General features: G+C 39.1%; 1 protein-coding gene across 1 annotated transcript; it reads left to right on the forward strand.

Annotated features, from left to right (window-relative positions):
• The first annotated feature begins 5,220 nt into the window (after positions 1 to 5,220).
• Positions 5,221 to 50,586, forward strand: LOC149236108 (putative nucleolar protein 5-2). Its single transcript, XM_089372316.1, has 10 exons — positions 5,221 to 5,526; positions 5,830 to 5,994; positions 6,264 to 6,305; positions 46,921 to 47,100; positions 47,219 to 47,383; positions 47,760 to 47,960; positions 48,082 to 48,378; positions 48,640 to 48,840; positions 49,018 to 49,152; positions 49,523 to 50,586. The coding sequence occupies exons 2-10, from the start codon at positions 5,917 to 5,919 to the stop codon at positions 50,171 to 50,173; spliced, it is 1,950 nt and encodes a 649-aa protein (XP_089228442.1). The 5' UTR covers positions 5,221 to 5,526; positions 5,830 to 5,916; the 3' UTR covers positions 50,174 to 50,586.
• The last annotated feature ends 21,503 nt before the right edge of the window (positions 50,587 to 72,089 follow it).

The following is a 72,089-nucleotide window of genomic DNA, read 5'->3' on the forward strand; positions in this document are numbered from 1 at the left end:
GCTTGCCCTTCACTTCTCTTCCACAATTTTTTGCCGATATGGAGGAAGGCCTTGTCCTCCATTTTAGTCTCCTGGATGAGGAGTATATCAGGAGATTCGGATCTTATCAGGCTTTTGATGGCTTCTTCTTTTATTCTGCTCCCCATACCCCTACAATTCCAGGAGACAATCTTCATCACTTGCTTTTTGAATGGAGAGCTCCTTTAGAGCTCTGGGATTGATTTCTGGTCGTCTTCGGTGTTTTTGCCAAGAGTTTCTCAAGGATTGGTTGGCTTCCTTAGAGTTTGTCTTTATAAGTCTCCTACTCTCTTTTTTCACAGGCAGATTTTCGGCCTCTCAATGATCTTCTAGCCGAGGTTTGTGAATCCCCTATTTCACCTTCTTCTTCTGAGTCCTCTGAACCTTGCACTTCCTCAGCCTCTTCTGTGGGTATCTCTTTCGATCTGTCTGCATTACTTTCGACTTGCTTTGGTCCCGAGGGGGGCTCTTTGTGGGGCGATCCTTCTTTCTGCATCTCTATTTCTTGGGTGTCTTCTATTGCTGAGCTTAACTGTGTAAATTTGTTTCCTTGTTCTTCCATGAAAGGTGTTTGTATCCCAGAGCCTGCCTGGGGGCCTTTGCCATTTATATTACCAGTTCTAGGGGCTTTGTGGGCAGTTTTGGTCCTTTTGACCTGAGTCCATCCTTCCTCCTTGCCTTTCTCCACTTCACTATTCTTTGGACAACCTCTAGCAAAATGGCCATAGACATGGCATTTCCGGCACTTGAACGGAAGCTGCTCATAGTCCAGCTTTTGAACATGAGTCCAACTTCCAACCCTGATCTTTATTGCCTCGAGCAAACTGACCTCAAGGTCAACTTCAACACAGATTCTAGCACAGTCATATTGGTCTTTATTGTTTGCTCGATTAATGAATTTGCCCAAGGTGTTTCCGATGTGCTTAAGAGACTCCCAATTCCAACAATGCACTGGCAGGTTGGGCAGCCTAACCCACACAGGGACGGCTGTGGGGACGTCAACTGCTGGGTCAAAATCGGGCGTCCACTTATTGAGATACAGCCCCTGAGGGCCCATGAAATAGGGACCGTTACGGAATATCAGATCCTTATCATCCTTTTCAGAGAATTCAAACAGAAAGAATCCCTTCCCTAGAAAATACGAAGTGACTCTGCTTTTAATCAGCGGCGCCCAGTTCCTTGTGACCCAGCTCTCCGTGGTTTTGGGGGAGGGCCAGAGTCCAGTGAACTGTCCAACCAAAGCACGCTCAGCCAAAGAAAGGGCGACCTGAATCGGACCCTCAGGAGGGAGCAAAATCTCAGGGATGTCATCCAAACGTTTCACAAACTTCGCAGCCTCGGTCGCTTTCTTCTTTGGAAGAGAATCCAAAAGTTTGAGAAAGGCGTCAGCATTAGAAAGGGGAGGCGGCGAGGGTGGCTCCATTGATGCAGTGATGCCTTAGCTCGATCGAAACAAGCACACACAAATCCCAGCGATCAAAACATGGTCCTTCTAGCCAACACAGAAGTGATAGAGCCCTTGTAAAGCCAAGAAAAGAGCAGAGGGCCGATGCGCCGCGCACAGTCAAATGAAACACTGGACGACCGACTCAAAGTGTCGCGCCGACCCAATGCGCCGCGACTCCCAGTCTAGGCGCCGCGCAGGAACAACTCAGGTATTGGAAAACCCAGCCCACAGGAGAAGAGCAAAGCCCTCCGAAGCGGCCACAGGGCCGAGGCAACGACCTCAATCACAGAGGAGATCAGTTGCAGAGCGGCGGCAAGCAATTTTTTTCGACAATGATAGAACGAGCCCATATTATAATGATGCCAAAATTTTATTCCTTCCAACATTTATAATGCTTTATAACTTCATTTTTTCCCTTAGAATTCCCGAGAGCTTAAATTTAATTTAATTTTAATATTTTTAAAATTTAATAAAAGTTTGGAAATTTACAATGAATTGATTAATGTAAATTTTAATTTCCAAAATTGTATTTAATTTATCTCGGAAGAGTTTAAATTATTATAATTAAAAAAAATAGTAGTTACTTTTTTTTCTAAGATGACAAGTTGGGAGTGAGTGATGGTAAGGAGATATGAGGAGATTAAAAGAATTATAAGTTTCACAATTTCTTTCAATTTTTTTCATAAGTATATTGGTTTATTGATTTTTCTAGTTAATTCCTCCGGTAAATCACATCTTAGTGTTTCAAATCGATGCATTTCGAACCACTGAGTGTGGTTCATCATCAAGATTTAGATGAATGATCTGATCAAGGCATGTTAACATATACTATAGCGATGCAAAACAACTAGAGAAAAATGATTAATTAAAAAATGAATGTTAAAGAGAAAGTAATTTTTATTTTTTTTTCCTTAAGTAAAGGCTAAATCTATTAAAAGAAAGTCAAAATAATATTACAAGTTGTAGCTTCAGGAATAGGCATCTGAGAGCAAACAACACAACAAACCATCCCAAGATTGGGAGGACTATAAGCAAAAGTAAGAAGTCGAATCCTAGTAGGATCATTAGCACAAAAAGGAAAGCTAACCGAATCCACATAAGAGCTACAATCTGCCACTTTATCAGAAAAAGGGACCACATTCCAGTCTGCCGAGAGGAAATCTGAACTGTCAAGCCAAAAATCGCCTGAGCGCATCGAACCAGGACCATACATGAGAAAACAGGGAGAAGCCAAGATGCCAGGTAGCGTTACATTTCCATTCCCAGGTCCGGAGGCTCCTCAACCACTGGGCAGGCGTTGCCATACCAATCCTCTTCAGCTGTAGCCACGTCACCAGCATCATTGCCGCTAGGAGGACTCGACGAGGGACGAGTGTCGCTTGAACAGCCAGCCGCGGCCAACGATACCAAGTTGCCATGTGAGCTACCACCTGGTTGCTGAGAATCATCAGGGCTTTCGACCTTGTCATGCTGCTTGCCACGCTCATTCAGCTTGTCTGCAGCTGCCATATTCTGCTCATCCTCCTGGCTTTGCCCTTTGCCAAGATTATCCTGAGAGAGCTCGGCAAGAGGGTGGATAGTAACCAGAGGTGGTGCTTCTTCTTCAGAAAAAATAACCGAAACATGGGTGGAGATAATGGGCCTGTTAAGGTTGCTTTGGAACCGGAAGCGGGAGGACTGAAACACGCTATGTGAGAAAGGCCTGCAAGGAGGGGTGAGAGGAGGCACTTCTGACTGAGAAACATGAAAAGAGGAGGGAGCAGGATTTTGGTCAGCGGACTGAGCTCTCTGAGAGCGCCCTCGCCCCCCACGGCTTCCACCGATACGACTATGCTTTCTATGCCAAACCACGATGAGGCTGTAGAGGGAGGGCGAAGGAGCACATGAATCTCCGGTGGGGAATAGATAAAGGACCGGGTGGATTCCACAGAAAATCGAGAAATAGGCTTGAGACTGAAGAAAGGGGGGCATAGTTCCAGCGGCGAGAGCCACCAAGAGCGACACACAGGAATCACAAGCCAAATTGTAGCAGAGAAGAGCTATAGGTGTTGAGCAGAGGCGCGAGAGTGGGAAATAAATATAGGGAAGGAGAGCCGAAAGGACCATGATTGAAACAATGTTTACCTTGCGTTGGACTGAACAATTCTTTAATGCTAACTTCATGTGGGATTGGTCTCGCCTTAAGTGAGCCGAATCTAGCCAAGAGCGAGCCAATTGACACCAGTTGGAGGCATGGGTAATTGCGCGGTGCAGCAGATGGCAGTACCACGCCCCATCAGTCCTGAATATCTTCATTAAATCTCATTTAAGTCACCCACATCCGGGTAAGTAATAAAATATTAAAATTGAACTTTAAATTTAATAGAATATTATTAGATTATTATTGTTATTTTATTTTCAACTACAATCATATATAACACTGTGTTTTCACTAACGTATTAATAATCAATTTAATTTTATTAATAATAATAATAATATTAAAGAATAATATATAATTATTATTTTAATTCTTATTTTTACAATGTAAATTATTAAATGATTATTTAAAAAAACAATAAATAATAAATATAACAAAAAAAACGAACACAAAGATAGGGAAAACAAAATAAAGATTAGATAAATAAAATATAAGAGACAAATAAAATAAAAAATAACAATAACAATAACAAATAAATAAATAGAATATAATAGATTAAATTAGTGAAATAAATTAAAAATGAGAAAAAAATAAAAGTAAAAACAAAATTAAAGAATAAATAAATGAAATAAAACCCCATATATATGAAAATAATAATATTATTAATTACCAATATCTAAGTAATGGAAAATGTGAAGAAAAAAGAAAAGAAAAGAAAAAAGCAAGAGGGGAGAACAGAACTAAGAGAGAAAGGAGAAGGAGAAGGAACATATCTAAGAGAAGAAGAAAAAAGAAAAGAAAAGAAAAAAACAAGAGGGGAGAACAGTACTAAGAGAGAAAGGAGAAGGAGAAAGAACATATCTAAGAGAAGAGAGACGAGATCCAACAACTACTTATTTTCCACTTAGTTTATTAGACCTTTTTTCGATTTCAAAGGCCTCCCTAAACTTGTGGCTATGGCAATGCTCAATCCTTCATAAATTGTTTTGAAATTATATAGATTTAAATATGAGTAAAATTGGAAATAAATTAAATTTTACAATAAAATATTTATCTTTATTATACATTTAATAATCAATATATTTCCAAAAATAAAAATAAAAATTGAAAATAATTTTAAAGAAACTTATTAATATTATTAACTCAATGTTGCTCCTAGAAGTATAAAGATACACCAAATGAATAGAAGCTTTAGGAAGATACATATACAGTCCTCACTAAGTGCATATAACTAAGTGAATATAACTTGTATATACATGTTATGATCAAGTTACACCATCAAATATATGTGCAATTATACATTTAACTGCACAATTGCATTAAGAGTCACACAATCTATACATCAAAGATACCCATAGAACATTTTACACTGTAAAAAAAACAATGTACATAATATGGTCGGGGGAGAAGAGGCCTTTATCCTATGCTTTCCTTATATGTACATATATACTAATTATATATTAGTATATATTTAGTAATATGATATATCTACATAGAGTAGTGATCATTGCACAAATACATTTAGCAATACCAACAAATACATAACTACATACTAATGTGAAAACCATATATATATCTTCCCCAATCTCATATTCCTTCCATCTAGCGTTGCACTTTTAGAGCCAATCTAATAGGATTAGAAAACAAAGGCATGGATTGAAGTACGGGCGAGTTGTAATAAATACTCCTTGACCTAAACGATTCTCAATTTCCGGATGTCGGGGTATGGGTAAAGATTCCGAGAATTTAACCCAAACCCTAGCCAGAATTCCTACTACTCTTAAACCCTAAACCCTGAAGTCATTAACCTTTCACAATTTCATTTGTATTTGCTGTCGTGTTCTTGCTTCACATTCTAATGCGGTTCTAAGATTTGGAGTTGCTGATAAATGCTCTGACCTGCGATCATTGTCAAAGATAAGGAGTAAGAATTGCACATATATATGTTTGCTCATCTACACTATGACGTGTTAATGTTGCGCCTTAGGTTGAAGTCACTGGATATTTTTGTTTTGGTTTGGCCCAAGTTGGGTCCAACCAACTTTTTTTCCCACATAGATTTTTGATAGTGTAACTATGTTCCTTGTCAGCTCTGGTTTTGTGCAGTGTTAGTTGCCTCGTCTCTGTCACGTTTCATTAAAAGTTTTTTGCCTCATTCTCTGTGGCTTCACCAGTCCCATCTCACTATTATATTATTTGTAACTCTTTTAACCCTGCAACAATTTAGGTGCTCAAAGATTTCAGAAGCAGGAAACTTAGATGATGATTTTTAGCTTGTAAAGAAGACTGGTTGCAATTCAGAGAGAGTATCAAGATGTTGGTCTTATTTGAAACTCCTGCTGGGTTTGCACTATTCAAAGTACTTGATGAAGGAAAGCTCGATAAAGTGGAGGTATGTCCTTATTGGTAGTTTTATTTCCCAGTTCATGGTCTATAATGTTGTGAATATGCCATGGATACGATGACGAAGACAGCTAGAAATTCAGCTGTTGCAGATTCGTTTTTAATGCTTATATACCGTTGTTTGAATTAATTGAGGGCATTTAAAACGTGGAGTTTTTGATTTCACAAGTCCTACTGGCTTTTGTCTTATCTTTTCTATTTTGAGGAATACGATCCATATTAGCTGCGTAATTTAATTGCCTTTTTTGGATGATCCAGGACTTGTGGAAGGAATTTCAGACGTCGGATTCTGCTAGGAAGGTTAGTTTCTTTTACTGTTTAAGGTTTTAGATTTTTTCTGATTTGCTCGTGTTTATTCTTGCTACTGATTAAGATTTCAAATACAGTTGTATAAGATAAGATGAGAACAGAACAGATAATCTTATGAATGACCAACAAAATACAAGAGAAAGGTCAATGGGACTAGAAGGAACAATCAGTGATATCAATCTGTAGGGGTGCCCTAATGTACCCCTGAAAGCATGAAGCAAATTTAACGTGAGCTAAATATCACATTCAAGAGGGTGAAACAAGAGAGAGTACAAGAGTATATCCTGAATTCTGTAAGATTGAATGATAATGAAATTGGTGAGGAGCAGGTGTCTGCAGTGGAGTCAAGCACAGAAAGGGATCTGATGCACTGTTTAATGATGTCATCTGGAGAATGTCTTGGCCTGGAGGACTTGGCTGGATGATCTTGGGAAGCACCTGTGAAACAGTAACAGACCTTTTTCTAACAGTTGAGCCAAGGAAGGGAATCCTGTGAAGTGAATCTGGCTAGGCTGTTGATCTGAGCTGTGCAGAGGAGTGTGAATTAAGGCGACCTGTTTACAAGGGTTGATGGTGTTTATTGTTTACACAGGTTTATATACTCCCGTGAGAAAACATTTCCTTGGGATTATGCCATGGAATGAAGGTAAGAGTATAGGATACGAGGAGTCAAAACCTGTGACCAACTGCTAGTGAAAGATAGATCGTAGAAGTAAATACAAGAAAGAAGAGGAGGCCACAGAAAACAAATCCAAAAAATCAAGGGTTGTCATTGAATTTGAGACCTCAGGCTCACACAGAATGTTAGGTGGTTGATCCCCATCTGCCTTGCTAGTGGATTCTCACCTATACATTTGGGCCGTAGAGCAAAATTTAATTTTCTTAACTGAGGTTGTAGGGATAATGTGCGTGCAAAATTTTTATGTTTCTCTAGATACGATGGTATACCATCCAATGTTCTCTGCTCACAGCCTAACCCTATTGGCTTGGAATGGTACAAGCCATAAATGGTGTCCCAAAAGGATACAAGAGCCCCATGTATGACAAAGCCAAAACCATGGAACATGATAGGAAAAGAGCCAAAACCCACTGTGCTCTGAAACAATTTGAAAATGATCGGATCAACTATGGGCTATACATTATATCTGATGGTTGGGAAAATGTTAAAAGAAGGCAATTGATAAATATATTCTTGGTGTGTCTGCCAGTGGTGTGGTCTTTCTTTCAACCAATGATCGTTATAAGACTAGTATTAGGAGTACATAACCCTTAATTAAAACGATTCAAGATATTGGGCTGTACAATTTTGTTCAAGTAATCATTGATAATCCTGCTAATTGTAAGGCAGCAAGAGCAATCATTGAGGATATGTACCCTGACATATTTTGGTCATGGTTTTTTGGTTCACACATTGAACCTCTTGATGCATGATATTATTAATACGAAGAGACCATGATTACAAATGGTTTGGTGCATTCTACAAGGGAGAGAAGAAAATGATAATTTATTACCAATAGTAGCATGGCCCACCACTTTTTCTGCAATCACTCTAAGTTGGAGTTACTTAAGCTTGCAAAGGCTAGATTTGCTAGCTATTGCCTGACATTTAGGCACCTTTTGAAGGTAAGAGAGGCATTGGCTAGTACGGTCTCATGTGATTCATGGTAGGGTTTGAAAGACAAGGTTGTATCTGCATCTGATAGACATGAATATTAGCAGGTGAATGACATTGTTCTTGATGACCATTTTTGGGCACTAGTTAGGTATGTTCTACAATTCAGCAAGCTCATTTACACTATGATTTAGTTTGTAGATATATATATTAGTCGATGATATGGGGAGGTGTATGAGTAAATGGACATCATTCTTGGTTGAATCAAAGACATTGTTGAGCCAAAAGATGTGATTACATATGGTCATATTCATAAACATGTGGCCTAAAGGTGTAATGTGGTCCAATCTATGCCATCATATGTGTCCTTACACCAAAATATTATTCTCTAACTTGATTGGCCTAACTACCACCTAGGGGTCGGGTTAGGAGAGAACCACATAGAGATCTAGAGTTATAGGATGGGCATTGGGCATATGTTTGCATTAGAAAAGTTGGTCATTGATGAAGATGAGTGTGCTCAAGTACAAAGAGAATTGAGCAAGTATATTGGTGAACATAAAGTCTTTGCTAGCTTACATGCAACTAAAGATTGAGATAAGTTGAATCCTATCTAATAGTGGAACATGTATGGCTCCTCTATTATACATCTTACATAAATTGGTGGTGAGGTTGCTTTCATTGGTTGTTAACACTTCTTCTGTAGAGAAGTGTTGGAGCACGTGCAACTTCATGTATAGTGTGAAGAGAAACAATTTGAATGTACATGGGGCAAAAAACTTGGTTTATGTGCACTACAACTTGAGGTTGTCCCATTATTATGAGGTGAGGAACAATGATAGAACATATGTGACTTGGGACAACAATCTAGAGGAGGCAAAGTGGAGAATGGAGCCATAGTTTTAGAGTGCTTGGAGGTTGAACTCTTGGGTGATCATGATGTTGATGATATTCATGCAGGAGAGATGCTAACGCTCTCCACCAACACATATCTAGATGAAAGAGCTTTGCCTTATAACTTCATGATGTCTAGTGTTGGATGAGGGCCATGTAGCCATTGGTCGTGTTCCATGAACACTTCCACCTACTCCTACTCGTCTTGTTCATAAATCATGAGAAAAGAAACTAGAAGCTTTTGGTGGCAAGAGGAAAGCTTAGTAGATACTAGATCTATTTGTCTTTTTCCTATTTAGAAGTAGTCACTCAAACTTGTTCTTTGTCTTTATTATGGTCTGTCTTGTAGACATTGTATGAGAGTTTAAGTTTGAACTTACCTTTGAAATGTTGATTATGTGTTACAACTTGTTGGTAATGAATATGATGCTTGTATCATTTCTTGGTTAATGTTATCTATTATGGTTTGTTTATGGCAAAAGTTATATGTTGAACCTTGAAGGTTGATATTGTGTTTGATGATTGATCATTTGATGACAATGTCATAAGTTATAATTGCTAGATGATTGGTGTTATATTGGTATTAAATGGTTGATGCTTTTTTATAAATAGTAACTCAGAGGAATTGGCAATTGGGCCAGTCTCGTACTCGCGTGACACAAGGTCAATTTTGGCTGCTACCACTATACCTTTGGGGGCCTACGACCTGTCCTCCTCTCTGTAGATTGGGTCACGACTAGGTGATTGAACCTTAGATCTCTTAGTTTGCACGATTTCACATCACTTCAATTACCAATTGAGCTGCCCCCCTGGGAATAATTGGCTAATGCTTTAATGAGTAGCAAAAACAAACATTTACACACATGAGAACAATAATATTCACAAAATATCACATTGTGCTCGATTTATTGTTGAATATCCTTGAAATTTTGCTAGGTGCTTGAATGAACAATCTGAAACTACTTTTCTTTTCACCAAGACACATAATTTCTCAACAATAGAAGCAACAAAATTAAACATAGAGATAAAGACAATTACATAAGAGACAATAATTTTCTAGGGAACCCAACTAGGAAAACCCTATTCTACTTGTTGTAGATTTTTTTTGGCAGAAAATAAAGCAATTGATCACTTTACAAGGCAAATTGTTTCCATAGAAAACATAGTTGTTCTCTCTATTAGTACTTAGCTGAAAACCTCGCTGTAAGAACTCAACCTAGCTCCTCTATTTGCTTTCGTAGCCTCTACTCTTATCTCGTTGGAAATCTCCTATTTCTTAGAGCTGAGCAAGCCCCTATTATTTAGGAATTTCTCCTAATTCCTGATGCACTTCCACAAGGAAATTCTCTGCCTCAAGGCTACTTATAGGTTGCTCCTAAATACATTGTTCCATAACAAGCTCCCCTTAGACACAACCTGGTGGTATCTCTCACAAACTCGTGAGCTATTGTCTTGTCTCACAACCTTGCGCATACAAAACAATTGATTGAATTCTGTGCCTCAGTCCTTCTTTTATGCAATTCGATCATGCTAAATTTGGCAAGTGTATTTTTATAACTCAGACTTGTGATTAATTTGTTAACTAAGTCAAACTGACTCTTATAACTCGTCTTGCACCAATTAGAAACTAAAGCTCACTAACTCGTCCTTTTCCAAAAATAAACTCGCACTTGGAGACAAACAAAATTGAGCCTCCAACTCAAGCGCATGAGTTAACTACTCCATGACTCATCTTATTTCCTAGGAACTCGTGCATGTTAAAAGGAAGACTGCATGTGATCTTTCTTGACTAAGGCACAAGTCAAGAAGAAGACCTTTTTAGCTACATTTTTCAACATTTATAGTAATAATACACATCCTCACTTACACCAATACAACATGAGGCCTCGTAATATATCAGAGAGGTGCCTACAATATTTCTAATATGGCTAATTTGTTCAACCACCTCCATAGTAATCTCCACAATATCTCCACATATCTCAGTTGATTTTATGTGTTCTCCATCCTTAACTTCATTCTCCTCATCTTTGATCATACATAGACATCTAGAATAAGTCTACTTTCATTATTAATAATTTCACCATATCATAAGTATGAATTATTCCTTCTTACTCTTTATGAATACTTGTGATTCAATCTGGATGTCTTAAGTTGTCTTCATCTTTAGTTTTCTGCACTTGCATCATCGTTAGTCTTCTTTATCTTCAGTTGTCTTCTTGTGCTGCAACATTTTGAATCTTGAGTCAATCATATGAACTACAATATTTTCAAATCAAGGATTTCTTTAGCTTTCCTGGACCTTCCCATGGGTTTTCTATGGATTACGCTTTAACCATTACATCATACCCAGGGTTTTCGTAACTTACCCTGAAAGTGGTTCGACTTACCATGAACCATTCATTATATCAAGTGGTTTCGACTCAGCACAAACCTCCGTCTCTCATTACAAAGTGGTTTTTAGTTTACGACGAACTAATACAAAAAATACTCATGCTACATTTGACTCAAGAAATGACTTGAAAACTCTTACCTTAATGAAAACTAACCTTTGGGGGAGCAATTGACTCATGAACTTTGTATGGGAGATATCATTGTACATTTGAAGACTTGACCTTGTAAATTATTTTCAACATAAAACTGATTTTCTGCCATCCATTCACTCAAAGAAATGACTTGGTGACTCTTTCTTTAATGACAACTAACCTTTGGGGGACGAATTGACTCGTGAACTTTGTATGGGGAATTTTGTTGTACATTTGAAGAATTGACCACGTAAAATATTTTCAACATAAAATTGACTTTCTACCATCCATTCACATATCCAATCACATTGTACTTGTATATGTTCTAACACTTATGACAATCGTGATTTTTAAGACCACAAACACTATGGGGATGTAGGTTCCAACATTTATCTCATACATGTTCTTTTCTTCCACAATTATTGCAAAGTTGTTCATGCTCCTGCATTTGATTTGTTGTATTTCTACTTGTAGATGGCTCATCTATTGTCAATGTTTCTCCTTTCACAAATTTGTTAGCAACATTGCTTGTTTGACCTTCATAACATAGGCCTTCATTCTTTGGTCTTACACAAATTGTATAGGCTTTTGAATACCTTGACCTCTTTTATCTAAACCATTTCCATCATAACCCATTTTATTTAAAAGTTTGGCACCAATTCCTTTTGTGCGCTTCTCAAAGTAGCCAAGTTCATCATCTTCAACTTTATCAGGATTCAAGACCATTGTTTAGAACCTTAGAACAAGAGAGAGACATTTTTACATCAACGTTGTTATCATCAATCACAGTGTTACTTGGGAGCGGGAGCGGGAGTGAGAGAGACCATTTTCAGAAGCTCCCGGTTTGGGAGTGAATCCAGGAGCGATTTTTAAAATATATATATATATATATATATATATATATATTTATATTTTTTAATTTTTGATACATATATGTCAACAAAAACATGTAGAATGATGAATTAGATATAAAAAACATAAAAAAACATAGATTGATCATTGAACCATATCACATCAATCATCTAGATTCTAGAAATTATAATCTTCATCAACCATGTCCACAAGTTAGTAAAATACATATTACAACTGCAACATAATGAGTCTCGTGAATCATGATTCATCAAATTCAATCTTAAAGTTTCAACTTCAAGCTTTCAAAATCGAAAATTCAATATATAACATTTATCATCATTGATCACCAAAGTTGTACTTGCAAGCTAAGTTTAACGATTAACCATTACAAGAAGTAATATCTTAGATATTTCTAAGTCCTAACTACTAACTGTTAACATGAAATGAAATGTTATAAAATGAAACATGAATAATGAAATGAAATGGAACAACTTTAGTCTTTCACAAAGCATCATATTCATAATTCACAATCATTACCAATGAGTTATGATTGCCAACTTCAAACTTCAAATTTTCATTGTCACAGTCATATATTGTTTACAAAAAATATCATTATTATATGAAAGAGTCAAGAGTCAAGAGTCAAGAGTCAAGGACTCAAGACTCAACAATTATGAAAACTAATAGAAACTAGAAAAGATAAGTAAACTGTAAATCTACATTTGGCCCTTGCCACGAGAGTCTCCAGGGGTATAAGCAGGTCGTGGTGGTCTTCTAGGAGTCTCCTGCACAGACCGACGACTAGAACTAGAAGGCACATGCCCTCCACGTGAGGGTGTAGATGGAGGTGGCGACAACAAAGAAACAAGACTCGGACCTCGAGCACTGCTATTGAATGGTGGAGGTGGAGGTGGCATGGCTGCTGCAGCTGCAACTGCTTCATCTTCATCCCTTATAAGTTCCTCTTCCAGTTCTTCAAGATGCACTATACCATCCTCCAAATTGTCATCCTCTGGGTGATTGTCCCAAATTCTATATGTGGGATCCTCATAAGCCCGATCACAGTAATGACTCAACAACCTCAAGTTGTAGTGCACATAAACCAAGCTTTCTGCTCGGTTTTCATTGAGTCTGTTTCTTTTTACATTGTGTATGAAGCTGTAGGTGCTCCAACACCTCTTTGCAGAAGAAGTATTCACAACTTGTGATAGAACTTCTTTTGCCAATTTTGGCAAAAGTCCATGGCCGCCATATGTTTCCCACCATGTGAGAGCATCAAATCTATCTCTGTCTTCCATTGCATGGAAGGTACCAAACAAACCAGTGCCACTGAAGTATTTGCCTATTTCAAGGCGCACAGCTGCACATTCCTCCCTGTCAGGTATCAACTTTTCCAATGCTTGCAAATATCCACTAGTTACCTCTGCATCTAAATGGGGTTTGTTCCTAATCCCATCCCCTGGTGCAGGTTGGCCCAACCAAGATGTAGAGTAGTATTTTGGTGTAAGGATACACGCCAAGCAATGTAGTGGAAGATTAAGTTTATTCCACCGTACACACACAAAATCGTGAATCATTTTGTACAAGTCGGGATCTCTGTTATGAACAATATATTTTATTTGCCCCAACATGGTATCCATCTGCTCATACACCTCGCCATTCACTAGTTTGTCCGTATCTGCAAACCGAATCATGTGATAAATGGGTTTGGTGAAATCCAACACTTGCCTCACACTTGTCCAAAACTGACCATCAAGAGCGGCCTCCTCCACCAGTTCAAAACCTTGCCTGTCAGCTGCATTTGTAGCCCTTTCCTTTAATACCTGCCAATGTGGACTTGATACCATGCTAGCCAATGACTCTCTTACCTTCAAAAGGTGCCTGAAGGTGAGGTAATAGCTACCAAATCTGGTCTTCGCAATCTTCAACAACTCCAATCTCGAGTGATTGCGGAAAAGGCCATGTGTATTGCTATGATTTGTAATAAATTTTATCATTTGTTTTCCTTTCTTGTACAAATCACCAATCCATTGGTATTGTGCATTTTTGTTCTTGACAACATCATGCATCAGAAGGTTCAATGTGTGAACCAAACATCCAGACCAAAATATGTTTGGGGTATATATCCTCAATAATTGCTCCCGCTGCCTTACAATTAGGAGCATTATCAGTGATGACTTGGATGACATTGTATGGCCCAATACGCTCAATTGTTTCAAGTAATGCTTTTGCAATGTTGATGCTGGTCCTGAACCTGTCTGAGTAATCATGTGCAGTTAGAAAGATGGCACCACTGACAGACACAACAAGAACACTTATCAATGGCTTGCCTTTTACATTTGTCCATCCATCAGATACAATGGACACCCCATGGTCAGTCCAAGAACTTGTCATTCTATTCAAAGAAGGTGATATTTTTGCTTTTTCATGATCAAGTCCAATGGTTCTTGCCTTGTCATACCCAGGGCTCTTGTATCCTTTAGGGGCATCATTTATGGTAGAAATCATTTCGTGCCAATAAGGTGAGCGAAGAACATTGAATGGTATCCCACATGCATAGAGAAACCTGTAAACCTTTGAATCCACATCATTCCTACACCCCTCATCAAGGAAATCTGATATGGTTCTACGCCTTAAACCTGATGACCCTGTGCTTCCATATCCACTGCCTTGGGAGGATGCTGAAGGAGTTCTTTGTGCTTGTGATTGTGAGCTTGGTTCAAAGAAACCCCTTGATTTTTTTGATTTGTATTGGGCTTCCTCCTCTTCCCTTATGTATTTGGCTCTATCCGTTGCTGACACTGCTGGACAAGTTTTGATTCCTATTTGTTTGTCTCCATCCCATGGCCTTTTCCCGCAGAGGTGTTTTCTGGCACGGGTGTATGAACTTGTGTAATCATTGTTGCAATGGGGGCAATGAAATTTAGTGGTTCCACCCCCTCTCCTTGTTTCAGCCCTGTTAACATATTTCCACAATGGGGTTTGGTCTTGTTTAGTTTTTTGAGAGTCATGTTCACCCTCCTCCAGCTCCTCCTCACCGGGGTTTTCATCAATTCGACTTTCTCCAGCTTCTTCATCCCCCTCTTCATTTTGGCCTCTCCGTTTCCTACTCTCCAGCACCATAATAACCATAAAAGGGACCAAGAAGAGGAAAATGCCAAGAAATATAGCCAGGTCCATGGTGTTTGATATTTGTAGGCTTTTGAATCTGCAAATTAATTTAATTTAAATTCATGATTTTTAAACTAAATAAAATTAATAAACTAAATAAACTAGATTAAACTAACTAAATTAAACTAACTAAACTAACTAAATAACTAAGTTACTTACCTCTTTGTAGGCTTGCTCCTTGCTCCTTGGCGCTTGCTCCTCGCTCTCCTCACTCCTTTGCTCTTGCTCTCCAGCTCTAACTCAACTCATTCAAGTGATAATGAAATATTTTTAGCCCCATTGGGCTTTTAAAACATTTTTTTTTTGTTATCTTCCGTCGGATCGCTCTCGGCGCCGCTCGATTCGCTCCCGGAGCGAAAATTTATAGTTCGGGAGCGATCGCTCCCGGGCTGTAATTTTCGCTCCGGGAGCGACGCTCCCGACAACGCTTCCTAAATTGGCAGGGAGCGATTTTTTTTTTTTCGGGAGCGCGCTCCCGACCCGCTCCCGCCCGGAGCGCGGATTGGGAGCGGGTTCGGGGGGGGGGGGGGCGCTCCCCCGCAACATAGATCAATCAAATGATAAGTGTCAGTAGAATTATCAGTCTTTTGAATGAGGTCACTAGTATCACAATTGCATCACACACTACTTTCTCTTGATTTAACTGTTTCGCTTCATTTTCAAGTGGTAACGTCACATTTTCTTTTGGTAATAATTCTTATTATTATACTAAAAAAAATGTTTTCTAATGCTTTAATTCTTATTCTTTTCATGGATGTTATGAAAAGGCTTTAAAAAAAGAATATTTAAGTTATGATACCAATTGTTGGTATTATGAACAATAGAAACAAACATTTACACACATGAGAACAATAATATTCACAAAATATCACATTGTATTAAATTTACAATAATAATACATGCACCTCCACTTACACCAATACAACATGAGGCCTTGTAATATATCATTGAGGTGCCTATAACAATATTTCCAATATGGCTAATTTGTTCAACCATCTCCATAACAATTTCCACAATATCTCCATAAATATCTCCACAAATCTTTCAGCTGATTTTATGTGATCTCCATCCCTAACTTCATTTTCCTCGTTTTTGAATAAGTCTACTTTCATTATTAATAATTTGATCATATCATAAGCATGATTTATTCTTTCACATTAATCCAATATTTCAATCTATGTTTTCATGTTCTTTGTAGCTAATTTGGCATTTTGCATGTCTTTTTCTAATATATATGCATTAAAATATGCATTATATAAAAGACACTCTTGGTATACTTAGCTCTTGGAAGCTTTTTGAAAATTGTGCTCCTTGCTCCTGCTCTCACTCCCTACTCCCACTACTTGCTCCCAAAAACCTTGGGCACATGCATGCACCTTACTCACCCACTTGACTATTGACCTGTTGATAGTGCTAGAACCCGTCAACATACAGGGGATTTCCCTGATATAAAGTCCCAATTAGATCTCGTTTTGTTTGGTATAGGAGTCCCATTCGGAAATATGGCCCGACTGCCATTTACTTAAAAATTTTCTTGGCTTGAGCAATTAGCATAAGAGAGTAGCGCGCATGTGCTTTTGAATGAGCAAGAGAGTATGCCTTGTGAAATGTTCAATTGTAAATGTATCAAGGTTCTTTCACTACAAGGAACAAAAGTGAGTCTCTAAAAGAAAATTAATAATACTAATCTAGTAAAGACACACACACATAACATGGAAGAATTGTTAGTCATCAAGCAAAATAGTTCACATATATGTAACGATTGCTATAATAGTCATAACACATTTTCAACATGTTAAGCACTAAATCCACTGAAATAGTTCAATTTATTTAGTACATATGGATGCCAACATAAACCGTAAACATTTGAAGAATAGTCTCGAAACATCCATGATCTATGCATGAAAATGTGCTGGCCAAATGGATTAAAGTATTAAGCAAAAGTTCCAAGATACATAAGTACAATGAAGACCGCTAGCTCTAATAATGGAGTGTTAGAGCCACTACTTGCTCTCTAATGCCTTGTGGGAGAAGCCAAGGTGAAAAGTCTCTTGCTTGAGTAATGAGGCTTCTTTTATAACTAGAGGCGTGGCTTTTCATATCCCCATGACTCTTGAGTTTCTCATATGATTTCAACTCCTAATGACCTTTACACTTCTATACAACTCTTGGACTTCTAGATGACCTTTGAACTTCTTTATGACTTTTGGAATTACATGTCTTTTGGACTTCTCCATGTGGCTCTTTTGTCCATATATGACTCTTAGACTTCCACATCTTTGTATTTACAATAATTACACAATTACATCATGGGGTGACAACATGACAAGTCACTAATATTGGTGACTTGGACCCATAGTGACTAATGACATGGACTTTCTTGAGAGGTGACAATGTTGCCACTTGTGTCTCAATCTTATGTGCAACTTTCATGTTGTTGCCTTTACCCTCCAAAGGGTCTCATATCATATGGAGTCTTTATGGATTGCTTTGATCATTAGGATTCCAATGTTCTTCATCTTGTCACTTCATGTGTTCTTTGTTCTTGAATGCTTCCTTAAGCTACTCCCTTTGACAAATCTCTTCATGCATCCTCGCCATGCTGTTCTAGAACACCTGCAACTAAGATCACTCATGGCAAGCAAACATCAACCCAAAATCTCCTATTCTAACATGTTTCATGCAAACTTTTTTATCATGGTTCATCAGTGCACTCGGGAAGAAAAGAGGAAACTTCTGGGTGCAGGGCGCACTGTCAAGGGACAAGGGTTGAGTGTTGAGGCTTGAGGATGCGTTGTGCACTCTATTAGGAAGGGAAAGCTTGATGGAAGGCACAGGGCGCAGTGTGAAGGAGACCTAATGATGCTTGTTGATGCGCCATGTGCTCAACTGGGAAAGCCTAAGCATAAGTCACAAGAGGGGGTAGGGTGCAGTGTGAAGGCTCAAGAGGACTTGATGTTCATTGTTGATGTGCCATGCGCTCAGCTGAGGGCACATGTTGCACTGTCAAGGCAATGTTGCATGGAGTGGGAACATTTTTTGGAATTGAGGACGCAAAAGCATCATTTCCCAAAAAATTAGGAAGCGAATCGTCTACTATATATAATATTATATTTTTTTACATTTATATTCAAATAAAACATCCAAAATACCAAATTAGTCGTAGAAGACATGAAAACATGCACATGTTTACATAAATCAAGATAGATATGGCATCCATGATTCCATTGTACATTAATGATTAATTATTTGAGCATCAACCATCTAGATTCTAGCAATTACAAACATACATCAAATTTTTAAGCATATCATAAAACATAAAACATTTAGAAGATAATATCATCAAACATTCAAGTAACTTATCTAACAAGTGAGCAACTGTCAACATGAGTCATCTCCAAAATTCAAATAATAATGTTTACAAAATAGGCCACTTGGCCACCACCAAGACTCAAGTACACACTGAACTAGGAAGAGTAAGACAAGAAAGTTCAAATTCACAACAAGACTACAAGTCTAATCTATGACAAAAGTAGTAAACTATGAATATATCTACTAATCTCTCCTCCTTCCACCACGAACAGTACGTGAGCCTCCACGTGGTGGCAATGAAGAAGATGGTGAAGATGGTGGCTCTGGAAGTTGTGGCAGTGGAATTGATGAAGATGAAGCCCTTACTGTTGGTGTTGAAGCATGGAACCTGAGAACCAAGGGACCGGATGGGGGTGGCATCTCAACTCGATCATCATCATCCTGGATAAGAGCATCCTCCAATTGCTCTAATCGCAACACTCCATCCTCCAAATTGGGCTCCTTTGGATTTTTGTCCCAAACCTTAAGGTCTTTATTAGTCTTTGCATCATCACAGTAATGGGACAACAATTGCAGGTTGTAGTGAACATCCCCCAAGACTCAAGTACACACTGAACTAGGAAGAGTAAGACATGAAAGTTCAAATTCACAACAAGACTACAAGTCTAATATATGACAAAAGTAGTAAACTATGAATATATCTACTAATCTCTCCTCCTTCCACCACGTACAATATGTGAGCCTCCACATGGTGGCAATGAAGAAGATGGTGAAGATGGTGGCTCTGGAAGTTGTGGCAGTGGAATTGATGAAGATGAAGCCCCTGCCGTTGGTGTTGAAGCATGGAACCTGAGAACCAAGGGACTGGATGGGGGTGGCATCTCAACTCGATCATCATCATCCTGGATAAGAACATCCTCCAATTGCTCTAATCGCAACACTCCATCCTCCAAATCAGGCTCATTTGGATATGTGTCCCAAACCTTAAGGTCTTTATTAGTCTTTGCATCATCACAATAATGGGACAACAATCGCAGGTTGTAGTGAACATAAACCAAGCTCTCTGCCTGGTCTAAATTTAACCTGTTCCTTTTAACATTGTGGATGAAAGAATAAGAGCTCCAACAACTCTCTGCAGAAGAAGTGTTTACCACTTGTGATAGCACCCACAATGCCAAAGTTTGTAGAAGTGGAGTAACACCTCATGCATGTTCCACCACTCAAGTAGCACCCCATGCATGTTCCACTACTCAAGGGAAGATAAATTCTCTTGATCTCTAATTGCATGCATGTTACCAAATGGACGAGTGCTAAGCGTGTAGTTGCTCAAATGTTTCCGTAGCATGGCAGATTCCTCATCAGGGACTAATTCATCCAATGCCTTCATATAACCAGATAGAACCTCTAGATCTAGGTGTGGTTTTCTCTTGCTCCACCCCCCAGGTGTTGGTGTTGAAAGCCATGATGGATGATAGTATTTAGGTGTCAGAACATATGCTAAAGCATGCAATGGAATGTTTAGCATATCCCATCGTTTTTCCACCTCTGCACGAATATAATTGTACAAGGTGATATCTCTAGGCTTAACAATGTCTTTAATCTGCCCCAACATGCTATCCATTTGCTCATACACCTCCCCAATTATTGGCCGATTTAAATATGCAAACTTGATCTTGTAATAAATTGGTTTGGTGAATTGAAAAACATATTTAATCTATGACCAGAAGTATTCGTCAAGAATAGTGTCCTTGGCTACATTAGCACCATCTTTATCAATGTTAATGTCATCCCATGATTCAGAGGTCACCATCTTAGTTAAAGCTGTTGAAGTTTCGAAATTTACTTAGTTAGAAACCCTACATGCAGTTTATCTGATTTATTCCTACCTACTTGTTATTTTTCTTAACAAGTTATTTACAATGTAAATATTGAAAATAAATACTAGTGCATGCTCAACATATTACAGATCAACAACTAAAAGAAACAAAAACAAACACACCATATGACACCATTGTTTTTGGACTAATGTCCCCGAAAAAACCCAGTGTGGGAAAATCGGTGCAACTATTTGAGGGTTTTCTTATTAAGCAATATCAGAGTACAATCTGGGTGCCGAAACTGGCCTACCCAATAGAGAATTTCCTTGGCATTAATACCTCTTAGTTTCTGACAAATCTCCTGGCTGAAAACCTAGATAATCCTTCCGGTAGCTACTCAGCACCAATCTGCCCCAGAAACCCCAGCGTCAGCCTCTCTTTGGACTGCGTTAGCCCCTCTTTGCCTCACGCTGGCCTTGCGTCACCCCGGATGGGTCTACGTTAGCCCTGGGAGGCCCTGCATTGGCCCTTTGGCCCTTTGCGTCAGTCATGCTGGCCTCTTTGAGGCTTTGTGCTGCTCCTGACTGCCTCTTTGTGAGCCCTGGCTGGCTCTGCGTCACTGTCCTTGGCTACTGCGCTGCTCTCTCGACACTATCTTTGCCTCTCTGTACTCAAATGTCCCTCAGCTGCATCTCCCGATCACTAATTCTATCTCTCTTAGCAAACCCCGCTCTAGAGAATAGAAACACTGATCACTCTGGTGTATTCTCCAAGTGATCCTCAAGCCTCCTCTTATACTTTTCTTGTTGACATATCAACAGTCGAGATTAAGTCCCTAATCAATGGCTAAGATTAGATCTGGCTTGATCCATGTCTTTTGGACCATTCTAACACAGATTCATATTAATACACATTAATATATTATTTTCCCTAAGTTTAGACTTAGGGACTCCATTAAAAATATTAATTATTTTAATATCTTCTGATCTGTTTAGAATCTGCCCAAACCCTTTTTAGGTATTGGAGATATGCCCCAACCTCTCTACCAAATTTCGTGTCTAGAGCACATCCGATGTTACCCCAAATCAACACTCCCTCTTAGCGAGGACTGTGCTCTAACAATACTCCTCACCGAGTATTACTCTGATCATCCGACATTGGTACCTGTGCCGATGCTAGGCCTTCTTGCCCAACATTCTCTGCACTGCTGCATCTTGTACTGCTGCCCATGGTTTTGCCACTGCCACTGCTGCATCTGTACGACAACTCCCTCTGCATCCGTGCTGCTGTTGGTCCTTTCTCCCAGCACTACATCTGCACTACACCTCCTCTCATTATGCTGCATCGTGCTCCCCACTGCTGCGCTGCAACTCAGTTACTAAGAAGTAAGTAATTGATCTCCCAATCTGACCTCCTTGTTGGGCTAAAGAGACCCACAGATGCTGAAGCTCCCTTTGTTGTTGACAATTGCTCCCTCTTTGACCTATGCGCTGCTGCAACAACTCCTTGCATCTCGCATCGTTGCACACCTCTTTGTGCCAACCTGCACTGGTGCAACACTCCTGTGCCGCTCACACTGTTACAACCTGCTAGCCTCACGTTGTCTTGGGACTGCTGCACTGTAGCTCTGTGTGCCGCTCCATCCGCATCCGTCTCTACCCACATCAGCTAGTCCTGTTGCTCCTCGACGGGGCTCCCCTAGCAAGGTCTAATCCAAGAGGCTGGGTACCTCGACGATCCTGCTCCTCATCGCTTGTAGTCCGCCTGACTACAACTTGATGTCTCCCCACTTCCGCTCAAGTGGTGCTTGTGCACTCATGGCACAATCATCATCTGTCAAAACTTCCTTCTCTGCCCTTGCTGGCGCTGCCTTAGTCTCGGGAGACTCTCCCTTACTGTTCTTCCTTGGATACTGGGTCGCATAATGACCCAACTCCCCACAGTGGAAGCACTTGATCTTGGAGAGATCTTTCTTCTTTGTTGGAAATCAGATGCACAGTAAACAATAAAAAATATAGACACAACATTTAAAAAAACATGCACAGGGACACATCTTTTAACGTGGTTCACCCAACCAATCTGGGCTACGTCCACCAAACTAAGGCATCAACAATTCTCATTAATCAAACAGGAGATTACATCAATTAAACTCTCACTCTCTCTCACCCAGCTATCCGTATGACCACCTATTTTATAGCAGGGAGAATCTAACTGCCTCTCACATCAAATTTATGATGCATTAATTTTCTCCCAACAACCTGGAGCTAATCCAGCAACAGATATCTATTGTTGTCACACACTGGGATTCTTTCCTATTTTGTCTAAAACAGAAAAGTCTCAACAATCTCCACCTTGACAACAATTAGCCTGATGCCCTGTTATTATTATTTTATCTTTTCTGCAAGCCAAGAGAAGCCAAACACCAGCGTAGCTTCTCTAACAAAACTGGTTTCGTGAACATGTCTGCACAATTCTCCTTTGTATGCACCTTTTCAAGAGAGACTCCCCTTTCAGTGATAACCTGTCTTACAAAATGGTACTTGATCGGTATATGCTTTGATTTACTATGATAGGCCGGATTCTTAGCCAAATGTATTGCACTTTGACTGTCACAAAATAACTTGATGCTGTCCTGCAACCTACCAAATTCACCAAACAAACCTTTCAACCAAATCGCTTCTTTGCAAGCATGAGAAGCAGCAATGTATTCTGCTTCAGTAGTGGACAAAGCAACAATGTTCTGTAGCTTTGACATCCAACTTATAGTTCCACCTGCAAGAGTAAAGACATATCCTGAAGTTGACCTTCTCTTATCCAAATCACCTGCAAAATCGGAATCAACATATCCGCAAACAAATTCACTACTCTTATTGTAAGTGATACAATAACTACTTGTGCCTCTCAAATACCGAAGCACCCATTTCACTGCTGACCAGTGTTCTTTACCCGGATTTGCCATGTACCTGCTGACAACCCCAACTGCATGTAAAATATCTGGTTGCGTACACACCATCGCATACATCAAACATCCTACTACATTGGCATATGGAATTCGAGACATATAATCCTTTTCTTCATCTGTATTAGGACATAAACTGGAAGAAAGCTTAAAATGGGAAGCTAAAGGGACTAAAACAGGCTTCACATTTATTCATACCAAACCTCAAAAGTATTTTCTCAATATACTTTTGTTGTGATAGCCATAGCTTACCATTGCTCCTGTCTCTGAAAATCTCCATGCCCAAAATCTGTCTTGCTGCTCCTAGATCTTTCATATCAAATGTCCTTGCCATCTGAGCCTTCAACCTGTTGATTTCTTCTATGCTTTTGCTTGCTAAAAGCATATCGTCAACATACAATACCAAGATAATGAATATGCCATTATTCAACTGTTTAAAATAAACACAATGATCATATTCACTTCTAACATATTTCTGACTCAACATGAAAGAATCAAACTTCTTATACCACTGCCGAGGCGACTGCTTCAGGCCATATAATGACTTCTTGAGCCTGCAGACAAATTTCTCATTGCGATGGTGAACAAACCCTTCCGGTCGTTCCATATATATTTCCTCATCTAAGTCACCATGTAGAAATGCAGTCTTAACATCTAACTGCTGCAACTCTAAATCAAGCAAAGCCACTAATGCTAACACAATTCTAATTGAAACAATTTTAACCACTGGTGAAAATATCTCATGAAAGTTTATGCCAGCTTTTTGAGAAAACCCTTTTGCAACCAGTCGCGCTTTGTACCTGTCTTCCTTATCATTCACACCCCGTTTCAGCTTGAAAACCCATTTACACCCCACAGTTTTCCTGCCTTTCGGAAGCTCAACCAGATCCCATGTACCATTCTTACTTAAGGCCATCATTTCGTCCTTCATGGCTGCTTTCCACTTGTCACTATTTGAACCTTCTACAGCGTCCTGATAACACAAAGGTTCATCATCATTAGCGGTCAAAGCAACTGAAGTAACATGATCATCATACCTTCTCGGAGGGCGTTTGATCCTTGTAGACCTCCTTAAGAATGTTTCTGGTGCTTCCACAATTGGCTGTCTATCATCTGTAGGAACTTCTTCATGATCGCCATCTGAGACCTGTTCATGACTTCCATCTGAACCCTGTTCATAATCTGATTCTGAAACCTGTTCATGACTAGAATCTGAACTATGGTCGTTATGACTATCATTAGAAATGCTGTCAAACTGAATGTGCTGGAAATCAAATACATCATCCTGTTTCAATCTACTATCTACATCTAACTGTACAAGAGAGGATTCATTAAACTTTACATCTCTGTTGATGATGATTTTGCGGGTAGTAGGATCCCACAATCTATAGCCCTTTGTTCCATCACCATACCCAACAAAGACATACCTTTTCGATTTCGGATCTAATTTAGTTAGCTGATGTTTAGGCACTAGAGCATATGCATCACAACCAAACACTCTGAGTTTAGAATAGTCACAAGGGTGTCCTTTCCATACCTCTTGCGGAATCTTGCAGCCTATCACCGTTGATGGAGATCGGTTTATCACATAACAAGCTGTTGCCACCGCTTCCGTCCACAACTCCTTCTGCAACCCGGCGTTACTCAGCATACACCTTGCTCTCTCTAGAAGAGTCCTGTTCATGCGTTCAACAACTCCATTTGCTGAGGAGTATAAACCGTGGTCTTATGTCTCTCGATCCCTGCATCCTTGCAATAGCTGTCAAACTCCTTGGAAGTAAACTCACCACCATTGTCAGTTCTTAAACATTTTATAGTTCTACCAGTGCTGTTTTCTACCAATGCTCTAAACTGCTTGAAAACTGTAAAAACATCAAACTTCTTTTTCAACATGTAGACCCATACTTTCCGAGAAAAGTCATCAATAAACGATACAAAATATGACGAGCCACCATATTACGCTGTAGGGGCTGGACCCCAAACATCTGAATGGATATAATCAAGTATTCCTTTACTAGTATGTTTGCCTGTTTTAAACTTTTTCTTACTTTGTTTACCAAACAGACAATGTTTACAGAAATCTAACTTTCCAGATCTTAGATTAGGAAGTAACTTGCGGTCAGCCAAAATTTTCAACCCTCGTTCGCTCATATGGCCCAACCTTTGATGCCATAGGCGAATGGAACTACTGTCCTGTTCAGACACTGACACATGATCTGACCCAGTTCTACCTTCTAATTGAAAAAGATTTCCTACCTTCTTAGCCTTCATCACTAGTAAAATACCTTTATAGATTTTCATAACTCCACCTTGAATTACAGTTTTATATCCATTCGTATCCAGTGCTCCTAATGAAATTAGATTTTTTCTTAGATCTGGTACATGTCTCACATCAGTTAACAATTTGGTTGTGCCATCAAACATTTGCAGTTGTATACTTCCTATCCCCACAATATTAGATGTGACATCATTACCCATGTACACGACTCCATCATTCACTAATCTATATGTCTTAAACCAGTCTCTATGTATACACATGTGATTTGATGCACAGGAATCTAGCAACCAATGTTGATCATGATTTGACATATTAACAGACAATACCTCATTACTCATACCTGAACCAGATACTGAACCTGTATCTGTGGTGTTGGCTTCCTTCTTTTCTGTCGAAGAGCCTTCTTTAGCAGTCTGCTTTCGCTTCCAGCAATCCTTTTTCAGATGTCCAGCCTTGCCACAATGCCAGCACTTCACCTTTGCCTTCTTTCCTTTGGACTTTGAACGAGAGTCGCTATGCTTTCCCCCGGAGTGTCTCTCTCTTGAGCGACCTCTGGCCATCATTACCTCTGATGTAGAGGTGTCTGCATTCGACCTCTTCCTCGTCTCCTCAGACAACAAGGCTCCAACAACATCGTCAAACTCAAGAATGTCTGCTGTACTAAAGCTTATGGAAGTAACAAAGTGATCCCAGGATTCGGGCAATGAACACAATAGAGTTATTGCCTTATCCTCTGAATCAAATTTCACATCTAGACTGTCTAATTGCACCAGTGAGGTATTAAAAACATTCAAGTGATCAGTAATCGAGGTACCTTCTTTCATCCGCAAACCATAAAGCTGCCGTTTCAGGAGAATCCGATTTGTCAAGGATTTCGTCATATACAGCTTCTCCAACTTCGTCCACAAACCAGCTGCAGTCTTCTCTGACACGATGTTAAATAAAACATCATCAGCCAAACACAACCGAATTCCGCTCAAGGCTCGTCCATCCAATTCATTCCACTCATCATCTGTCACGGGGGAAGGCAGTTTGGACCTGCCCAACAATGCCTTTGCCACGCCCTGCTGTAACAGCAGATCATGCATTTTTACCTTCCAGATCTCGAAATTATTTTTCCCATTAAACTTCTCGATTTTGAACCGGGCACTTTGAGTTTTCGCCATTTGTATCAATCACAAAACAATAATCTCCAAAAATCCACTTTAAATACCAGCAATAAAAAAAAACTGGCTATGCCTTTCTGCCGTAGCCTTTAAAAAAAAACTGCCCTTTGTACTTCACAAAAAAAAACTTTCTGCAATATGCACTGATATGCCTGTGCTAAAAAAAAACACAATAATATCATTGTCGGTTCTGCGCATTACACACCTTTGACGGTTGATAAAAAACGATTTAAACACAAAATCAGATCCCCGCACCACGCTGTACACCAAAAAACTGGAATACGCACTACAACCACGCAGAGTTATAATTCATCGCCACACAAGTGTTATACTTCATCGCCACGGTGGTTTCAAATATATATCAACGCAGTTTTTCAATACAGAAATCCACACTATTTTTAAAACATATATAACGCAGTTTTTCAAGACAGAAATCCACGCTGTTTTTAAAACATATATAACGCAGTTTTACAAAATATAACTACGCTGGTTTTTAAAATATATATATCCACACAAACCCACGCTGTGTATATAAACATAACCACGCCGTTTTAATAAAATTCCATCTCCATCACCACGCCGTTTTCACATATATATGTCCACGCAGTTTTATTATAATTCATTGCTATGCAAGTTTCAAATATATATATTCATGCAGTTTTTTAAATGCTCAAATCCATGCCGTCCAGGTAGAGATCTCTGCACGATTTGAAGACCAACGCACCACAAAATTTATACAAATGATACATACCAGCAACCTTACGCAGGTATTATGACGCACCATTCATCAGCAATCACTCTGCGCCCAGCAACTCATCTCCACATCCAGCACGCAGGTTCAAATCCGTGGTAGGATATTCGGTCTTCAACGCCAAAACAAAACCCAGCACGCAGTCCAGCACCAGCATGCATAAACCAGCACGCACAAACCAGCAATAAATTCCACGCACAGCACAACAATGAACTGATTAATGGGCGCCTCCAGCAAAAACTCGCATTGATCAAACAATCGGACTGATCAAAAACGGTTCTCGGCCTCCAGCAAACAATCGCACTGATCCACGCATCAACTGCGCTCCACCTCCAACATTGCTCTGATACCAATTGTTGGAAATCAGATGCACAGTAAACAATAAAAAATATAGACACAGCATTTAAAAAAACATGCACAGGGACACAACTTTTAACATGGTTCACCCAACCAATCTGGGCTACGTCCACCAAACTAAGGCATCGGCAATTCTCATTAATCAAACAGGAGATTACATCAATTAAACTCTCACTCTCTCTCACCCAGCTATCTGTATGACCACCTATTTTATAGCAGGGAGAATCTAACTGCCTCTCACATCAAATTTAGGATGCATTAATTTTCTCCCAACAACCTGGAGCTAATCCAACAACAGATATCTATTGTTGTCACACACTGGGATTCTTTCCTATTTTGTCTAAAACAGAAAAATCTCAACATTCTTCTGCTTCTCCTGCTTTCCCTCAGATGCTAGGGCCACATCTTCCTCCTCCTTCTTGACTTTGATCCCCTTGCTGCTGCTACCCATCTTCGACTGCGTTTGATCTCTTCTTGGCGAAGAGCTGCCCACATCTCGTCCCAAGGTGGGAGAGTCCCTTTGCCCAGTATACTCTGGACAAATACCTCCTAGTCTTTTGAGACAACATTCAAGGTTGTCCTCACCATCAGCTCCTGATTCGGTGTCGCCCCTATAGCAGTCAACTGATCTTGGATCTCATTCAGTCCTCCGAGGATGGTGTCAATCAGTTCTCCCTTCTTCATCTAATACGACCTCAACTGATTCTGAAGCAACATTCTTCTCTGCACAGAAGTTCGCTTGTACAACTTCTTGATAGCCTCCCACATCTCAAATGCCGTTTCCTTCTCGGCTATGTGTGGTACTACATGATCCTTGACCCCGTCGAGGATAATGCTCTTGGCCCTCGCCATCGCCTCCTCGTACCTGTCATTATCATTAGAGTCGACTGGGATAGCTATTACCTTCAAGGCGAAGTTCTTGACACGATTCCTGTCGAGTACGGATAAGCTTCTGGCCTTCCAGATTGCAAAGTTTGATGCTTCGTCCAGTCTATCCTAGTCTCTTACTCCGTGTAGTGCAATGGTGCTCCTTTACTTCCCTCCTAGAAGTTCTTTGTTCGACTCCTTTGAGTCTCTACTTTCCGTCTGGAAGTTCTCTTCTGGACTCCCTCTGAGTGCTGATTTCCCTCCTGGAAATCCTTTTGCCGCTGTCGAGGTGCCCCCTACTTTGATTTTCTTGTGTAATGCACCACTGATCCGGGTTCCTCGGCTAGAAACGGTCGGTAGCGACTCCTCTGGCCTTGCTCTGTCAAGTACTGTTCTGACTATAGTACCTCACCAGCTCCACTCTGCAATATTCCAGCTCCACTCTGCAATATTCCCGTAGCCTTGTAAACCTCAACAACTTGAAGGTGAGAGCTCCTAGGCTATGCGCAATCCCGACACTAGTAACCCGGCCTCCTCAGCCAACTGCGTAAGCCCTCCCAGCTACTGCGTGGCTTTGCGTGAGGCTTCTTTTGCCTTCCGTAGCCTCTGTGCTGCCTCTTCCCCACTCACCCTTGATGACGCATGCACTGTGTCACCCCTTCCTTGTTGCTGCTCTGCTAGAAGCAACTTCTGTCACCTCGGGACAACTGTTTTCTGCTACTATTGCTCCGCTTGGTTGATGTCCTTCAGTCCTCCTGTGATCTGCAGTCACGCTCTAATACCATGTTGAAGTTTCTAAATTTACTTAGTTAGAAACCCTCCATGCACTTTATTTGATTTATTCCTACCTACTTGTTATTTTCCTTAATAAGTTATTTACAATGTAAATACTGAAAATAAACACTAGTGCATGCTCAACATATTACAGATCAGCAACTAAAAGAAATAGAAACAAACACACCATATGACACCATTATTTTTAGACCTATGTCCTCGGAAAAACCCAATGTGGGAAAACTAGTGCATCTATTTGAGGGTTTTCCTATTAAGCAATATCAGAGTACAATGTGGGTGCCGAAACTAGCCTACCCAACAGAGAATTTCCTTGGCAGTAATACCTCTCAGCTTCTGACAAATCTCCTGGTTGAAACCCTGGATAATCCTTCCGGCAGCTACTCGGTACCAATATGCCCCAAAAACCCTAGCGTCAGCCTTTCTCTGGACTGCGTCAGCCCCTCTCTACCTCACGCTGGCCCTGCACCACCTCGGATGGGTCTGCGTCAGCCCTGGGAGTCCCTGCGTGAGCCCTCTAGCCCTTTGCGTCAGTCATGCTGGCCTCTCTGAGGCTCTGCGCAACTCCCGACTGCCTTTGCGTGAGCCCTGGCTGGCTCTGCGTCACTGTCCTTGGCTACTGCGCTGCTCTCCCGACACTATCTTTGCCTCTCTGTCTCTCTGTACTCAAATGCCCCTCAGCTACATCTCCCGATCACTAATTCTATCTCTCTTAGCAAACTCCGCTCTAGAGAATAGAATGACTGATCACTCTGGTGTATTCTCTAAGTGACCCTCAAGCCTCCTCTTATACTTTTCCTGTTGACATATCAACGGCCGAGATTAAGTCCCTAATCAATGGCTAAGATTAGATCTGGCTTTATACATGTCTTTTGGACCATTCTAACACAGATTCATATTAATACACATTAATATTTTATTTTCCCTAAGTCTAGGACTCCATTAAAAATATTAATTATATTAATATCTCCTGATTTGTTTAGAATCTGCCCAAACCCTTTCTGGGTATTGAAGATCTCATGTGCTCCAACCTCTCCACCAAATTGCGTGGCTAGAGCACATCTGATGCTACCCCAAATCAATAAAAGCTTGCCTCACCTTCACTAGCTGCCTGAAGGTGAGGTAATGAATTGCAACTCTGGTTTTTGCAAGTTTAAGCAACTGCAACTTGGAGTAAGTGCCATGTGATAAATTTAATGAATTGCTTCCCTCTCTTGTAAAGCTCGTGAATCCATCCACATTCTTTATGCTTCACAATATCATGCATCAAAAGGTTCAATGTGTGCACTAAGCACCTAGACCAAAAGATGTGTGGATGAGTACGCTCAATAATTTTTCCTGCTGCCTTACAGTTTGCTGCATTATTAGTGATCACTTGAACCACATTATTAGGACCAACATCTTTGATTGATTGCAATAGGAGATCTGCAATGTTTTGGGAAGTTGCACTGATGGAGGAGTCATGACATGCAATAAACACTGCACCACTAGCAGAAACACCAAGAACATTTATCAAATGTTGGTTTCTAACATTTGTTCACCTATCTGATACAATGGATACCCCACAATCCACCCACTCATTTGTAAAACTTGTTAGTGCTCTTTGAACCTTTTTTTTTTCTCTTTCTAATAATGTTGTTCTAGCTTTCACATAGTTGGGGCTCTTGGATCCGTTTGGGGCTTCATTGATGGCCTTAACCATATCATGCCAATAGGGAGAGTGAAGCACCTTGAATTGTACACTACAAGCAAAAAGAAACTAGACTATCTTTCCATCCACATCATCCCTCCCAACAACATTCAATAAATTCCCTATTGTTCTTCTACTTCTAGTGGTTGCAGAAGTACCATGAGGAGATGAGCTACCAAATCTAGAGGTTGCACTTGATTCATAACGAGTTTTTTGTTTTTTGTTTTTTCTAGTTGTCAACCTCCTCTATTTGGATGTTTTTCTTCTTTATTTAGTTGTAACCTTAGGTCAAATTGCTATCCCCATCACACCCTTTTTGTCATCACTTTCTAACACGCCACAAAGATGCCTCCTCACACGGGTATATGAACCACTATATGGTTTTCCTCCATGACAACCATGAGGGCACAAAAACTTATGGCTTCCACCACCTTTTCCCCCTTCAAGTTGGTCACATAATTCCACAAGGGTGTCAATGCAACTTTCCCCTCTTGCATTTCAGTGTCCTTTTCATCCCCTTCCTCCTCATCATACATTGGGTCACTCATATGGAGACCACTATCCTCTTATTCTTCTTCCCTTCTATTCCTACCCCCCTTACCGTCATGAAAACCAAAAGTGGAATGATACATAGAAGCCAAAAGAACACAATTTTGGAATATGAATATAGATGGACAACTTGCAATGAAATGAGCAAGAAGAAAGAATGGGAAAGAGTAGGAGAGAGGAGAAAAATACAAACAACAATGATAGGAAAATGAGGGAGTTTGAGGTTTGCACTTACCTCTTTAGCTCTTGTAGAAGGAAGCCCTTCTTTACTCCTCCAAGCTCCTCCTCCTTCATCGCTCTTAGCTCCACAAGGGTGTCAATGCAACTTTCCCCTCTTGCATTTCAGTGTCCTTTTCATCCCCTTCCTCCTCATCATACATTGGGTCACTCATATGGAGACCACTATCCTCTTATTCTTCTTCCCTTCTATTCCTACCCCCCTTACCATCATGAAAACCAAAAGTGGAATGATACATAGAAGCCAAAAGAACACAATTTTGGAATATGAATATAGATGGACAACTTGCAATGAAATGAGCAAGAAGAAAGAATGGGAAAGAGTAGGAGAGAGGAGAAAAATACAAACAACAATGATAGGAAAATGAGGGAGTTTGAGGTTTGCACTTACCTCTTTAGCTCTTGTAGAAGGAAGCCCTTCTTTACTCCTCCAAGCTCCTCCTCCTTCATCGCTCTTAGCTCCTTCTCCTTCACTCCAAGCTCTCCTCAAGCCTCTCTTCTCCAAGTTCTCCAAAGATACAAGAGTAAGGAAATGAGAGGGGGGAATGGCCTTTATCCCCATCTATTATTTTCCTAACTCACCTTAAACCCACCCCCAACTCAAGTTAAAGAAAAAAAATTGAAATTGAATCGTGGGTTGGCCAACACAGAATCGCTCATTGGGCCTTGGAAGCGCTTGGGATCTATACAGATCCATGCTTGATTCGCCACAGATCCATGGTGGATCCACTGGTGGAGCTGTAGTTCAGAAATTCGGAACTGCGAATCAGGCCCGCACAATTCCGAATATCCAGGAACTGTCTTGTTCGGTCGATCTACGACTCCAAATTTCCGAACTGCGGTTCTAATGGTGGATCCCCCACGAATCCGTACAGGAAGTGGTTCCAGATTTGGAACCTTGGGAGGGGGGGCAGGATTGTGCAACATTGTATCAAGGGTCAAGGAAGACCAACTAAGCACTATTGATGCGTGCACTCACTTGAGAGAGGGGCTTGCTGGAGGGCGCAGCTTGGAAAGACAAGGAGAGCTTGTTGCTTGGGAGGCCGTAGGGTGCAATTGGAACAAGGAAAGGGGTCCCAACTGAGCCTTAAGTGTGCGCTATGCGCTCTCTTAGCCTTAGTGGGGCCAACTTGTGCAAACCAAAGTTTGTCTAAGTCTGGAAGATAAGACAAGGGGAAAATACAATGGGTTAGGAGTAAAATCAAGTGTGATACATACCAACTCATCAATAAAACTTAGACAAGATTGAATACTGAGAAATAGGCATCAAAACACCAGTTTACAAGCACTCTCCAAGTACAACAGACAAAGTATGTGCGACTGCGACCAAAAGTGTCATTTTATAACTAGTAAGTGTATTATGACCATGGAGTGCACCATAGATGTTCTAAACAATGCGACGACACTTAAGAAAGAACAAGAACACTTGAAACATGTAAAATGACATGCAACGACATTTGACGACCAAAGCGACACTTGATACGACAATTAGGTAGGCTCCAAAATTCAAACGTAGCAAAATTTCGAGGGTGTTGTAGCAATGACAACATGACCATTCATTAGACTCTCTCTAGTGTGCTTCCCTCTTCAATTGCAAAATATCTGGATAAGGATTGAGGCTGGAATGTTTGTTAAACCTGTTGTTGTTGGAGGAGAATACCTTGAAGCAATCCAGTAAAAAGATAAAGTTGACCCTCTATGATATAATGTATAATCTCATCATTTGTGAAGGTGTTATAATTAAAACACTATAATTTTTGATTTAGATTATAGATTCAACTACGTATTTTTGAATAACAAATAGAAATGCAAAAAAATTGCTAGATGAAGATGGAGTGAGTCTATGTGATTGGTGGAGTAAGATTAATTTTGTCCTAAGAAGGAATATCAGACAAATTTTTTTAACATATTATGAAATAGATGGTTAAAAGAAATAAAAGTTGACAAATATTCTGGAAAAGAAGAGAACAAAGGAAAAAGAATTAGGGAAATGATTTCATGTCATACAAAATATGAGGAAATAGTGAAACAAATCAAAGTTGATCTAAAAGAAGATGAATTGTAGAAAAAACTTGTAAGAAAAAATGCTATTAGATCTAAGTTGAAGACCTTGATCAAATCATGTTTAAATAAGTGAAGAGCTTAGGAGAAGAAAGTAAAGGGTAGGAGAAAAAAGTAAAGGGTATCATGATGGAATGATTAAAGATTATCAACAAAGAACAATGAGGATAAATGGAGAAGTGATTTGTAAGAAATTTGAGGAAGCTCTAGATTCACAAAATCGTAGGGAGAGAAGTATGAAATACTAGAAAAGATTGAAGGACATAAAATAAAATATTGGAATTATATTTGAAATAAAAGACCAAAAAAGATCTTGGAAGGGATTCTTGCCAAATTTGGAAACAAGGAAACATTTAAAGAAACAAAATAATTAACAAGCCTTTTAAAGGAAGATCAAAAATAAGTTGGAAGATAAGTGCGAAGATGGAAGAGAAGAGATAAAGTTGATAAAGTTTGACTCATATTTACATTTGTGTTAGCAGGAGTCTTCACGCAAGACAATAGGACAAATATTGACAAACAGATTTAAAAAAAGCGAGTGATAAAATCACAAATATACATGAATCAAAAGGATAGTTATGAGTGGGGACACCACTAGAAGTCCAACATCAAAATAAAATGAAATAGCTAGAGCATATAGAAGAAAAACAATTAAAAAAATTATGCAACAATAGACTATCAAAGATTGATACCAATATTGATTAGATATAGATGGATGGATCACCAAGCATGGTAATAATTGAGCACAAATCCAAATAAACTGCTATTCTTGGAACTTCTCTAATGCTTGAAACTCCTAAGGGAGGAGGGTAAGTTGTGCTTCTAGTAGAACATAGAGCATGTGTAACATGAAAAATGACTACTTATTAGGATCTATAGGTCCTTAGGGGTTAGTTTAGCTGTATAAGTGAAAATCAACAATGTTTCTCTAGAGAATGCTTTGTAGGGCAGGGAGCATGCTCCCCATGTTCCTAGGATACAAGAGCGCCTATGGGAACTGTTGGATTTATAGATAAAGGATTTTAGACAAGAAATACACTTACGAGTAAGAGAGTGAATAATAGCTTCATTACTCCAGTGGGGCAATGTCTTGATACATAGTAAGGGAAGGAGGAGTATGCTATGTAACTCATGAATACATTACTAGCTAATAACTTAAGTTATGTTTACATCTTTTTGCTAAAAGGATTCTACTTTTCTCAATGATTATGACTTTAATATGTGAAAAAAGTATGCCTAAGTCCTAATTATGACCTTTGTATCTAGTACCCTCCCATATTGGTCATATTGCATAAATTTGCTTGTTCCAAAAAAGGAACAAAATCTTTGGAATATGCAAGATGTTTGTAGTGCACTTTAGAGTGAAGTCTTCAATCAGCAATTAGAAGTGAATTCTATCCAACAAGGTTGATGAAGAACGAGCAAGTGATCAAACCACGAATATACATTGAATCAAAAGGATAGTTATGAGTGGGGACACCACCAAAAGTCCAACATCAAAACACAATGAAATAGCTAGAAAGTATAGAAGAAAAGCAATTAAAATAATTATGCCACAATAGACTATTAAGGATTAACATCAATATTGATTAGATATGGATGGATGGATCACCAAGCATGGTAATACTTGAGCACGAATCCAAAGAGAATGATACTCTTGGAACTTCTCTAATGCGCTTGAAGATTGAAACTCCTAAGGAAGGAGGGCAAGTTGTGTTTCTAGTAGAACACAAAGCATGCATAACATGGGAAATTAATTCATTAGGATCTATAGGTCCTTATGGGTTAGTTTAGCCATATAGATGAAAATTAGCAATGTTCCTCGAGAGTATGGCCCCTAGGGTAGGGAGCACACTCCCCATGTTCCTAGGACACAAGAATGCCTATGGGAATTGTCAAATTTACACATAGAGGATCTTAGACAAGAAATACACTTACAAGTAAGAGAGAATAATGGCTTGATTATTTCAAAGGGGAAATTTCTTAATGCATAGTAAGGGAAGGAGTGTGCTATGTAACTCATGGATACATCACTAGATAATAACTGAGGTTATGATTAATCACTTTATTAAAATGATTCTACTTTTATCATTGATTGACTTTAAATACATGACAACAATACGCGTAAGTCCTAATTATGACCTTTATATCTAGTACCCTCCCATATTGGTTATATTGCATAGATTCGTTTGTTCCAAAACAAAAACAAAATCTTTGGAATATGCAAGATGTTTGCAGTGCACTTTGGAGTGAAGTCTTCAATTGGCAATTGGAAGTGAATTCTATCCAACAAGGTTGATGAAGAACTAGTCATGTCACCAGCCTTTTGTTTAATCATTGACTCACCAACTGGTCGGGAGCCAATGTTGGTTGGATAGTCAAGCTTTCCACCATTGACATAGAACTTGGTTTGTTCATTGAATTCACCTACTACACATCTTGATGACTCAACATATCAAAGTTTTCTATTTGCAGGAAGGATCATCCCACCTCACTGCTTCGACTATGCCCTCCTGGAGAGTTTTCTTCTCTTCATGAACCAACATATAGGACATAAGGAAAATGTTGCTTACCTTCTTGTGTTTCTAGGGTCTCCCCTCCAACCATCAATATCTCTTCACCGTCCACCAGTTGAAACAAACCCTATTCTTCTACACCCATAATAAAACAACTATTATCATTGAAGACAACATCTAGGTTTGCGCTACTTCATAGTCCAACTAATAGTAATGGGATTTTTCTGCAAACCAATGACTTAGTAGACAATGGACATCCCTAAATAATTTGTTGCCTCTCATTTGAACCTGCAAGCTTCCGTTGCTTTCAACTCTGTATTCATCATCAGCACACAAGACAACAGAACCAAGTTGGATTTTCCCTTTAGTAAATTAGTATTACCAATCTTTTTGTTTAGTAAAATGCTTTGGCGCACCTAAATCGATGATCTAGTCTATTTTTGTTCCTGATGAATCCCTTATCAGTTATCACTAGCTATAAAAACTTAAAAATTCATCTTCCTCTTTATGTTCACTTACATTGGCTTGTTCTTTCAAGATTGATATTTGGAAGAAGGCATTTGGTTGTGTTTTTTGTGTCATAACCATTCCTACAAATTAGATTCCTTTATCTTTATTGAAAACAACAATATTTTTAAGAAGATACATGTTCTTTAGAGTCTCCCAAATCATTGAAGCATTATCACCATCGTGCAGCATCTCATTAATTACCAAGAACTTGATCAGTATCACAACATCCCGATTTCTTACATCATACTCAGTGTGACTGGCCTCAAGTATTGGACTTTACACCTTCTTTCCCATTACAATATTGCCCAAGCACCTGTATTAAAAACTGCAAGCATCTTGTGTTCCATTTGTTAAATTTTGACCATTAAATCTTTGATTGCCTTCCAAGTTCCAACATGATATGGGATGGATTGACCTTTTTAAAATGTTAAACACACTATGCAAGTCTGAATAGAGGTGACCTCACTATCGTTGGTATAGAACAACTTTCATCTCTGACACTTTTATAGATTAGTGTTTGACAACACTAATGTTGTCTTGTCACACCAATGAAGTCACTGAAAACTCTAGGGTCTATTGTTGTAATGGTTCCAACAAACTCACAGGTTAAAGTGTTTTAAAAATGTCTTCATTTAGAAAATCAAAATCCTCCACAATCACAAATCTGCTTTTATATTGAAATAATTTCGCCAATCTCAATAAATTTCATATTTTTTTCCCTTCTGTGTTCTAAAAAACTTTTTACACCCAAACAAATATATAAAGGATAAAATATCGAATTAAATTTAAACCAAGTTGGCTTGTTGGACATGTGTTGAGCATTTTTGTTGGTGTAGCAAAACCAAATCAAGGAGGTCAAACAACTTACCTCATATACACACACAAGAGCTCTACACCATTGGGGTTTGAACACAGCGCTGTTTTCATGGTGAAACCTTGTCCCGACCACTAAGATGTTGGGCATTGGATAAACCAATGCTACCTATGTGTTTCGTGATATGAACTAACTGCGTCTCGTGGATCCTTATCTCTGGTGATGCGATTGTTGACTAACACCTGCGGGTTCTGGTCTAACGACAATTGTGATTCCCAACAAGTGGTATTAGAGTGTAGGTCATGAGTTCGATACACGCTCGGCTTGTGTTGGGGGAGATTGTTGGACATTGGATAAACCAACGCTCCCCATGTGTTTCGCAACATGGACTAACCACCTCTCATGGATCCTTATTTCAGGTGATGTGATCGTTGACCAGCACCTGTGGGTTTTGGTCTAACAGCAATCATGATTCCCCAACATAAGGCACAACCCAATGGACAGCTCAAAGATACACAACAAATTCTCTACCAAAGTTTTTACTAAATTATTAATTCAGAAATGTGAGTTGTGCTTCTTCTTACATGTTGCTTTGAGGTCAGATCCTCTACAATTATATTGGTCGACCCTCCTTCCTCTATGGCCTTTGTATCTTGCATGAAAACCCCTCTTCGATAATGTGGTAAGTTCTATTGAAATTATGTTAGCCTTTATGTTAGTGTGCAGGTCCTCTGTATTGGTTCTCAAAATTTTTGCCTCAAGTCAGCTCATTGTGCCTTGGTTTGTATAACTTTGTGATTACATGCGTTTTTAACTTGGAACTTATGTGCAGACTGTCACACCCTACACTACAAGTCATGTATAGACTCTATCACACTGTTTTATGTCCTAGACTTTCGTGAGTTTTAGATGCAGCATTGTGACAACCCATAACGCACCATTGGCGCTTGCAACAAAAGCATTTATCTATATCGCCTTGTGTGTGACTCTCACATCTATAAAATTTGGCCCTACCTCCATAACATGCCCTATCTCCATAACAGTTTTTTACTATCTCATGTGCTCAAATCCTCTCTCATCGATTCAATTCACCCTGTTTAAAAATTTCATATAGTTTGAACTCTATAAATATTAATTTCTCAAAAATATATGAATATATATTATGGTCAGCCTCAGATCTAAAAATCATTTGTTTAACTACCTTGGGTCATAAAAAAAATACTCTTCTTTGAATTATTGTCCCACTGTGTGTGAGCAGTCTCTCGGTCTGTATTTGAACCAATGTTGCACGAAGCGGGAGCGAAGCGGAAGCGCGAAGCGGAAGCGCGGAGCGCGGAAGCGTCATTTTCCAAAAATCTAGGGAGCGAAGCGTCCGCGGAAGCGTCTGCTATATATATATATTTTTATATATTTTTTTGCATTTATACTCAAAACAAACATCCCAAATACCAAATTAATTGTAGAAGACATGAAAACATGCATATTGTTGCATAAATCAAGATAGATATGGCATCCATGATTCCATTGTAGTTACTAGTATGTACAACAATCATCTATATTCTAGCTATTACAAACATACATCAAATTTTTAAGCATATTATAAAACATAAAACATTTAAGCATATTATATTTTAAGCATATTATATGAGATAGAGATTCAACCTTTCTTACAAGACATGCTGGACATTATCATGTGTCTTTCCAGGACTTAGCATCCATATGGCATAGCATATTTAGGAATTCGTGCAAAAAATGAGTACTTACAAGATCAACACATACTTCTTGAATTCTTATAACATTTATGGTTCCTAGTCTAACTCCTCTGCCTTTAATCTGCAATAGATGGTATGTTACTATTCTTTGAAAGATGACTCCGCATTTCTTAGTGCCTTTAAAACATCCTGCTTCTGATCACAATATATCAGCTTCAAATATATCTTACTCAAAATGACTTTCCTTTGACGATACTGTAGATTATATGCGAGTTGCATAATAGTCCTCGCAGTCTTAATAGCTTTTCAAACTTCAAGGTATTTAACCTTACTTATATTGAGTTGGAGATTAATAGCTTCAAGGAGAATCTTTGATACAGATCAAACTACAGACCTTCAACATGATTCTTTCAAGACTGTGTCAGAGGAATTCAAGATTACTGTTAGCAATTTTGTGTTTCATACATACCTCATATTGCAGACTCGTCATACATGAAGCAAATTTATGCTTCATACTTTTGTACAGCGCCTTCATAACTCAAGAATTGAAAGTGCCTTTCTTCTTCAATCTTTCTCAGATTCCTGAACCAAATATGAGGCTTTTCTCAGGTTACTACAGTTGCTTCTGAGGCTCAGTACTAAGGATATCTTGTGTTATACTCCTTGCAAACAGACTTCCTGAGGTAAAATAAGGACCTCAGCCTAAGGAATCGCATTTTTTGACCGGAATCGCGCCACCTCCAAAACGGATCCGCGCTTCCACTGGGGATTCCGGATCGATTCGCTCCGATCCGCGATTCTGCCTTTGGATCCGGGGGGGGGGGGGGCGATTCCTGCAACACTGATTTGAACAACCCATGCCCCAGGCCCTTCACCTTCTTTCTTCTTGGCTTCTCCTCATCATGGCTTTGATACCATGTCAGATTTACACACATAAGATCGTAGGAAATACACAAAAAATAAGAGAATTAGGTTTTAGGGGTAGATGCTTTAGGGTAGACACTTTTTTCACTGTTGGTGAATGAAGACTCAACTGAAAATTTAAAATGTGAATGTAAACTCTGAAGAACAATCATAGAAGAGTGTGAATTTCGTGGAAAGTAAGCAGAAAGTGAATGCAAATTAATTCGATTCAGACAGTGACATTCCCATGGATGATGTTGATTCCTTTCTGCAAGAGATGGATACATAGGACTAGTGGGCCGTTGATTTGAGCATTGATGATTGTTTAATCTCTTTTTGATACTTTTTGCTATGATAGACTTGACTTGTTTTTTTTTTCTGGATAAAGGCTAAACTATTATATTAAAAGAGAGAAAAAAGTTATGTACAAAGAGGAACATGCCTCTGAGGGTGCAGGGGGTCACCCTCTGTCAAAAAACACATCAGGTGCTCATGGCTACCTGAATTACAAAGATAGAGATGATAACGGAGAGAATGAGCAGAGCTATAGCTGGTAGCCTTCTGGCTTACAAAAAGAGATCCTTGCAAAAGAACAACAGCAGCATAATTTGAGAACCTTGCATGTCGAATGTGTCCTGCTGCTGATAGCATTATGCCAAACGATGGTAGAGGGCCCATTAACTCCAGGGTTCTTGATGAACTGAGAACTCTAGAGGGCTCACTACCAGAAAACAAACAGCTGGGCCCTTCTATACCGTAAGGTGTCCCTTCAGAATTCCAAAACAGGTTCATTAAGCGGCAGAAGAAGCAGAAACTAAACCTTCGAAGGCTCACCTTGTTCAGTGTTGTCAATTCCTGGCTTGATAGCCTCTTCATTCATCTCCAGACGGTTGGTGAGCTGATTACTGAAGCGAACAGGTTGCTGAGGCACATGATCTAGATGCTGAGGCGAACCCAGGTCAGATACAATCTCCGTAAGGTTGACATCATCAGGAGTATGATTGTCAATATTTTCATCCACTGCTGGTACCCGAGCTTGATCAATTTGCTCCTGCTCCCTATCAACCTCTTCCTGACTGTCCGAGTCTTCCTCCTCCTCCGTCGCAATGACCGTTATCAGCAGAGAGATACTAGACTGGTTTCTCCGGCATCGAAAAGTGCAGCGAGATGTATGAACTTGACTGTCTAAGGGGTCCGACTCCTCTGAGGGAGAAGACGGAGGCTCCAGCATGGCAATCGGCGGAATTGCTCTTACCTGAGCCTCTTGCCGACGCCGAATTCCCCAAACACCTCCACGCCTTGGGACTCCTCGTTGTCTCGGCGCCATGGGCAAGGGATAACTCACTTTACATACAGTAGAAGGCGGAAATTCAGGACTCAGAGTCTTGATATTAGCACCCAGATCCTCCTTAATAGCAGCAATAGCCCAAATATGGATCCTTACCAATCCTTCCTCGGTCGAGAGCCAAGAACGCGCGGTTTGAGTAGAGGTTAGACCTTTGCATCTACTTCCACCGCCAGCGCTCGGCTCCTTTCCATACTCAGAAAACCTCATACCAAAAGACCTCACATAACATACCTGGCTCATAAGCTTGATTAAATAGGACGCGTTGCTGAACATTCTGGATGCGACAGAGCCGAAACTCCTCGAATCAGCGTACATGGTATTCAATTTGCCTCGCTTGAGGCCATCTCCCTTCTGCAGAGCCATCGTCTCAACATTTACCTGCATTAATGCTTGGCAGGAACGATTTATTATACCGTCCTGACAATCAACCTCAGGACACCAGCTGCCCCCCATCGCAAGTTCCCAAATGTGTCCAATTGTCACCCGCATCCGGGTGATGATAGACTTGACTTGTTAGATATTAATGCTCAAGTCTTTAACTCAAGTGTAATGCTCAAGTGTAATGTTCACTATTTAGTTTACCACTTTGTGTTTTGACGTATTAATAGTATTATATTTCGTTTTGTCATTCTTTTGATGTATTAATAGTGCCGTGTTTCATTTTGTCGTTAGATGTTTTACTGATCAATATATTTTATAATTTATAAATATAATGAGAAATACGATTGTGATTTATTTTCTGCTATTATAATTTAGTTACATGGTGATAGATGTTATTAGAGCCAATGCTTATTTCAGTTTTGTTATTGATTCAAATTTCATGGTTCAATAATTATGTACTATTTATGTTTTTTCATATATTTAAATTTTAAAATTTTCAGTATTTTGGGCAAGGAATCCTGACTCTGATGTCCCTTGTGACATTCCCTAAAATTTGAGGGGTGTCTCCACATGTTCCCTGGCTTTATTCCCATGTTCCCATGTTCCAAAAGCTTGGTGGAACACTGAATATTAGTGACTTTTTAATTTCATTTCATGTGGTTGGTCATTTGTTAAGCATTCACAAGTTTTTCTAATGACTTTGTTAATATGTTCGTATGTTGGCCAGTTGGCCATGGTTTAGGGTTTTGTCAATTTATTGCTATAAACATAGGCTTCTCTCCCAAAACAGATCATCATTGGATAATTATCTCTCTTGTATTCATAATATTTGTTGTGGAAAGTTTTGTCCCCCTGTTTGGGTGGCAGAGTGCCCTTGTGTATTTTGTATCTTGTCGAGGCATGCAATATGTAGCTCATCACTTGGAGGCAGTGGTCTTTTCCAGCCTTTCCATTTTCACATACAATTCATAGTATTTCACATTCTTTAATTGTTTTGGTTATTTGTTCAATAATTTGTGAACTTTCTGTTATTTTGATTGTATTCTGTTGCACTCTCTATTCTTGTTCTATTTGGAGCACTAGACTTCCTTACATGGTTCCATTGCCTATATTATGCATTTGAAGACTCCATAGTCTTCAATGTTACAGGATTGGGGATAACAATTGCAGTGGAAATGATTTTATTGTCTCCATTTTGGTATTATCTTGCAATATCATTGTTGGGTACCTTTTATAGTTACACAGGGGCTTGTCCCCACCCCTTGAGGGTCTGTTGCTTAAGTTAGTTCATTTGAATGGACTTTGAGATGCATTGAGACATCTCCCTTGCCCCTGGGTTGCCCATTCTTTGAGATCGAGAATGGTCCAGGCATGTCCAAGACGTCTCTTACTAAAATTGGGTACATCTGGTTGTCCCTGCATATGCCAGCCCAAAAAGGGTACCAAAACAGGCTAGTTTTGGTGCCTAGTTGGCCAAGTTTGAGTCCATTGTGGCCCATCTTAGCCAATAATGTCATTTTTAATGAAAAGAAATCCAAGAAAAAGGAAATCCCTAAGCCTCCGAAGTTTCATAAAAGCAGTGGCTGTGACATGTGTTTTCCGTTTGGAGCTTAGCTGTCGTTGTTTGGATGAGAAAATTCGTGCTTGGAGCAAGTTTGTTGTTCACTGTTTGGATTTCACCACTGTGGAGGATTTCTGTTTTGGATATGAGTTTGCTGTGGTGTTTGGACTAATGTTATCAGAACCAGACTGGTCATTGAACTGGTCGACACCAGAAACTGGAACAGTGGAACCAGACAAAATGGAAACAAAACTAGACCACAAAACCTGTTGACCAAAAAATACATAAAATATTAAAAAATATGTATGTATTTGTGTGCATCCATGTGAATCCAAACCATTATACATGAATATGCAAAGTTTCTCCTGTGTATTGCAAGGAAGGATGCTTATAACCAGTATTCCACGGGGACATGTCCCCCAGGGTCCGGTGTGCACACCCCTCGCACCTGGGGCGGGGGACATCTGGGGAAACGTTTCCCCATGTCCCCCTTTTGGGGAGACGTATGGAGACGCATGGGGGGGCGTTTGCCCAGTGTGGGGGACGTGACTCCCCAATGCGTCCTCCCTTAAATTTGCTTGTAAACAATGATTTATGATAGGGGAAACCTAATATTTGACCATATTGCCCTACTAATGCTATGCAATTCATGACAATGTAAATTCTTAAAGTAAAAGCATGACATTCGTCATCCTTTTACTTAAATTTTTAACATTACCATGAAATGACTCAGGATGTTTGAGAGTGGTTCCGTCCTCATTGGATTTCATATGGAGAAAGAAGAATTTTAGATCTCACTCAAAATCCAGCAGAGTTAACAGTTTTTCAGGAATTCAGGATTTGATGGATTGCAATGTTTCCATTGCATTTTGTCATGTACAAGGGTATGGAATTAGTATCTAATCAAGAGCACCAAGCCCTTTGTGTACTTTAGAGTGACTTTTAGACTCATCACTCCACTGTTTTTAAGTTTTAGTTATATCAATTTACTATTCCAGTCTTCAGATTTCAGTATCTATTATAGTCCATTTTTCCTAGTACTAATTACACTCTAGAATGATGAATGATGAATTTTAATTTTAAATCAATTTAGAATCTAGAATGATGAACGATGAATTTAATTTTTAAATAAATGTAGATTCTAGAATGGTGAGTAATGAATGATGAATATGGATTAGAGTATTTCATTATTGAATCTCGCGGTCTATGGATGAATCATGTATGTATTAGTAAGGAAGATGAGTATGGATCAATGTATTTCATTATTTAATTCAATTATGTATGTATCATTGTATTTATGCTTTCATTATTGAATATGAATTTGAAAAATATATATATATATATATATATATATAAGAAAAAAATTATATACCCCGACGTCCCCCCTAAATTTCCCTAAAATTTGAGGGTACTCCTACCCCTCCCCCTTGTGCGTCTCCCCACACCTGTGTCTCCCTGTCCTGGAGTCTTGGTGGAACATTGCTTATAACCAAGATAGTACTGTGTAATCTACATCTGAATGAAAATACACCAATAAAGAGGCTCTGAATAATTTCTAGAATGGAATCAACCCAAGAAATTCTGAAAATAAGGCGCTGAATAATTTCTAGAATGGTATCAACCCAAGAAATTCTAAAATAAACCTCTGAATTAGCTCCAAATCAGCCCAAGAAACACAGCTCAAAAACTCTCCAAAAAAGCCCTTCAATTAGCCCTCCGAATTCTTCAAATCAGCCCTTCAATCACCTCTCCAAATCAGCCCAAGAAACTCAGCTCAAAAATTCCAAATTGCTCAAATCAATTGTGTGAGTGAAATGGAGGGCGGGGACCACTTTAAATAGCATAAATGGGGACCTAGGGTTAGGTTTAGTGTTTCACCCTTTTTGTTTTATTGATTTCCTTTTTCTTTATTTTATAATTCTAAATTTTTGTTTCTAATTTTTAAATTTGAGTTTAAGTTGTCCGCATCATTGGCTGTATGGTTACATACAGGGCTGGCTGGTTTTGGCATTTATGTCCTGTTGATACGGAACTGGCCATTACCATTTTGTCGTTTTGAACCCTTCAACCAGACTGGTATGCACTTGGAACTGGTCAGACTGCCCAGTTTTGCCAGAACCAGTCTGGTTCTGATAACATTGGTTTGGATTTTGCCACTTTGGAGCTGAATTTGTTGTTTGGAAGCCCTCCCACCATTTGTATTCCGGAGTCGAATTTGCTGTTTGCTTTTTCACATCTTGCTGGAGTTGAGACAGGGCTGTTTGGAAGCAGAGAGCACACATTAATTATTTGAGTGACTTGCAAATTTATTGTTGGAGGCAGAGAGATGCAAATTTATGTTTCTATTCATCATTTATGTTTAATTTTTAAAATTCCTATGAAGATTTTTTTGGGAATTTTGAATATCTTTTGGATTTTTTTAGAATTTTTATTTTTTAAAATATGTTTTGCTGCTTCTAGTCCACTGTCTTCAGAAAACTTGGGGGTGTGCTCAAGCTGTCCCTGAGGTCCCTCCATTCCTCTGTGATGGAAACTTGTACAACTTAGGTACTCTTGAACCACCAAATCCTTCAATCTCTGTTATGATCCATTCAGGAGACATTGTAATCCCTTGGATGCCAGTCACACCTCAACCCCTCCTCATCCTTGACTGGATAACAAATTTCAACATTATCCTCCAAAATTGCTTTTGCAGTTATACAAAACATACAAACAAAACCTCAACATTAAGATGAATACTGCTAACATGAATAGCTACAATTTAAGGTAAAATTTGTATAGGATAAGCTACTTATGATCCCACTGAGCAAAGCGATACTCTTTCTATTTTTAGCTGGAATGTACACAAGTCAAAATCTATTAAATGACTTGGTTTATGTTTTATAATATCTGGACAACTGAAAATTCAATTTATAAGTTTTGACTATGATGCAAATTAATGTGCTTAGATCCATGAAATTGTCAATTTGTCCAGGTTGTCAAGCTGAAAGCTTTTAACAAATTTGAGAATACGGCAGAAGCTTTGAGTGCTGCTACATTGATTGTTGACAGCAAACCCAGCAAGGGGTTACGCAAGTTTCTTCGTGAACAATGTGAGGGGGAAACATTAGCAGTAGCAGATTCAAAGCTTGGAAATGCAATAAAGGAGAAATTGGTATGATACTTTTTGGCCAAAAATTCCAACTTTTAGCATATCTGTACAATAATATTTATATAACGTTTGTTCTCATATTCCTGGATGACCCTTAAATGACCTCTCTACATGGTTGTAGAAAATTGAATGTGTACACAATAGTGCTGTTATGGAGTTAATGCGAGGTTTGCGAACTCAGTTAAGTGAACTTATAACTGGTCTTGGAGCTCAAGATTTAGCTCCTATGAGTTTGGGTCTCTCCCACAGCCTTTCAAGGTTTAAGCTGAAGTTTAGTCCTGATAAGGTAAGTCTTGTTCTGTTCAGTTCTGAATTGCCATGGATATATATCTACTTTCGTGTGCTTTCTTTGAACCTTTTGAAATACATATCCTCAGTTTTAACTATTTGATATATATGATCCAGTTCTCTTTGTTTTGTTTTGTTTTAATATATAATAAGCTTGATTCCATATAGATTTCTCATTGGCACTAACAAGTGGAATCATTTACCATATGTGACCTCTCTTTTATTCTTAAGACACCTAACATTTTCCATGTATCCTTGTTTTAATGAAGCTCTTGTAGTTGAATGATGCTGTAGCATGAGATCTGTGTATACTCAACTGTTGATCTGTTAGTGATAATAGTCACTTTAAATTATTGTATTATACCTCCATCCAGGTGGACACAATGATTATTCAAGCAATTGGTTTACTTGATGATCTTGACAAAGAGCTTAATACATATGCAATGAGGGTACGTGAGTGGTATGGATGGCATTTTCCAGAACTGTCAAAAATTGTCCAGGATAATATACAGTATGCGAAAGTGGTAAAGCTTATGGGTAGCCGAACAAATGCTGCTGATCTAGATTTCTCAGAGGTATCTTTATTTATAATTAATGGGATATGATTTTACTTGTAACTTCATGTAAAGCATATAATATTTACTTCCACAAATTTATTTACTGAGTATGTCTTTGCTATTCTGCGATTTTCTGCAGATACTTCCAGAGGAAGTTGAATCAGAGTTAAAAGAGGCAGCAGTGATATCCATGGGAACTGAAGTCAGTGATCATGACATGCTTAACATTAAAGCTCTTTGTACCCAAGTGATATCTCTTTCAGAGTATAGAGCACAACTCTTTGATTATTTACGGAGCCGAATGAATGCTATTGCTCCTAATCTTACTGTTCTTGTGGGGGAACTTGTTGGTGCTCGCCTTATTGCCCATGCAGGGAGCTTGTTGAATCTTGCAAAACAACCTGCAAGCACAGTTCAAATCCTTGGGGCTGAAAAGGTGCTGGCTGTTGTTATTCCTCCGTGGTTGTGTTGATAAGTAGATTTGGTTTCACTGGTCTCTGTCTCTTTTGTACCAAAAAATTATCTAGTACTTCTTTCCAGATACAACCTATTTTATTTCTACCTTTATTTGGGATTGTATTTCTGGTGTAGCCTGCCATGTGTTTTATGGTTGGCCTGGAATGTCTTTTAATGGATCAAAAATAAGTTCTTTAAAACGACACTGAATTAACGTTGTGTGAGCTTGTTTTATCCACAGGCTTTATTCAGAGCTTTAAAAACAAAACACGAGACACCAAAATATGGACTTATATTCCATGCTTCATTAATAGGACAAGCTGCGCCAAAGTTGAAAGGAAAAATTTCAAGATCTTTAGCAGCAAAATCTGCCCTTTCAATTCGTATCGATGCTCTAGGAGAGAGTCAGGATGCCTCTGTGGGTATCGAAAGCCGAGCCAAGGTGGGTCACGTACTGTAAGACTTGAGACTCTTTGTAATAACTAATTGTCACTCCAGAACACTTGCAATAAATTAGACATCATTGTACCGCCTTGCAGTGGCATCACTCTATTTATTCATGTGGTTGTTCTGGCATATGTGATGAAAGTGAAAATAATTGTTTGTGAATCTTCATTAGATTGAGGCCAGATTAAGGCAGCTTGAAGGGAGAGTTTTAGGACGACTTGGTGGGTCTGCAAAGGGCAAGCCAAAGATAGAGTCTTACGATAAAGACCGAAAGAGGGATGCACATGGCCTTTTGACAACTGCAAGGGTACTTAATTTCACTCTGAATGGTGATTTAAACTTTCAAAGTTGGTTGCCTGTCACATTAGCATTTTAGATTAGACTTGGCATTTGTCTGTGGTAAACAATCTTTTGTCTTTTTTCTAATTAAAAAATGGGAGCCTTCTTTTATGACTTGAAATCCTGCATGCCATCTGTTTGTACAATTATTGAATTTATTTCAATACAGAGGACTATCAATCGAAATAAACTCTGGAGTCTATACAATAAAGTCAAGTATTATTTATCAACTAGGTAATGCCAGTTTTTCTAGTGGATGTGTGCACTTCATATTAAGCTATTTTTATTTTGAATTAATTATGGGAATTATTTACAATTTTGATGCTTTTTACATGCAGGTGTATAATCCAATAGCAGATTCAACTATTGGTCAAGGAAAGATACCAGAGAAGAAACTAAAATTGGAGGAGAAGCTGGCAGCAAAAGATTTAACCTTTGATCAAGATGGTGAAGAGCAGAAGTCTGCTAAGAAGCGAAAGCATGAGGACTCAAAACAAGTTGAAGCATTGCACACAGAAGCAGGAGTAGAAGAGCCTGAAAAGAAAAAGAAAAAGAAGGATAAAAAGGAAGAGAGAAAAGCAGACAAGGGACAAGAAGATTTAAATTCAACATTCCAGAAACAGGATGCAATAGGAGATTCTGAGAAGAAGAAGAAAAAGAAAAGGAAACAGAGCACTGAAGATGAGGGTCAAGAGGAAGAAATAAGTCAAACATTCCAAAAACAGGAGGCATTAAAAGAATCTGAGAAGAAGAAGAAGAAAAAGAAGAAGGAAGATAGAGAGGAAGATGAGAGCAAAGAGGTACAACTGAGTCCAGCACAACAGAAACAAGAGGAAGCAGGAGAATCTAGGAAGAAGAAGAAGAAGAAGAAGAACCGTGATCACAAAGGAGATGAGGTCCAAGAGGAAGACGCAGCAATGTTAACTGAGGAAACACCAAAGAAGAAGAAGAAGAAGGATAAGAGCAAGACTTCCATTACGGAATCTTGAAAGTACACTAAATACCTTGGTACCTTTTGAGGTTGCCAACGTGCCATGCTTGTATCCCATTTCAAGTTATTAATTGCAAAACTAAGGTTAGGGATATTGTTGAAGTTGGAACCCATAAAGAATTCTGCTGGCAAAGTATATGTCTGCTGCTATTTCTATTTTATGAGCAGTAGGCCCAACAATTTGCATATTGTTGGACTTTTTTGTGAGAAAAATAGATGCCTTTTCTGATTCTTTGAGAGATTTGCCTCAGGAAATAGGCAATTGAACATAGAGTTCTCAGGAAATAGGCAATTGGACATCGAGTTTTCCTTCCTTTTGGCAATATTCAATTTTAACAATTAGGTTTTGAACCCTGTTTATTTATTAATTAATATAACATAATGAGAGTTTTAAATTCGGATTTTCATGGATATCAACGAAGTTCTTTCTTCTACTGACATCAAATCTTGAACGAATTGCTCAAATGATTAATGGATTGGATGTTCACAAAATGGTGTGGATTTTGTGCTTCTTTCTTAACTGTAAAATGATTTCATAGGTAGGACAGATCTACATGCATCAAGTAGACATCCAGGCCATGACAGAAGCTTTATTAGCAAAAAATGAGGTGTCTATTACCAGGTCATATAAAAACATATATACCAATGAATGAAAAAACAAGCATGTTTAGAACTAAATATAGGACTTACCAAACAACATGTGTAGGGACTAATCAGGTGTTTATTACTGGGTCATATTTAAATGCATACTGCCAATGAATGAAGCAACAATCATGTTTAGAGTTAAATAGAAGGGTTGTAAAAGTTGCATGTTTACATGTTATCATACTTGGAAGATGCTGCAGTTTTAAGCTTATTATTTTTTTTGGGTAGGAAAAAAAGAAAAACATATTCATAGAGATGATTTACAATCACAATCAATGAAGGGGATGCTGAGTGAGAATCAATGAATTTTGTTACCATTACTCGACTTCTTGAGCATTTTATGAGGAGGCACACAAGAAAATGGAACGATGCTGAAGGATCAACTGTTGTCTCTGGTTTCCCTTCACATATAAAACATGGAACTAAATATTTTCTAGTGAGTTCTGAGGACTTGATATGAGAGTTTCAATTATAGGTATTTTTTCTGCACAAGTCTTTTTGGGATCTTATTGGGGCACTGCATGTGAGATCCCTGTTTCATATTTTGTCATGCTGTCCTGGAAGAGACTCTTTTCTGTTGCTGTGCCATTCTTTTTACTTTGTGGGACTACATAGCTAGATAATTTTCTTTCTTCCTTTTTCTACCTTTGGAAATTCATTCCCATATTGACATGAGGATATTTCCTTCATGGCTGGAATCTGGATTGAGGCTGTGTCTTTGGGCTGCTTTCCATGAAATACCTTTTGCATGGACACATTCTGCATATGAAGGTGGTTTTTTCATAATGTACTGTTTGAACTCGTTGGGATCCATCAAGATCAAGAATAATTCTGGCAAGCCTCTTCGAAGATCCATATTTGTGCATACGCACTTAACTATTTCTGGCATATGATTCAATATAATAGCAGGTAACATTACCAATTTTCTCAAATACTTTCCTAGAGGTTTGGGAGTCGCACACTGTGGTAGTGTTTATGGACATAATGGGGATATTAGCTAGATTCCTATATGTGCTTGGGGTCTTTTAAGCAAAACAAAATAGAATCCTCAGGCACAGAACTTGATAAACTATTTTTGGACCACTTTTTATTTCCGATTGTTCTCCTACAATGCTGCGTGGATAATTTGCATAAAACCTACCGATGAAGGCACCTACCGATGAAGGCACCCAAGTTCCATATTTGGTACAGTCCAAGGGAACGGAGAAATTGAGACAAGTTCTTTTCTCTAGGGAGAAGTTCTTGCCACATTCTTGATGATTATCTGCTTTAGATGTTATTCTGTTTCCACTTCTCTCTGCATCTTTGTAAACTAGCAGAGGGAAAATGCTACTCTATTGCCCACTGCGCACTTCTGCCTTGTAGGCACTATTTGTGGGAGCATAAGAATGGGGATAAGATACCCACTAGAGGAAGAGGTCGCTGCTCTTTCTGCCTTGCTGCAATTGCTGTCAATGCATTTCATGGACGATGTTCAATCTAATGAAGCTGTGATAACTGCAAGTTGCTCACCTGTGTAATTTACAGATTCGAAATTGTTTGGGCTTTCTATTTTTCTTGCTGTTCAGAGGGAAACCTTAGGTTTGTGGTGGAAGCAACTTAATCCACTTTCTCACCACTTTGCCCCAATTTTCCACTCTCTCTAATTTCCTTCTCGAGGAAGGGAAACCTGGTGGAAAAGTGAAAGTGGCATTCTCAGAAATATTGTTGAGCTCTATCATATGAGATTTCGTTGAACTTTCTAGGCCTCTAGAATCTACAAATGTATTGGATGTTGCAGTTCAAGTTTGGCTTAATATCATGTGTAATGCTTTCTATAGATTTAGCTACAATACCTTGCAGCACTGAAAAATGTTTTTTTGGATCGTCAAATTGATTTAAGATGGGATTATACAAGGAGTTAACCAAGCACCATAGGGCAATACACCACTACAATATAGTGATTTGCGAATAAATTTGAATATATATATTCGTTAAAACTAAATGCACATAAATCTCTGTACACATTTAAATGTTAAATAGTTTTTTTCCTCCGGGAAAGAAATTGGTGGCCTCCCTCTCAGACTGAAGGCAAGAGTGAGGTTGTTGGTACCAGGCCAGCCCACAGTTATACTAACTTAAGAGTGCTTTTCTCAGGCTTGAAGATATTACAACAATATTCATCAAGGCATCAAAGCTCAACATGTCACTAGTGGGATATGAACCTTGGGTGGATCGGATAACGCCATTCCACACAACCACCCGAGATAATCGCAATTGACAAGAAAGAAAAAGGACATGGGGGTGCACTTTGATCCACTTATGTGTGCACTGCTTATGAAACCATTTAATATGGTCTCTTTGGGTGCAATTTTTGTTCGATCACTTCCTCAAGGTGCCCCCATAGCTTCATGTTAATCCCTTGTGGGAATTGAACCTTTTGCTCATTGGTGAAAAACTTGCTTTTCACCATTTGATCCAACCCCTTTGGGCATTAAATAGTTTTTTTTAGTTATATAAAACCTTTCACAATATTACTAACAATTTAATCAATTAAAATATATTTTAATCACAATAGCTTTTATTATTCCTGATTTTGGGTCTGTACATCTCACAAAGAGTTTAATTTCATTTCTCAATTCGTTTTGTTTTTAATGGAACAAAAACATATATTAATATTTTAACTAAAAATTAAATATATGTATTGTTGCGTCTGTCCAACAAACTCAAGAAAGCAAAAAGCTAAACTTCATCTTCATCATAACACTCACAAACGCCTATTCCTTTACATTGAAACAACATTTTACTGTTTTTCAAGCAAGTCTGAGACCTAATACAACATCAACATTCGGCAAAAATAAGGAAAAACTGGCAGTGAACCTGAACCTTCCAACGCAGTGCTATCATGAGATCTGGATTTTAGGAGAAAATGGAAGGTGATATATCCTGGAGAGCATGCCCCTCCACTTTTCTTATTTTCATCATTCCCTCCTGTAGATTTAAGACTTCATTTGATAGACAATTTGCTTTTATGTTGAGTTCCCTGGATACATGCTGGAACAAGAGAGATTCAGAGTGAGCCGTTGTCTCTTTAACTGTCCATTCTAGGTGTCAGGTGAAGATTTTCCAGTGTATAGTTTCTATTGTTCCCTTCCATAATGAGCTTAGAATAATGTAATATTAAGATCACTTGTATCTTTTCCCATTGCACATTTTAACATCAACCATAGGGTATACATTTCTGGCTTGTTCTTTGTTCCAGTACCTACTGTAGCCTTGAAAGAAACAACATGATTGTCCTTGAAAACATAAAATGCTTCTTGCTCCATATGATCCTTGACTCCATTGAAATAGTCCCATGTGTCTACTTCATCAATCCCTAGTGACCTCATATTTCTGCCCCTTGATTTGTATCGATTATATTTCCTTTGGAATACCATCTCATTTTTAGCCAACCATACTGCCCATTTCACTGTAAAAGGCAAAACATTATGATTACTAACTTATCCCTATGCAATCTTGCAAAACATTATAACCTAGAGTCCACTTCCCATTGGTCATTTCCTCGTTAATTTTTGAACTTCTCTCCAAATTTCTTTAGTGCAAAGGTATTACTGTTAACACTTCCCTAAAAGGAGAAATCCTAATCTAATGTGAGAGCCTGTGAGAGCCTAGAGGCAATTATTAGGCAATCCCAATGTTACTTGGGAGCGGGAGCGGGAGCGAAAACAGGGGCGGGAGCGACCATTTTCAGAAGCTCCCGGTTTGGGAGCGAATCCGGGAGCGATTTTTTAAAAATATATATATTTTTTAATTTTTGATACATATATGTCAACAAAAACATGTAGAATGATGAATTAGACATAAAAAACATAAAAAAACATAGATTGATCATTGAACCATATCACATCAATCATCTAGAAATTATAATCGTCATCAACCATGTCCACAAGTTAGTAAAATACATATTACCACTGCAACATATTGAGTCTTATAAATCATGATTCATCAAATTCAATCTTAAAGTTTCAACTTCAAGCTTTCAGAATTGAAAATTCAATAACATTTATCATCATTGATCACCAAAGTTGTATTTGTAAGCTAAGTTTAACCATTACAAGAAGTAATATCGAAGATATTTCTAAGACTCTAAGTCCTAACTTCTAACTGTTAACATGATATGAAATGTTAAAAATTTATAAAATGAAACACGAATAATGAGATGAAATGAAACAACTTTAGTCTTTCACAAAGCATCATATTCATAATTCACAATCATTACCAATGAGTTATAATTGCCAAGGCCCAACTTCAAACTTCAAATTTTCATTGTCACAATGATATAATGTTTACAAAAAATATCATTATGATATGAAAGAGTCAAGAGTCAAGAGTCAAGGACTCAAAACTCAACAGTTATGGAAACTAAAGTCTAATAGAAACTAAAAAAGACAAGTAAACTGTAAATCTACATGTGGCCCTTGCCACGAGAGTCTCCAGGAGTATAAGCAGGTCGTGGTGGTCTTCTAGGAGTCTCCCGCACAGACCGACGACCAGAACTAGAACCTCCACGCGAGGGTGTAGATGGAGGTGGCGACAGCAAAGGAACAAGACTCGGAGTTCGAGCACTGCTACTGGATGGTGGAGGTGGAGGTGGAGGTGGCATGGCTGCTTCATTTTCATCCCTTACAAGTTCCTCTTCTAGTTCTTCAATATGTACAATGCCATCCTCCAAATTGTCATCCTCTGGGTGATTGTCCCAAATTTTATATGTGGGATCCTCATTAGCCCGATCACAGTAATGACTCAACAACCTCAAGTTTTAGTGCACATAAACCAAGCTTTCTGCTCGGTTTTCATTGAGTCTGTTTCTTTTCACATTATGTATATAGCTGTAGGTGCTCCAACACCTCTCTGCAGAAGAAGAATTTACAACCTATGAAAGAACTTTTTTGCCAATTTTGGCAAAAGTCCGTGGCCGCCATATGTTCCCCACCATGTGAAAGATTCAAATTTATCTTTGTTGTCCATTGCATGGAAGTTACCATACAAACCAGTGCCACTGAAGTATCTGCCTATTTCAAGGCGCACAGCTGCACATTCCTCCCTGTCAGGTACCAACTTTTCTAATGCTTCCAAATATCCTTTAGTTACCTCTGGATCTAAATGGGGTTTGGTCCTAACCCCACCCCCGCTGCAGGTTGGCCCAACCAAGATGTAGAGTAGTATTTTGGCGTAAGGATATACGCCAAGCAATGTAGTGGAAGGTTAAGCCTATTCCACCGTTCACACACACAATCATGAATCAATTTGTACAAGTTGGGATCTCTATTATGAACAATGTCTTTTATTTCCCCCAACATGGTATCCATTTGCTCATACACCTCGCCAATCACTGGTTTGTCTGTATCTGCAAACCGAATCATGTGATAAATTGGCTTGGTGAAATCCAATATCTGCCTCACACTTGTCCAAAACTGCCCATCAAGAGCGGCCTCCTCCACCATTTCAAAACCTGCCATGTCAGCTACATTTGTAGCGCTTTCCTTTAACACCTGCCAATATGGACTTGATACCATGCTAGCTAATGCCTCTCTTACCTTCAAAAGGCGCCTGAAGGTGAGGTAATAGCTACCAAATCTAGTCTTCGCAATCTTCAGCAACTCCAATCTCGAGTGACTGCGGAAAAGGCCATGGGTATTGCTATGATTTGTAATAAATTTTATCATTTGTTTGCCTTTCTTGTACAAATTACCAATCCATTGGTATTGTTCATTTTTGTTTTTGACAATATCATGCAACAGAAGGTTCAATGTGTGAACCAAACATCTAGACCAAAATATGTTGGGGTATTTATCCTCAATAATTGCTCCCGCTGCCTTACAATTAGGAGTATTATCAGTGATGACTTGGATGACATTGTATGGGCCAATACGCTCAATTGTTTCAAGTAATGCTTCTGCAATGTTGATGGCGGTCTTGAACTTGTCTGAGTAATCATGTGCAGCTAGAAAGATGGGACCACTAACAGACACAACAAGAACACTTACCAATGGCTTGCCTTTTACATTTGTCCATCCATCAGATACAATGGACACCCCATGGTCAGTCCAAGAACTTGTCATTTTATTCAAAGAATGTGATATTTTTGCTTTTTCATGATCAAGGCCAACGGTTCTTGCCTTGTCATACCCAGGGCTCTTGTATCCTTTAGGGGCATCATTTATGGCAGAAACCATTTCGTGCCAATAAGGTGAGCGAAGAACATTGAATGGTATCCCACATGCATAGAGAAACCTGTAAACTTTTGAATCCACATCATTCCTACACCCCTCATCAAGGAAATGTGATATGGTTCTACGCCTTAAAGATGATGACCCTGTGCCTAAGACCAAACCATTAAATTGTTTGGCAAGATCTTGCATCGAATTGATCTTTTGTGAAATATAAATACTAGATTTAGTAAATTTTTAATTTTTAATTTTTATTTTCCACTATAATTTTTATTTCAAAATGATTCAAAATTACATTTAGTATAACACACATTGCTCGTATTTCATATTGTTCTAGATGTGTTTTTGGTGTGTGATCCGAATTGGGTCCTTAGACACTCTTAAAGTTCCCTGAACTCTGTAAAACTCATACCGAAGTTTCAAAGTATTATGGATGTCGAAGCTTATCAGAAATTACCTCTGAACAATGGCAATTTGTGGTCAGCACGGAACAACAAGGACCCTCGGTCAAAGCGCGCAGACCGTTGGCCCATGGTGACCGCGCACTGGCACAAATTGACAAACGGGAGGTCAAATCCAAAAACAGAGGCAGTTTTTGATACGCGATTAGCGCTAATCGCGTATCGCAGGGTGTCCCCTTAGTGAAGGAAAGCCCCCAAGTGCTCGGTCACGAGGAAAAGCATAAAACCGTACAGAAATCGCCGATTCCGTCAGAAGGCGGGTCCCGTGCTAAAACCGGCAGGATATCGGAAGGGCTTCAAGCGGTAAGCGGGTTCGACCGAGTCTTGCCCGATGCCATACACTGGGTGACACACGTCCAGCGGATGAGAGAGAAAACCGCTCACATCGCACGGGTAAAGGTCATGCTACTTACTTGCGCGATATGGACGGAGACCGTAGGATCTGGAGGCTCCAGATCAACAGTGGAGAAATGATCCGATGGATGACCGGATTCGACGGGGAAATAGGTTGAGTCATATAAGATTTGAGGTCTGGCATGACCGATGAGTTGGCAGAGGAATTAGTTTCGCGGGCAATCTTGGAGCAACGGAAATAATGACCATTCAAAGAGAACTGACACTCAATTCGTGAGAAAACAAGTGGCCACCTCTCTATGAAGCGTTACACAGTGATGATGACGCAGAGCAGGGGAATTCAAGCGGACAGAGGCAGGAGATCCAGAGAGCCGGGAAGCGGAAATGAACAGTCAGGGAGCAGATTGGCTTTAAGCCACGAACAGACAAAGAGTAAAGAGAGTAGAGAAAGAGAAGCAGAAAGGCAAGAAAGAAGTGAATTGCAGAGAACAGAGAAGCCGAGCTGACCTGTAGAGTAAAGGCAACATCGAGCAGACAGAGATAGAGAGAGTCCGAGAGTCTGTGAATTCTAGAGAAGGCTTGAGAGGTTCAAGCAACTCCTTTTGTGTATACCTGTCAGGTATTGAGTACCAAATTGGACTCATACCACTGAGACTAGTTGAGGTCGAGATTCAGTAAGGGGAGTCTGTGTACTCTAGAGACTTGGGGAATCCAAGTACAATCCTACTAATCATCATCTGTTAAAGTGAGACTCAAATTGAGCTCCTTATTGTAAAAACTTTGCTTTAAGACACAATAGAAAGGCCACCACTAAAGGCTGGACCACGAGATGTAGCCCAAGAGGATTGGGTGAACTCCTTATTAAATATGTTGTGTTTATGTGTTTGCTTATTGTGTTCTCTTACTGTTTCAGTGTTTGTGTATTTCACAATCTTATCGATCCGTTGCATAAAATAACATAGGCACACCCCAACACTTGAGTCTGTAATACCTTCATTATTTCTCTGAGGTCATTTACGGGTGATTTCAGATCAAGTGGTATCAGAGCTCTAGGTTGTTAAGGTTAGACAAGCTTGTGTTGGATTTTTTTGTTGAATGCTAACTAGATCAAAGCTTAAATTAGGAGAAGGAGAGTTGGTCGAAACTAACCCGGAAATTGGAAGAGTCTATCCTCAGAAGAAAATGTCAGAAGAAAGTCCCTTGGGACCAGACCCCCAATTTATAGATAGTTTCCTGGCCATGAGGTCCATGGTAGAGGAAATGTATAGGGACTTTAGGAAACATAAAGATGAAGATTCATCAGGCTCCAAACAAGATAAAGGAGAAGAAGAGTCTCTCCTCCATGACCACTCAAAAGGCAAAGGGAAAGAAGAAAACTTTCTCACACCTCCTAATAGCCTTGAACATAAAAAGAAGACATCTTTGATTAAATTAGATGTTAAATTTGATTTACCAATATATGATGGAGAGTTGAATGTAGAGAAGCTGGATAATTGGATTAGACAAATTGATGTTTATTGCAGAGTGCAGAGTATCGACTCAGACAAGAGTAAGATTCAGCTGGCTAGCCTACGCCTCGGAGGCACTGCCTTGGTATGGTGGGAAGGTAGGACACAAGTTGACATGAAGAAACATGGTAAGATTCTTTCTGTCTGGAGTGAATTTGTTTCTGCAATCAAAAAGCAGTTCTATCCACTAGCTTACATGCAGCAAGCCATGATGAGCTGGCAAACTCTTTGCCAATTGAAAGGGAAAAGTGTACAAGGTTACACCCAAGAATTTAGAAAAAGAGATTTGATTTTAGGAATTTCATTAGACTCACCTGAGACTCTGTTGAAGTACATAGGTGGTCTACACAGCTACATGAGGCACACTATCCTCATGTTTAATCCCACTAGTATAGATGAGGTATCTGTTCAAGCTACGCATCTAGAAGCTAGAAGAAAGAATGGGAACCCAGAAGTTGGAGGATCATCCAAGCCCATTGCAAGCAAGAATAAAGAGAAAAGAAAACAAAAATGGAAAGAGAGGAAGGTAAACACTACACAGAAAAGCAAGCCTTCATACACTCACTGTAAGAAGGATGGGCAGGATGATGAGCACTGTTGGATTCTGCATCCGGAGCTAAGACCTAAGAAGTTCGAGGGCAAGAAGAAGAAGATTGCTGCAGCTATTCAGAAAGATTTGGGGCCGGACTCAGGAGATGAAACAACCATTGCAGCCATAGGTATAAAAGGTTATCCGCTTTAGAGAATGCAGAAATCAAGAAGCATGTGCAGGAGTTGCTCGAGAAGGGGTTCATCAGACCTAGCACATCACCATGTGGGTCTCCAATCGTTTTGGTGAAAAAGAAATATGGCTCGTGGAGAATGTGCATTGATTACCGAGCACTGAATAAGATATCAATAAAAAATCGTTATCCCCTTCTTTGCATAGATGATCTATTAGATCAGTTAAAGGAAGCTGTTTATTTTTTCAAGTTAGACTTGCATAGTGGATATCATCAGGTCAGAGTTGTAGAACAAGATGCATGGAAGACTGCTTTAAAAACAAAGCATGGATTGTATGAGTGGTTGGTTATGCCTTTTGGCTTAACTAATGCTCCTGCTACTTTCATGAGAATAATGAATGATGTACTCAGACCTTTTCTTGATGATTTTGTTATTGTATATCTGGATGACATTCTTTTATTTAGCAAAGCGTGGGAAGAACATTTAAAGCATGTTAAGCAGACACTAGATGTTTTGAAAGGAGAAAAACTTTATGTTAAACTCTCAAAATGTGAATTTTGGCAAAACATCTTTGAATTATTTGGGACATATAGTAGGGGGTGGTGAATTGAAGATAGATCCCTCTAAGGTGGCAGTCATTGTAAACTGGTCTAAACCCAAATCTGCTACAGAAGTTAGAAGCTTCTTAGGAGCAGCACAATATTGGAGAAAGTTTATTTCTACATTTTCCTTAATTGCAGCTCTCTTACATGCTTTAACAGGATTGAACAAGGTGTTTTAGTGGGGAGGCAAACAACAGAAAGCCTTCGACACCTTGAAAGAAAAGATTAGTACAACACCAGTACTAGCACTGCCCAATCTTCAAAGACCATTTGAGATTCAAATGGATGCCAGTGACTATGCCATGGGAGTAGTGCTGATACAACACGGTAAACCCATATGTTATCATTCCAAGACATTTAATTCTGCAGTATTAACTATCCCACATATTATAAAGAATTGTATGCATTAGTATAGAGTGTGAAAAAGTGGAAACATTACTTAATGGGCAAAGAGACAGTTATACATGCTGATCATCAACCACTTCAATATCCACACTCCCAAACTAAGTTGCAGCAATCAAGACACTATAGATGGATGGGTTTTCTACAACAGTTTCATTCAGTCATCAGATATAAAAAGGGCATACACAATAAAGTTGCAGATATGTTATCCAGACCAATTATAAATGCATCTACTATACTTAAGCATAACTCAGTATTGCATGAGAGCTACATTGAACAATATGCTCAAGATATAGATTTTAAAGATGTATATGCAACTTTAAAGGCAAATGAGTAGAAGAATTGGATTATCACATTAAGGACCAATTCTTGTATCATTGTGAGAAGCTATGCATTCCACAAACTGAAAGAGTAAAGATAATTCGAGAAGCACACACTTCTCTAATATCAGGTCACTTTGGGGTAAGTAAAACGGTTGCACAACTGTAAAGATTTTGTTATTGGCCAAAAATGAATGAGACAATTTATAGATATGTAAGAGGGTGTACCATGTGTGCTAAAAGCAAGCCCAACAATAGGAAACTAGGCTTGTACACTCCACTACCAGTTCCTTATCATCCTTGGGAAAGTATTTCCATGGACTTTGTTGGAGGATTGCCTAAATCTAGGAAAGGTCATGACTATTTATATGTTGTTGTGGATAGGTTCAAAAAAATGTGTGTTTTGATACCTTGTAACAAACAAATTACAGCTGAAAAAACTGCAAAGTTGTTCTTTTAGCATGTATGGGTTCATTTTGGATTACCCACTTCCATTATATCTAATTGAGACACCCGATTTGTTGGGAAGTTTTGGTCGAGTCTGTGGGAACTAATGGACACCAAACTGAAGAAAAGCATAACCTTTCATCCACAAACAGATGGCTAGATAGAAGTGGTCAACAGGACAGTGATTCAGTTGCTCAGAGGTTATTGCAGCAAGCATCCCAAACTTTGGGATGAACATTTGTGTTATGTGCAACATGCTTACAACCGATCAAAACATTCTTCTACACATAGATCTCCTTTTGAAACCTGTTTTGGTTTCACACTAAGGTCTCCCTTGGATTTTGTCTTTGGTAAAGACATAGCAGTTGATGGACACAGTGATGTGGACAAGGCAACCAAGTTCATTGAACGAATCCAAGAGATTCACCAGGCAGTATAGGAACAACTAGAAAAGAGCCAAGCCAAATACAAGGCAAGTCATGAAAATCATCGGATGGAGCATAGTTTCCAAGTTGGTGATCAAGTTTGGCTCTATATCAACAAAGACAGAATGCAAGGTGAAGGTAAAAAGCTAAAGCCAATAAGGTATGGACCTTTCAAGATACTTGAGAAAATTAGTGAGAATTATTTTCGCCTTGATTTACCAGCTTACATGCACATCTACTCAGTCATTAATGCAGATAGCTTGAGACTATTTGAACCTTCATTAATTGAAGATCCCGAAGAGCAGAGTCAATTGCCTTCTATTGATGATCTGTTACTTGAATATCTCAATGAATTGCAGGAAGACACAGTTCTAGACAGGAAGGTGAGGACGACGCACAGGGGAGATGTTGAGTACCTCAGGATTGGACTCAAGGGTTCAAAGCCAAGCAGTGCAAAATGGATGGAGATTGGACAAGTGAGACAACTATACCCTCACTTAGTCGATGCTTGAAAACCAACTTTTGGTGGTCCAAAAGCTTTTTCAGTGGGAAGGTCGTGATCCAAATTGGATCCTTAAACACTCTTAAAGTTCCCTGAACTCTGTAAAACTCATACTGAAGTTTCAAAGTATTATGGATGTCGAAGCTTATTAGAAATTACCTCTGAACAATGGAAATTTGTGGTCAGCACGAAACAATGAGGACCCTCGGTCAAAGCGCACAGACCGTTGGCCCATGGTGACCGTGCACTGGCACAAATTGACAAACGGGAGGTCAAATCCAAAAACAGAGGCAATTTCTGATACGCAATTAGCACTAATCGTGTATCACAGGGCGTCCCCCTCAGTGAAGGAAATCCCCCAAGCGCTTGGTCACGAGGAAAAGCATAAAACCGTACAGAAATCGCCGATTCTGTCAGAAGGCGGGTCCCGCACTAAAACCAACAGGATATCGGAAGGGCTTCAAGCGGTAAGCAGGTTTGACTGAGTCCTGCCTGATGCCATACAATGGGTGACACACATCCAGCGGATGAGAGAGAAAACCACTCACATTGCACGGGTAAAGGTCATGCTACTTACCCGCGCGATATGGATGGAGACCGTAGGATCTGGAGGCTCCAGATCAACAACGGAGAAATGATCTGATGGATGACCGGATTCGACGAGGAAATAGGCTGAGTCATATAAGATTTGAGGTCTAGCATGACCAATGAGTTGTCAGAGAATCAATTTCACGGGCAATCTTGGAGCAACGGAAATAACGACCATTCAAAGAGAACTGACACTCAGTTCGTGAGAAAACAAGTGGCCACCTCTATGTGAAGCGTTACACAGTGATGATGATGCAGAGCAGGGGAATTCAAGCGGATAGAGGTAGGAGATCCGAATTGGATCCTTAGACACTCTTAAAGTTCCCTGAACTCTATAAAACTCATACTGAAGTTTCAAAGTATTATAGATGTCGAAGCTTATCAGAAATTACCTCTGAACAATGGAAATTTGTGGTTAGCATGGAACAATGAGGACCCTCGGTCAAAGCGCGCAGACTGTTGGCCCATGGTGCCCGCGCATTGGCACAAAGGGAAGGTCGTCATTTGAATTGGATCCTTAGACACTCTTAAAGTTCCCTGAACTCTGTAAAACTCATACTGAAGTTTCAAAGTATTATGGATGTCGAAGCTTATCAGAAATTACCTCTAAACAATGGAAATTTGTGGTCAGCACGGGAAAATGAGGACCTTTGGTCAAAGCGCACAGACTGTTGGCCCATGGTGCCCGCACACTGGCACAAATTGACAAACGGGAGGTCAAATCCAAAAACAGAGGCAATTTCTGATACGTAAATAGCGCTAATCGCGTATTGCAGGGTGTCCCCCTCAGTGAAGGAAATCCCCCAAGTGCTTGGTCACGAGGAAAAGCATAAAACCGTACAGAAATCGCCGATTCTGTCAGAAGGCGGGTCCCGCGCTAAAACCAACAGGATATCGGAAGGGCTTCAAGCGGTAAGCGGGTTCGACTGAGTCCTGCCTGATGCCATACACTAGGTGACACACTTCCAGCAGATGAGAGAGAAAACCGTTCACATTGCACGGGTAAAGGTCATGCTACTTACCCTGCGATATGGATGGAGATCGTAGGATTTGGAGGCTCCAGATCAACAGAGGAGAAATGATCCGATGGATAACTAGATTTGACGAGGAAATAGGCTGAGTCATATAAGATTTGAGGTCCAGCATGACCAATGAGTTGTCAGAGGAATCAGTTTCGCGGGCAATCTTGGAGCAATGGAAATAACGACCATTCAAAGAGAGCTAACACTCAGTTCGTGAGAAAACAAGTGGCCACCTCTATGTGAAGCGTTACACAGTGATGATGATGCAGAGCAGGGGAATTCAAGCAGATAGAGGTAGGAGATCCAGAGAGCTGGGAAGCGGAAACGAACAATCAGGGAGCATATTGGCTTTAAGCCATGAATAGACAAAGAGTAAAGAGAGCAGAGAAAGAGAAGCAGAAAGCCGAAAGGCAAGAAAGAAGTGAATTTCAGAGAACAGAGAAGCCGAGCTGACCTGCAGAGCAAAGGCAGCATCGAGCAGACAGAGACAGAGAGAGTCCGAGAGTTTGTGAACTCCAGAGAAGGCTTGAGAGGTTCAAGCAACTCCTCTGTGTATACTTGTCAGGTATTGAGTACCAAATTGGACTCATACCACTGAGACCAGTTGAGGTCAAGATTCAGTAAGGGGAGTCTGTGTACTCTAGAGACTTGGGGAATCCAAGTACAATCCTATTGATCATCATCTGTTAAAGTGAGACTCAAATTGAGCTCCTTATTGTAAAAACTCTGCTTTAAGACACAATAGAAAGGCCACCACTAAAGGCTGGACCAGGAGACGTAGCCTAGGAGGATTGGGTGAACTCCTTATTAAATTTGTTGTGTTTATGTGTTTTCTTACTGTGTTCTCTTACTATTTCAATGTCTGTGTATTTCACAATCTTATCGATCCGTTGCATAAAATAATGTATGCACACCCCAACACTTGAGTCTGTAATACCTTCATTATTTCTCTGAGGTCATTTACGGGTGATTTCAAATTAGTGTGCTTTAATAGTTGCCTATTTTCCAGCATTTGCTCAGTAAGAGCTATATACATAAATCTGTAAAGGTTACATAAAAAATTGGTGAAAAACATAGTTGTTTTCACTCTGTAGTGTTATAGTGTCTAGTAGACTAGTATCTTAGAAAGAGAACTGTTTAGCTGAAAATTAATGATTTTCTTCTTGGAAATTTTGATCTTTATAGGGTCCGTGATTAAAAAAACATAAGTGTTGCCTTCCCTTTATTCCTCTATCCACCATAAGCATTGGGCCATCTCCAAACCGGCTTTTGATAGTTGATAGGGTAGCTAGTTCCTCTTCATGTATATGTTAGAACATGAGAAACCATTAAAAGAGTCTTTGAGCCGAAAAATTTCTTCCAAAATGGGAGCAAGCATTAAGTTCCTACATGCTTGTGTTTTGTTTAACCAGTGAATTACTAAAATTGAGTCCCCAAAAACTTGTAGATGGTCATAACCTTTTTCTTTTGCACAAAGTTCTGCTTGGTTATTTGATCCTGGGCCAAAGCCCAATTGTGCTTGGAAAAAGTGTAGAGAACAAAGCCTCCCCCACTCCTTTGTCGTTGTCTCTGGAAGCCCTATCAAAGAAGGCCCACGATCTTGAGTGATCAAGATTTTATTCTACAATTATTCTAGGTGGGGCTGCCCCTTTGTCATGTGAGAAGTGTGCTAATAGTGATTCAACCGCCACCTGCCCTAGAGCAGATTGTTTTTCTTGAAATATATCTCTTTTTTGAGCCAACCAACCCCCCATATTATGAGCAGCGAAAGAACTTTGAACAAACGAGTGGTCGGGTTGGAGTGCCACGCTCCAAAATTCCTCTAGGCATGCACCCTCCCAATTGCAATTTAGGCCTATGGCATATATGCACACTTCCCAGACTTGTTTAAAGAAAGGGCATTGGGTAAACACATGTCCTGTTGATTTGGCATTTTCCTTACATAATGCGCACCACCCTGGACCGGGTGTAAACCGCCTAGATTTAGTAAATCATGTGATTTAAAACCACTAGATTTAGTCAAATTTCTCCTTAATAATGTTTTTTTTTTTAAACTTAAAGATATTTTTTAGCATATATCTTTAAGATTTGATCAAGGAAAAATATTTGCAAAGAAAATTCAATTGAACAATTAGATTTAGAAGTTTGTTTACCTAATTAATTTGAAAAATGGCAATCTAGATCAAAATAATTTGCTTTAACCAAACCCTAGGTTGGTTAAACGACACAAAAGGACAAATATAATTTCAAATGATTTTTTATGGTTGGGAAATGATGGAGAAAACCAATGTCTGATTTCCACTTGTGATGTGAAGTCACAATTGGCTTTGCATGAGGTTTTGTCGTCATATCAAATTTAGGGTTACAAACAACCTTGAGGTATGCCATGTAATTCCTCAAATGGAGATACTTGGATGCTTCAAGTTCCTATAGGAGAGAATGGTTCTAAAATAAAACGTCTTCTAAGTAGCAATAAGATAGTCTCTACTCCTATCCTAGAACAAGAATTAGAAATTAATGAATTTGCTAGATACAATGTCCTAAATCTACAAAATAGTCAACTAAAGACTAAGGTATGAATGAAAAGTTACCTTGCAAGTTCCCCTAGTTGTAGCAATATGCTATTTTTGTGGCCCTTTGCTAGCTTTTTCATCCAAGAAACCTGTTACAAACAAACACTCCTAGTCACCCTAGGTAATAAAACAACCCTCAAAAGAAATTTCAAATACGCATAACTTGACAAAACACGAGACGAGTTTTTTTGTATTATTCTTCAAAAATATTACCAGTGAATGAGGGGATCTTTATATAGGAATAGAACCTAACAACCTCATGAATTAAAAATATTAAATCTCTAACATTCTAGCCTAGTAATAGAAACTCTCGAAAAAAACCTTAGAGAAAAATACAATAAAAAATGTGTGCTGGACAATACAACTACTCATAATGTGGGAGACTTCCAAAACCATGGTCTAAAACCACTATAAGTGAGTGAAATGGTTTAGGGTTGGGCCCTCCATAAAATGTCATGACCACCTGGAATAGGTCACAGATGTCAAGAAAGGCTCACGAACAAGTGCACCCTCCCAAATGTATGCAAACCACCTTAGCTAATTCCATAATGTGAGAATACTAGTCAATGAGGTGAGTGTGCTCTACAAGAGAATGGAAACTAACTAGCATGTGTGGCACAAGTAATGAGGCACTCCAACAAAAAATGGCACATGTGGCACTATAAATGAGGTGTTCCATTGCATGTGTGGTCCAAATAGGTCATAACCATATAATAATCCATAACTAATGTGAAGGTGAGACCATCATGTAATCAAAGGAGAATAAAGATAGACATGAATCGTGTCCCTAAAATGTATGGGCATGGATACTTAATAAAATTGGAAAACCACACCCTGAAAAGGGTGGCTATGCTACTGGTTTCACATATGAGGGGAATCACAAGGACAAAACATTAGCAAATGATTTATTGATTCACCTTTTTTATATAGTGTGCACTATTTTCTGCCATGTCATATCCTCTTCTCATGCTTGTTCCACATCAAAACTTTATTGGATAGTTCCAACCAAAATAAAATTCTAGTTTGTGGTGGAAATTTTATCTTCCACACAAATTTCTACCATTGTTTTTTTTTTTTCCTTCCTTGAATTCATCATTGTGGCTCCATATCTTAGTTTCATTGTGTATACTCTTCAGGATTTATTTTTAGACTAAACGATCTCATTTTCCACTACACTAACTATGATTGAATTTCTCTTTACATTAGTAATATATTGCTACTACTCCTTTCCTATCTGAACCTGCAAATCCAATTGAGTCTCTGATTTCCATCCTTGGTTCGAAAACAAAATTGCTTCTTTATTTGTTGCATCTACTAGGTTAAGAAATCATTTTCTTAATAATTTAGGCTTTAAATATTTAAATAATTTGTATTTATTAGTGCACGTCATTGGATGATATTTTCCTATCCTAACTCTTATGTTCTAGACCAACGAGCTTCTTTTCTTCTAATCTAATCCTAACTCTTATGTTCCAGATCAACAAGCTTCTTTTCTTCTAATCCAATCCTCTATTGTTCTATGGGATATACTCTTCTCTATAATCACTTTTCCCCAAAGACTTTTTTTCATCACTCCCCATAAATCATTTGTTTCTAATGCTTGGCCACACATGTATATTCTTTCTTCTTTAAACATTATCCTCCATCCTCGTTAAGTGAAACACACTTTTTCCCATCTTACCAATGCTATCCTTTCCTTTTTTCTTTGGACAACTACTAACATTTCCTTTTGTTTTTCTCCAACATTCCTTTTGTAATGCTAGAGAATGCTAATGAATTGGAATCCCTCCTAACATTGAGTTTACCTAAGTCAATCGTCCCCCTTTGGATAACCATTTTTAGCACCAAGTTGTCACTCTCCCCTAAGTTTTCTCAAATAGCCAAATTCCATCCCTTTACTCTATAGTGCTGATTAGGTTTAAGAAGAATACCTAAACATTTTAGGTCATTATCAAAGAATTGAGTAGGAAATTACATAATTTGAGCACATTCTCTTTCCAAGCCTTCTTCAATCCCATTGAAAATGATTAAGGACTTATAAACATTTACTTTTGTCCTAGTTGCCTTATAATATAGGTCAAGGATTTCTTGCTGAAGACAAAATAATACTAAGAGGGGTGTGGGTTGAATCAATATTATACATTTTTTAACAATATTTAAGCTATTTCTAATAAGCCATACAAAGACACCATAAATAAAAAATGCAAACACACAGGTTAGGAGACTCAAAGCTTTATGTGAAAACCCATATGGGAGAAAACCACATAACAAGTTCTTCTTTATATATGAATGTAGGCACAAACCTATGTTTACATTACTTTACTGGCTCCAACCATAAGGAGACACCCATCCCTTGATCTACAGGAATCAACCTAAAGGAGACACCAGTTCCCCTGGTTTACAAGAACCCACTTGAAGGAGGCACCAATCCCCTCGCTATTTTTATAATTTGAAATTAAAGTACACTCAATATGCTGCAACTCTGCACATTTCACTTATGATTTGGTTTCTTTTCATCTCTTAACGTTTGATGTAATTATGCTTAACATTCTATTGCAACTCAGATCTGCAATAAAATGTGTTCTGGTCTCCATCTCTGCACAATATACACTATCACCATACAATTTAATATGTATAGGCTCTCTCTGCTCAAATTGGTTTACTCCCTTCCACTCGTCCATTGTCACTCTTTAAGTCTCGTTGGTTTAGCAACTCACTCTCACATATGACTAATTTTAGTAGCTAATTTCAATTGTTTAACCATGCATTTATAGATTATGGCCTCCTTTACCATGGGTATTGATCTATGGTATTGACCAATGGTAATTGGAATTGAATGGGTAAGCCTACTCCTCTTGCACACCAATCTGCTTTGTTCCTTTCTTTGTTCATGGCACAAGCTTACTTTTATGTTACATGTATGGAGTAGTTGATTCTATATCTCCCTTTTGTCTAACCCTGTACTGCTCGTGCCCTTCACATATGCCCATGTCCGTGGCCATGATCCTATCACATCGAGAACACATTATACTAGAGCTGTGCCAAAGGCTCATAACCCTTGGGTGCTAAACATGAGCACCTCATAACCCAACGTCGTGACTGAGTGCTTATATATAAGATACTAGAGACTCTTTCAACCATTTAGCTCTAATTTCTAGACCATTGAGCACCTAAGGCAATGATATGTGACATTTTCCTCTACTTGTAACTATGAATGCTAAAACCTTGTCTCCATACCAAATACCGTTTGAACTTTTTATCTCTCTAGACCGTTAAGCACCCATGACTGCATGTTGTGATTTTGGTCCTAAAATACCACTTTGGTATACTCCAATTGCCAATGTCCTAGTAGAAAGAACGTTATCAAATGGAATTTTTAAGTAATTGACAACATTTTTCCCATCACACTTGAACGCACCATACCATAATGATTTGGTTTTTTGTCCACTTCGATACCTCGATACCTTGATACTCCTTTTTCTGTTGACTGTTGGAACTTTCCATGGTTTTTGCAACTGCCAACAATCTTCTCGTCACATCGGGACAATCCAAATCAGAATTCTATAGCGTTGATCCATTTTGATATCCTAGTACTTTGGTATAGGGAACAAATGGATTGAGCCCTTGGATCTTTGGATTTTGGTCCATAAACTTGATTTTCAAATTTCTTATCCAAATCTAAATACATAGGAAAACCTTACCAAACATGATCCTGGTGCGAATCCTGAGACCTGTGGGTTTGCCACATCAATTCACTGTGGACCAATCACTATCTACCACGTGTTCCTTTTTCCGTGTCATATGTACAATGACATCTCTACCATGTCATACCGAATATTGGCCTTTCCTTTAAGCTACACGCTTGGTGCTTGATACCCTAATACGGGGGCTCACCATTGCCACTTTATCTGCCAAGTTAGCTACCACTTCACCTGCCATGTCATCTACTACAACCAATTAGTGATTTCCACATGTTCGAGTGATGACATATAGTTTCCACTTGTCACCCTCCCATCCTCCAATTGACTGGCCAAAATCTCTATTTTTCCTATCATGTGTCACTTGATGCTGCTACCACATCATTCGATCTACCATATGTCATCCATGTGGAAGTGCCACATCACCTCCCTGTAACATTATATTTCTTCCATGTCATACCAGATATCGGTCTCGATGTTTGGACAACGTGATGTTTGTTGCCTGGTACCCCAATATGCTTAAGCTATGCTAATATCTATCTGGTATGCTTTAACTTAATGTAAAAAAGGTTTAAGACACAATATAATTATATATTAGCTTCATGGAGTGCACACCTCTACTAAAATTCCCACGCATGTGTGAAAATGATATTGATTTGGACCATTTTATTGAAGCTTTCCCAACAGTTAGATCCATCAGGTGCAAAAATTCACCATAACCTTTGCGCATGTGTGAGCTAGGTATAAATAAGGGCCAATTATTTATCACAAGATAAAACACAATGAAAACACTAAATTTCATTCCATGCCCAAGCATGCCATGAAAACACCAAGTTTCGTTCCAATACTTAGTTCGATCCCCGACTACACAAACTTCATTGTTCTGTGCATGTGCGGACATGCCATGCAAATACCAAATTGCGTTCCATGCAGGCATGTTGTGGAAGCACCAACATTTCATTTCAACAACCTACTTATCCATCTACTGCTCGATCATCAGAATATCCTTTGACATCAATGACAAAATATGTGCAATAGTCTCCCCCTTCGACATTGATGGCAACATCACTAGAAATAATCCAATATTAATGTACTTTTGTGGAGAACTGCCCCTAAAAACTGGATGACTTTTCTTTCTCCCTTAAGGCTTCTTATTGACAAAGATTCACATTATGTCTGCTTCTTTCTCCCCCTTTGACATCAATGGAAAAGGATGAATTCTGGTTGCAACTGGATACTTCTTTTTGGGATTGTTTCCCCTAGACTTATGATTTTGTAACATCAACTGGCCACTCTCTCTATGTGCATGATTTCTCCGATGAATCCATGATACTCCCCTATGTTGATATTAGTTCTTTTACCTCTCCTGGTGACAACATAACTCTCCATGGTAGCAAAATCTTTGTCGATATACTGTTTCCACTAATGGACA

Source organism: Pinus tabuliformis, chromosome 8, assembly GCF_031772625.1.
Source record: "Pinus tabuliformis cultivar Carrire ecotype Pingquan chromosome 8, CPIR1, whole genome shotgun sequence".
NCBI classification, from domain to species: domain Eukaryota; kingdom Viridiplantae; phylum Streptophyta; class Pinopsida; order Pinales; family Pinaceae; genus Pinus; species Pinus tabuliformis.

Coding starts and splice junctions, on each gene's coding strand:
- LOC149236108 (XM_089372316.1), top strand. CDS start 5,917: ATGTTGGTCTTATTTGAAACTCCTGCTGGGTTTGCACTATTCAAAGTA. Junction 5,995..6,263: donor GAAAGCTCGATAAAGTGGAG/GTATGTCCTTAT, acceptor TGGATGATCCAG/GACTTGTGGAAGGAATTTCA. Junction 48,379..48,639: donor AAATCCTTGGGGCTGAAAAG/GTGCTGGCTGTT, acceptor TTTTATCCACAG/GCTTTATTCAGAGCTTTAAA.